Genomic DNA, 67,849 nt, shown 5'->3' with positions numbered 1-67,849 from the left:
ACCACGTTGTAGCCAGTGTCGCGATGTCCTTCCTTTTCCAGGCTGAAGAATATTCTGTTGTGTGGATGGGCCACCTTTTGTTTCTCTGCTCCTCCCTCGATGGTCGCTTGGGTTGCTTCCACATCTTGGCTATTCTGAATAATCCTGCTATGAAAACAGGTGTACAAATAGCTGTTTGAGACCATGCTTTCAACTCTTTGGGGTAAATACCCAGAGGCGGAATTGCTGGTCACGTGGGTAGCTCTATGTTTAACTTTGAAAAGCAGGGTTTGCTACAATGGCTACTTAGTGTATGTTGTGTTCCCACCAACAGCACAAGGGCTCTGATTCTCCACATCTTCAAGGACACTTGCTACTTTCTGCTTTTTGTTTCATTTTGTTTAAATTGTTTTTTTCCTTAAGTTTACTTATCTGGAGAGACAGAGAGCAGAGGAGGGGCAGAGAGAGAGAGAGAGAGAGAGAGAGAGAGAGAGAGAGAGAGAATCCCAGGCAGGCTCCATGCGGTTGATGCAGAGCCCGATAGGAGGCTCCCACCCACGAACCCGTGAGATCATGACCTGAGCCCAAACCAAGAGCTTAACCGACTGAGACACCCAGCCCCCCACCTTTCATATTGTTTTAACAATAGCTTCCTAATGGGTGTGAAGTTGTACCTTATTGGGGGTTTGATTTGCATTTCCTAAGGATTCATGCTCATTTCTCATCTCTTCATGCGTTTATTGGCCACATGTATGTCTTCTTTGGGGAAATGTCTGTTCAAGTCTTTTGCCCCCCCCCACCTTTTTTTTAATTGGGTTGTGTTTTATGTTGTTGAGCTGCAGAAGTTCTTTATATATTGTGGACACTAACCCTCCATCAGATACATGATTTGCAAATATTTTCTCCCATTCCTTGCATGCCCGACTTAATATTATTAAGATTTCAATACGCTCCAAAATGATTGCTCTCCAGATTCAATGCAGTCCCTGTTTAACTCCCAACAACTTTTCTGCAGAGATAGAAAAATCCATCCTAAAATTAGTGTTGAATCACAAGCGACCCCAAATAGCCAATACAATCTTAAAAAAAAAAAAAAGAAAAGAATGAATTTGAGGACTCACATTTCCTGATTTCAAAATTTCTATAAAGCTATGTGATTAAAACAGTGTGGTGCTGGCCTCTGCACAGACATATTGACTGATGGAATAGAATTGAGCGTGAATTTTGTGTTATGTATATTTTTTCACGCATTTTTTAAGTATAAAAAAGAAAAAAATTATCTTTGCCTTTCTCAAGTTTTTATTTATTTGTCTTGAGAGAGAAAGTGCAAGCCGGGGAGAAGCAGAGAGAGGAAAAAGGAGAACCCCCCCCCCCCCCAGCAGGCCCCACACCGTCAGCACACAGCCTGGCGCGGGGCTCAAACTCACAAACTGTGAGATCATGACCTGAGCCAAAATCAGACACTTAACCGACGGATGCCGGCAGGCACCCCTAGAATTGTGATGTATTCTTACACCACTAATCGAGAAAGGACAAAATAATCTCGAAGGCATTATGCTACGTGGCGGGGGCGGGGGGGGGAGCCAATCTCAAAGTGTTACACACCGTGTGATTCCATTTATACAGCATTCTCAAACTGACAAAATTGGAGAACCCGAACAGACATTAGTGGAACAGCCTGAGGGCTGGGCCATGGGGAGCGGAGTAGGGGAGACAGAAAAGGGATAGCAAAAGGAAGATGCTTGGAGGAATGGAATAGGTCTGTATTTTGGTGACAGTGGTGGTTATGAGATTGTATACACCAGTGACACAAGGCTAGACACACATTATACCAACGTCCCCTTCCTGGCTTCTGTGGTGTAGCTGCATTAGATGCCACCGTAGGGAGGGGCCTGGGTGAAGGGCACAGGGGACCTCTCTGTCCTATCTTTGCAACTTCCTACGAATCCATAATTATTTCTTTTTTTTTTTTTAATTTTTTTTTTAACGTTTATTTTTTTTGGGGGGGACAGAGAGAGACAGAGCATGAACGGGGGAGGGGCAGAGAGAGAGGGAGACACAGAATCAGAAACAGGGTCCAGGCTCTGAGCCATCAGCCCAGAGCCCGACGCGGGGCTCGAACTCCCGGACCGCGAGATCGTGACCTGGCTGAAGTCGGACGCTTAACCGACTGCGCCACCCAGGCGCCCCTCATAATTATTTCAAAGTAAAAAGTTGTTTTCTTTTTTTCCTAAGGGCCTAGGCCCCCCACCCCCACCCCCACCCCCACCCCCGGCGGCTCAGTCGATTGAGCGTCCGACTTTTTAATTTGGCTTGGGTCATGATCTCCCAGTTCGTGGGTTTGAGCCCTGAGTCAGGCTCTGCACTGACAGCACGGAGCCTGCTCCGTAAAATTCGAATATAGAGTAGGGATGTCATAATAGGAATTATCATTACGAGCTGGCAAAAGCTTGATCATTGTTGAGTACCTGTGAGTGGTACATGATGAGTCTTTATGCTTCAATGTGTAGCTATTGCTGTGTGACAAATAACGACTCATTCAGCAGCTTGAAACAACAGTTTCACAGTTCCTGTAGGTCAGGCATCCAAGCCCGTGTGGTTCTCCTTCCTAGACTCTGAGCTGAAATGTAGATGTGTGCTGGGCCGCGATCTCATCTGGAGGCCCGACTGAGGAAGGACATACTTCCAAATGTGCTGAGGTCATGGGCAGAATTCAGTTCCTTGCGGTTGGAAGACTGAGGGCTTCAGCTTCTGGCTGGCTGTCAGCTAGAAGCCACCCTCCAGGACCCGTCACAGGAACTTTCTCAACATGAACGCTCACTCTATCCCAACCAGCGAGTGAGAGAGACAACTCGCATGCTGGAGACTGCAATCCTAGGTAACCTATTTACGGGAACGACTTCCTCCACCTCTGCTGTCTCCTGTTAGTTAGAAGCAAGTCACAGGTCTGAGCAACACTCGAAGGGAGGAGATTATACAAGGGCATGAATACCAGGAGGCGGGGATTGGCAGGGGCACTCTAAGAGTCTGTCCACCACGGTACCTTTGAAAAAATTCATAATAGTGGCACCTGCCTGACTCAGTTGGTGGACCATGTGACTCTTGATCTCAGGGTTGTGGGTTCAAGCCCCACATTGGGTGTAGAGCTTACTTACAAATAAAATCTTAGGAGCACCTGGGTGGTTCAGTCCATTAAACATCTGACTCTTGATTTCGGCTCAGGTCATGATCTCATGGTTCGTGAGTTCGAGCCCTGCATCGGGCTGTGTGGTAACTGTGCAGAGCCTGCTTGGGATTCTCTCTCTCTCTCAAGATGAATAAAATAAACTTTAAAAATAATAAAATCTTTAAAAATGTATATATATATATATATATATAAACATTTATTTATTTTTGAGAGACAGAGCAACACAGAGCATGAGTGGGGGAGGGGCACAGAATCCAAAGCAGGCTCCAGGCTCTGAGCTGTCAGCACAGAGCCCGACACGAGGCTCGAACTCACAAACCGCGAGATTCTGACCTGAGCCGAAGTTGGACGTTTAGCCAACTGAGCCACCCAGGCGCACCTTATAAAATACATATTCATAAAAAAATTAGAAGCAGCTTAACAGCTGTGTATGTAATTAGATCCCATGTATAATATTAGGTATCCGTGTTATTATTATTATTATTTAATTTTAAATATTTTAATGTTTGTTTATTAAACATTAAAGATAGACGAGTAGAGGGTGAGATAAAATCCCAGGCAGGCTCTGTGCTGTCAGCTCAGCGTGGAGCCTGACAGGGGGCTCAATGTCACGACCGTCACAACTGTGAGATCATGACCTGAGCTGAAACCAAGAGTCGGATACTTAGCCAACTGAGCCACCCAAGTGCCCCTAGACATTCGTGTCATTATTAAAAATTAAAAGTAGGGGCGCCTGGGTGGCACAGTCGGTTGAGCGTCTGACTTCAGCCGGGTCACGATCTCGCCGTCCGTGAGTTCGAGCCCCGCGTCAGGCTCTGGGCTGATGGCTCGGAGCCTGGAGCCTGTTTCCGATTCTGTGTCTCCCTCTCTCTCTGCCCCTCCCCCGTTCATGCTCTGTCTCTCTCTGTCCCAAAAATAAATAAACGTTGAAAAAAAAATTTTTTTTAATTAAAAAAAATAAAAATTAAAAGTAGCCGTACAATTTGACCCGACAATTTCACTTTTAGGAATATATTCCGCAGAGATGAATTCTAGCATACGTCCCAAGCTCTGCACTGGTAAATGAGGAAATGCGTGATTTGCAGAAAAATTTGTGCTGGGTGTTCCAAGAGGTGGCAAGGCTCACAGAATTCTTAGCATTATCACAGGGTGGTAACGATGAATTGTGCCCCCGTGTCTGTTCTCTGTCAGTAATAGGACTTCCTATTGTAAGCGGGGCACAGCCTCCCAGAATAAAGACTACGTTTCCCAGGTTCCCTTACAGCTAGGCGTGGTCATGTGACTAAATTCTGGCCAATGAGGGTAGTGATATGTACACTTCCATTCCCTTTTCCTCTCTCGCTCTTCCTATTGGATGCAATGTGGACACGTGGTGCACCATCTTGGGCTATGAGGGTGAAGGCAATATTCTAGGGAGGCTGAAGCAAATAGAAGGATCTTGAGGGGCGCCTGGGTGGCTCAGTCGGTTCAGCGTCCGACCTCTGCTCAGGTGATGATCTCTCAGTCTGTGAGTTCGAGCCCCGCGTCGGGTTCTGTGCCGAGAGCTCAGAGCCTGGAACCTGCTTCGGATTCTGTGTCTCCCTCTCTCTCTGCCCCTCCCCCACTCATGCTCTGTCTCTCTGTTAAAAATAAACAAACATTAAAAAAAAAAAAAAAAAGAAGGATCTTGAGATGTTGACGGCAACACGTACATTGTATACGTATTTTACAGGTACGCTGCGTGTCCCGGACTGGGACCTGCGTGGCAGGGGCCTGCTTAGCACAAACACAAAAACAGTCCACTGCCTTAAGTGTTAATCTCATCCGAAAACACTTTCACAGAAACGTCCAGAATCATGTTGGGCAAAATATGGCACCACGGCCCAGTGAAACGGGACACAGAAAATTAACTAGCACGTGGGGTAAGGTAGGATTTGTGCTTACAAAGATCCTTCTGGCACTGTGAAAAATGGATTGTGGGGGGCACGAGTGGAGGCAGGAGGGCAGGGAGGAGGGGAGTACGGTCACCCAGGGAAGTGATGATGCCATCCTGGACCAGCGTGGGGGCAGAGGGGATGGAGTGAAATACATAGAATCAAGGTGTTTATGTGAATAGTGAGTTCTGATATCATCCTATTCTAATTAAAAAAAAATTTTTTTTTACATTTTATGTATTTTTGAGAGAGAGAGATACAGAGCACAAGTGGGGAAGGGGCAGAGAGAGAGAGGGAGACACAGCATCCGAAGCAGGCACCAGGCTCTAAGCCATCAGCACAGAGCCTGATGCAGGGCTTGAACTCACGGACCGCGAGATCATGACCTGAGCCGGAGTCGGACGCTTAACCGACTGAGCCACCCAGGCGCCCCCATATTTGATTTTAAAACATTTCTAGGTCCCCAAAAAAGAAATCCCGGAGAGACTCACTTTCTGTCTCAATGGATTCGTCTGTTCTGGACATTTCTTATAAAGTGAATCATACGCTATATGAACTTTACGTCGATTGTGTCACTGAGCATCATATTTTCTTTAAATTTTTTAATGTTTATTTTGAGAGAGAGAGACAGCGCAAGCGGGGGGGGGGGGGGCAGAGAGAGAGGGAGACACAGAACCTGAAGCAGGTTCCAGGCTCTGAGCTGTCAGCACGGAGCCCAATGGGGGGGCTCGAACCCACAAACCGTGAGATCTGATCTGAGACAAAATCAAGAGTTGAATGATTAACCCACTGAGCCACCCTGGTGCCCCTGAGCACTGTTTTTTAGGCCCATCCACACCGTGTATGTGTCAGAACTTCACTCCTCTTTAAGGCATAATAATACTCCAATGTGCAGCCCGACCACATCTCCTGACCCATTCCTCAGCCCCCATCATCTCCTGCCTGGACCAGCACACTACCTACTGCTGTCTGCTCTCCCTCCCCGCCCCCCCCCAACAGTCCGTCCTCCCCGCAGTGGCCGCCAGAGGGCACCCGTGAGCACCCGAGTCAGGCCCTGCCCTCCCGTGCCCACAGCCCTCCAGGGCTCCAAAATCACTGGCGGTAAAAGCTCAAATCCTCCCAGGGGCCCCCAAGGCCCTGCACGACCTGCCCTATCCCCTCCCTCCTCTCCCTTCCCCTCCTCCCTCTCACCTTCTCCCTCACTCTGCTCCAGGCACAGGGCCTCCTTACCATTCCTTCAACACTCCAGGCCATGGTTCTGCCCCAGGGCCTTTGCACATGCTCTTCCCACCTGGAATGCCTTTCCCCCAGGCACCCATATTGCTCTCTCCCTGATCTCCAGATCTCTGCTATCTCCTTAAACATATAACGTGTGTATTACCATCTGTCCCCACTCCTCCCAGCCCCTAACTCTATTTCACCTTCCTTCCGAGCATTCTTGCCATCTGACATAACCATACACTGTATTCATTTATTCATGCTTCTCCCTGCCAGTCCCATTAGAATATAAGCCCCACCAGGATAGGGACAATTGTCCTGTGTCCCCAGCTCCTCAGTCAATGTCTGGCAGACAGGAGGTACCCACTAGATATGTGCAGGGTAGATGAATATCATTCACACTAGAAAAATGGAGAGCATTTTATTTATTTATGTATTTATTTACGTACTTATCTACGTATGTACGTATGTATTTATTTATAGCAATCTCTACGCCCAATGTGGGACTAGAACCCACGACCCCGAGATCAAGAATCACATGCTCTTAGGGGTGCCTGGGTGGCTCAGTTGGTTGGGTGTCTAACTTTCGGCTCAGGTCATGATCTGACTGTGGGTTCGAGCCCTGCATCTGGCCCTATGCTGACAGCTCAGAGCATGGAGCCTGCTTTCAATTCTGTGTCTCCCTCTCTCTCTGCCCCGCCCCCGCTCTCTCTCTCTCTCTGTCTCTCTCTCTCTCTCTCAAAAATAAACATTAAAAACCAAGGTAAAAATTAAAAAAAAAATCACATGCTCTGAGTGACCCAGCCAGGCACCCCTAGAGCATGTTATTAAAACAAAACAAAAAACAAAAAGATTGCATATAGTTTTTTTTCTCACTCTCAACACCGTGAACAACATTCAGGACCCGATCATTCTCTAAAGTGGGGCCATCCTGGGCACTGTGGGGTGTTGAGAATCCCCGGTCCCCGCCCACTTGCTCCCAGGAGCCCTCCTAGTTGTGACAACTACAGATGTCCCCCAGACACGGCCCAGCGTTCCGCGGGGGGACAGAATTGCCCCATACATCAGGGGTTCTTCTCACTGGGGTCCCTACTCATATGCTCCCCTATTCTCTGGGGGATCCATGCATCCCAGGGTCCCCGGACCGGCCTGGTTTACAACCATCATCCTGGTATAATTAAATCAGGATCCCTTTTACTTTCAAAATCGTCCTGGTTTGCACTTTGGTAAAAGGACGCGTCCACTGAAGCTGAAATCAGGCATGGTTGTATGACTCAGCAATTCCACTCCAAGGTATGTCCCCAACAGAAATGCTGTTGGGACATGCGCTAGAATGTTCCATAGCAGCGTGAGTCGAAACTGCCCCAAACTGGAAACGGCCCAGATGCCCACCAACAGTGAAACGGGCGAATACATTGTGCCAGGGTCTCAAAAGAAAAATACAGCATTGAGAAGAGGCCACAATGCGTGATTCAACATGCCCGAAATTCACAAAGAGCAACCCCCCCATCTATGTGGTTAGAAAACAGAATGGTGGTTTCTTTGGGGTGGCGGCGACTGGAAGAGACTTGGGGGCACTTCTGGTCACAATCTGTGTTTTATTTAATTTTTAAAAAAATTTTTTTATGTTTATTTATTTTTGAGAGAGACAGAGACAGAATGCGAGTGGGTTGGGGCAGAGAGAGAGGGAGGCACAGGATCCGAAGCAGGCTCCAGGCTCCGAGCTGTCAGCACAGAGCCCGACGCGGGGCTCGAACTCCCGAACCCTGAGATCGTGGCCTGAGCCGAAGTCGGACCCTTGGACCGACAGAGCCATCCAGTCGCCCCTATATTTCATGTCTTTCGAAAGTTGTATGAATGTCAAATTTTAGCATCCATCAATAAAGTTTTATTGGCACACAGCCGCGCCCATTCGTGTAGGGTGTCTGCGGTGGTGACGCAGCAGAGGTGAGAAGCCGTGTGGCCCAAAAAGCTGAAATGCTTTCTACTTGGCCCTTTAAGAAAAAGGTAGCCATTTCTGCTGTCCTAGAGTCATGCCCCGGCCAGTCCAGCTAAAGCCACCCACTTGCTCCCTCCCATGTGTGTGAGAAGTCGAGAAGTCGAATAGGTAGAGAGCCACTTGACTTTCATTGTTTCTTCCCTTGTGCCTGCCACCTCAGGGCCTTTGGATTTGCTCTTCCCCCTCCCTGGACCACACTCTCCACTTCCGCTCATTGAACGCTTTCTTATCTTTCCTGGAGCAGTTTAAGAGTCACCTCCTCCAGGCAGCCCTCCCTGATTCCCCAGGCTAGATCATAGCCCTGCCCAGTTCTGCCCTCTCCTTTGCTCGGTCTCTCTCTCTCCTTCCCACCCAACTTGAAAGGTTCAGTTTGTGCAAATATTTGATTGACTGTTTCCTCCACCAGCCAGTCAGCTCCCCGAAGGCAGGGACGCTTTGTCTTACATCACAAGCTCCCAGGAGACAACCAGGAAACCCAGGAGCTCCCAGTCTGAGGGAGGTGAAGAATTCCAGGCAAATAAGGTGGAGCCAGGCCGCACAGCTGATGGGTGTCTTTGTGGGTGGGGAGGGGTGGGGCCCCTGGAAAGCCTGGGCTGGAGGTCCCAGGAGCAGCTTAAAAGCAAAGAAAGGCAAAACGGTTTGCCTAGGGCTCTAATCAAGTCCCTAAGGGCATGTTGGGAGCCCCAGACCAGACTGTCACCTTTACTTGTCCTCCGGGATGGTCGGATTGTCGGTTTAAGCCTCTGTAAACTGGGGCTTTACAGCTCCCATGGCAAAACCCCTCTGGAGGGGAGAAGCAAGTCTGTCTTTTCCTTAGAGCTTTATTCAGGGACCTTGGACATCAGCGTTGCCCTGGAGCTGCTGTTCTCACCGGTTGGCCTCGCCAGACTCCCCTGAAACTGCACGACTCTCCCCGGAGAGCAGCATGCGTGCTTTCTCCCCAAGGCTGCTTCCACACGGGCCTCTAGCAGAACGACCCACGGAAGAGCCATGCTGGACCCCGAGGCAAGGGGAAAGATCTGTGACTCTGGTCCTGTCGTGGGTTCGAGCCCCACATGGGGCTCTGCACTGACGGTGCGGCTGAGGTTTTTGGAGCGCTCTTAAATTTTGTGCCCAAGGGAAACCATCCGCTTTCCTAATCCCGGTTCCAGCCCTGCCGGATAAGTATTAGGTGCTAATAAATATTCGTAGAAGGAATAGTTGGAACGTCGAGCCTAGTGTTTCTGTCCCATAATGGGAGCTGGATTCGTTTGCTGTGGCTTAATAACAAAACACCACACACGGCAGGGCTTAAACAACACATACGGGGGCACCTGGGTGGCTCAGTCGGTTGAACCTCTGACTTTAGCTCAGGTCATGGGCTCGCAATTCATGAATTCTAGCCCCTTGTGGGACTTTGCTGTCAGCGCAGAGCCTACTTTGGATCCTCTGTCCCCCTCTCTCTGCCCCTCTCCCGCTGTGTGCATGTGCGCGGTCTCAAAAATAAATAAAAATTAAAAAAAAAACCCAGATATTGATTGTCCCCCAGTGGTGGAGGCTAGAAGCCCGCAATTGAGGCATCGACAGGGCTGGTTTTCCTGAGGCCTCTCTTGTGGACTTGTGGACGGCTGTCTTCTTGTGGGATTCTCTGTCTCCCTCTCTCTCTGCCCTTCCCCTGCTTGCATCCACCCCCTCCCCCGCCCTCACTCTCAAAAATAAATAAACAAAAAAAGAATTTAAACTCATGATGTCTGGCTTCCGTTGAACCACATCTGAAAGCCATCCAGGCAATAGTCGTGGGGCAGAGTCGCTCCCTGATTAACTCATTTTTTTTGTTATGGTCGTAAAATACACATAACATAAAATTCACCCTCTCAGCTATTTCCAAGTGCACAGCTCAGCGGCGTCAGGCACGCTCACACTGTTGTGCAGCCACCTCTGTCGTCGTCTCCAGAACTTTCCATCTCCCCAAACGGAGACTCTGTCCCCATGAAACACTGGCTCCCCATCCCCTGGGCACCCCGCCCTCCCCCAGGGGCTCCCACCATCCACTCTCTGTCTCTGTGGACTGGACTCCTCTAGGGACCTCCTGTGAGTGGGGTCACGCAGGACGTGTCTGTGTCTGGCTTCTGTCACTGCGCATAGTGTCCTCCGGGTCCATCCACGTGGTGGCAGGTGGCAGGACGTCCTCCCTTCCTGAGGCTGAAGAACCTTCGGTTGTATGAATACATCAGCAAACCGTGACTTTGTGAGTCGCTGGGTTCTTCTCTCATCTGCTGTGAGACTCCGATCGAATCCTCTAACTTCTCTGAGCCTCAACTATCTCCTGCACAAAGGAGCTCAGCCCAAGCCCAGGGTGTGAGGGAGATTATGCGAATTCACTGATTTCAAGGGCGGTGGCCCGCGTTCCATAAACGCTCCAAGTGCATCAAAAGGCAGATACGAGGGGCGTGCAATGGCGGGTGCTGGTCAGCAGGGGCCGCTGCCGTCGCCTCCCGGAGGTACAGAGTTCTTGGCTGGCGCATGCGCAGCTGAGCCTCCCTGCAGAGGCGACTTTTTTCTCCTGGTTCTTCCCCGCCCTTTACCTCGGCCTGTATTTATTACTGCAGACCCTGAACCTGGCTGGAGCTGCTTTTGCTCTCTGCTGAAGCCCGGTACCTCCCCCAGGCTTCTGCTGAACGTGGGTCTGGGAATAGCGGTGGGGACAGGTACCGTGCGTGTCGCTGGTCCCATCCCGGCAGCCGTGGGGCTGAACACGTCCCCACGAAGAGTAGCAGCGGAGGGAAGGACTTCAATCTCACTATTCTCCTCATTAAACTCTCCCCGGCTTATTCAGTTTACGCTCAGTTTTCGTAATAAGCACTCTGCTCACGTGAGAGCAAATTGAACCCCCTCTTAACCAAAACCTTTGTTTTTCATCTCTGAGATGCCTTAATTTGAGAGGAAGTGCTGCGAAGTGTCTAATACGAAGCCCAGGACACAGTGGGCGCGCAATACATTTAAGATAGAAATTAACTAAGAACGGGAGCCCTGAGGGGTGCCCGGGTGGCTCAGTCGGTTGAGCGTCCGACTTCAGCTCAGGTCATGATCTCACGGTCTGTGAGTTCAAGCCCCGCGTCGGGCTCTGTGCTGACAGCCTAGAGCCCAGCTTGGATTCTCCGTCTCCTTTTCGCTCTGCTCCTCACCCAATTGTGCTCTATCTCTGTCTCCCTCTCTCTCTCAAAAATAAATAAATGTAAAAAAAAAAAAAAAGAATGGAAACCCATCTACTGGAAACGTGTCCTTCAAATGGCGCATGCATATTCGTCTTGTAAAATTAACATCAAACATGTCATGAACACAGCTGTAGGTGTTCAAAGACCCCGAAATAACCCCGAGGGTAAATGCAATCAACGACTGGACAGAGCTTTACAAAGCAAAATGCGCAAAGCATTTGTGGGAAGGAGTGCACAGGCTCGGAGTTCAGATTCCAATTGGCATTGCCTTTTGCAGGTGCTTATCTGAGGAAAAGCAGTGCAGTCCTTTTGAGAGCACGAGTGTAGGGGAAGATTTACCTCAGGGGTTTCTTTGTGCTAACGGGAATATCATTTGGGGATGACATAAGGAATACTTAGTAAGGGTCTACTATGTACCAGGCATTGGGCTTGGCTCTATATAAAGAATAAAGATACCGAATGGAATGCCAATTTGTTCCCCTCGAGCCAAAGATCTGAAATGCAATAGTTTCTCAGGGTCAGATTAGGACACAAATGCAAGATAGTCTTCTGTACCTCCCGCTAGAGAGGAAATGAAGTAGAAAATGAGATTACACCTGGAAAGCGTTGAGCCCCATGCCTGAGAAGTGGCAAACTATGCCCCTGAAATAAACGTTGTATTAATAGCAATGATAGCTAATTAAAATAGCTACATTGAGTGCTGTGTCAGGCACGGTGCTAATCCCTTCGAATGTATTTAACCTTACTCTCCCTCAGCGATCACCCCATTTGACAGATGAAGAAAAGGAGGCACAGAAAAATCCGAGTACCTACCGTAAGAACGGGTACAGTGGTGCAATTAGTGAGGTGTTTCGTTTATTGCTATGGCGACTACACCTAGCCCATTGCCTATGGTGTAGATAAAAACCAATCTGTCTTTGCGGGATAAATCAGTGATTAGGACGTGCTTTCAAAAAAGGTTTTTATTTTGAAATAATTATAGACAGATAGTCGCAAAAATAGTACAGAGAGGTCCCGAGTATCCGTCCTCCACCTTCTCCCAGTGGGATCATCTTACATAAGAGCAAAACCAGAACATTGACTTTGGTACAATCCACAGACACTTCCCACATTGCAAAGGGCTTTTAACAGAAGTGCTTGGCATTTTGCAAGCTGATGTCGTTACTCCGATTAATAGTCTCAGCTAAAGCGGTGCTCTGCGCTTTTTGCATCCGAGTACCGCATTCCGGAGGCTGGCACCCAGCTCCAGTAGACCACCGCCCCCGGGGACTCCGGCAGCCGCACCAGCGTCTAGAGGGTTAACCGGAGGAGCGCTTCCTTGCGCCTGCGCAGGGCGTTTCTTCTCGCCCCGCCCCCGCAGCGCGGTCAGATGACCCGCCCAACCGGCTTCTGCCTATAAAAGGTCGGGTGTTGACGTCAACGTTCTCTTCCGCCGTCGTCGCCGCCATCCTTGGCGCGGCTCGCCCAGCTCGGATCTGCCTGGGAGAATCCACCGCCATCCGCCACCATGGTGAGCAACGCTGTCCGGCTGGTGGCCCGGAACGGCGGCGGGGCCTCCGCGGGACCGGCGCTCCCGGGGCTGGGGCGCCGGGGCCGCCCAGACCTGGAGGAGACATGGCGGCGCCGGCGGGCCTCGGGTCGGGGAAGCGGCCGCCGCCATATCTGCGCGTCGCGCCGTTCGCCGAGCCCCTTCTGCGCTTCCGGGGGCGCCGCCGCCTCCCGGGACCCCGGGCCCGGCTGGGAGCTGGGGCAGAGTCGGGGCGGAGGGGGGAAGGGAGTATGATGATGTGGCAGATGCTGTAATGGCGGGCGCCGTGTGGAGCGGGGCGAGGGGAGCCGCCTTATGTAACCCGCGGGTCGCGAGCCGGAGTTGGTGTTCCGTCGGGTGCCGCGGGTGGTAGCGCGGTGGGAAAGCGGGGAGCCGAGGACCTCTTGAAAAAGCTCTTCTCTTAACGCTGTGTGACGTTGGTCCGGCGTCTTGTCCTCCTCGCGCTTCGAAACCGTCAAAGGCTGACAGGGGAGCGGGGAAACGGAGGCTGGCGCGTCGCTGGGGCTGTGCCAGCTGTCCGCGCCCCCGGGGGAGGCGTGGGTGGAAACCCCCTGGGGTGGGTGGCCCGGTCTGACCCCCAGGTGCAGGGTGACCTTGGGTCTCAAAGACACCCTTTGGGGGACGCTGGGGAGGACTCCTGCGGTTACAGGGCTGGGGTTCTCGGGGGAGTATTGACTCTCCCTTACGCTTGACGGAGCTGTCGCGGCCCTCGGACAGGTGTAACCCCTCACTTGTGGGCTTTTTCCCCCGGCCCTCGATCTGGATTGTTGCTTCTAAGCGACAAGTGGGATCTGGTGCTTCCGAGATGGGAGAGGTGGCGTCTTTAAGAGGGTGTCCGCAAAGGGCCATTCCGGGTGGTGGCTGGGGCTGTCCCAAGTCCCGGGCAACCCCTGGCCGGGCCACAGAGTGTATACCTTGGCGGCCCCGGGCCGGCCCGGTATGGCCCGCGCCCCCCCCCCCCCCCCCCCCCCCACCCCCAGGTGAACTTCACAGTAGATCAGATCCGGGCCATCATGGACAAGAAGGCCAACATCCGAAACATGTCCGTCATCGCCCACGTGGACCACGGCAAGTCCACGCTGACGGACTCGCTGGTGTGCAAGGCTGGTATCATCGCCTCCGCCCGCGCCGGGGAGACCCGCTTTACCGACACCCGAAAGGACGAGCAGGAGCGATGCATCACCATTAAGTCAACGTGAGCCTTGGTGGCCTCTGCAGAGGGGAGGGGAGGTGCTCACCCAGGTCCTGGGCGGGTGGGGGGCCCAGGCAGCAGGCACCGGCTTGCTCCCGCGGCTGTTGGGGGAGGATTTGAACACCCTGGGGGCTGGGTTTCTGAACGACGAGTGAGGGTGGGGTTCGGTCCGGTGAGGGGAAGCTGCCGCCACCAGAGAGGCCCAGGGGTGGTTGGCTGGTGTCGGGGGTGGGGAGTCTTGGGGAGGGAGGGGGCTTGCCCCTGGGCGTCCCCGTTTCCAGGCCGAGGGGCTCTTGGGGCACTGCCTGGAGAAGTCTGGGAGCGTGCTCCTGGGTGGTCGGGATGCTGTCAAACAGCCCGCTTGCGTAGGGCGTCCCCAGTGACTTCTCTAGCCCCCGCCGACCACGGTGACACCCAAGCAAGCTGACCGTAACCACCATTTGTTTTTCGTCGGTAACTCGCGAGACTCGCCTGGCTTGTTGGTCCTGAGGCTCCTTTCAGTTGGGAGTGGATGGGGGCAGGGGTGAAAGGTGGTCTGGGGTCACCTGGTCCAGGTTTAGAGTCCAGGGTGTTGAGCCAGGATGAGGGGGCTGGACGGGTAGGCTCCAAGGAGCTGGTCTTTGCAGCTGGTAGTAGGGAGGTGGGCCTGCTCCGCGGAGGGCGATGGCCTCGGCGAGGGGAGTCTAAAGCCTCCAGGGAGAGGAGAGAAATTTCAGCGTTCTTTCTAGATTTGAACCCCAGTCGCTAAGTGACCCCAGAGTCCTATGGGGATTGAAGAAAGCCCTGCTGACTTTCCTTGCCCACGAAGCTGGGCTTACTCCGGGGGTCACGGGGAGGACAGCGGAGATGAGTCGGTCCTCCACCCCAACTTGTCCTGATCTCTTCAGGGCTATCTCCCTTTTCTATGAGCTTTCGGAGAACGACTTGAACTTTATCAAGCAGAGCAAGGATGGCTCCGGCTTTCTCATCAACCTCATCGACTCACCTGGGCACGTAGACTTCTCCTCGGAGGTGACCGCCGCCCTCCGTGTCACCGACGGTGCCTTGGTGGTGGTGGACTGTGTGTCTGGTAAGTAGCAGGTTCCCTCGCGTGTGGTTTGGGGCGTGGGGCTGTCCTGCCCCTGGCTGATGGAGCCACCTGTCCCCAGGTGTGTGTGTGCAGACGGAGACGGTGCTGCGGCAGGCCATTGCCGAGCGCATCAAGCCGGTGTTGATGATGAACAAGATGGACCGCGCCCTGCTCGAGCTGCAGCTGGAGCCTGAGGAGCTCTACCAGACCTTCCAGCGCATCGTGGAGAACGTCAACGTCATCATTTCCACCTATGGGGAGGGCGAGAGCGGCCCCATGGGCAACATCATGGTATGTCGCTTGCCCCGTGAAACGCAGGGTTCCTCGGCTAGCTCGCCGTCCGCCTCGGTGTTCCCAGTATTTTTATCCCACGTGTTGTTGGGGGAGCCACAGTCCTCTTCATCCCGGAGGGGCTGTGACTGTTCCTGGGCGGGGGGAGGTGCTGGCCCTCGGAAGCACTGTTGCGAGTGTAGGGTCCCTTGGGGATTCTTGGTGGTTCTGAGAGCAGGCTTGCCAGAAACGTTAGGGTGACCAAGAATGGGGTTGGACCGTTTTTGAAACTAACTTCTTTTGGGGAAGCGGTGGGGTAGTTTGCTCTGCTTGCAGACCGTGCCCTCAGGGTTAGTGGTCCCCCCACCCCCAGGGGATGAGCAGAGCTGGGTTTTGTCAATGATGACTGAAATTTCTTCACTTTGACCTGATGGCCATTGAAGAAATCTGACGTCTGAGGCCCACCACGCCCGGGGACTTGGTTTTCCGTCCGTGTCTGTTTACAGCTTTCTCTTGCCTTTGCCCTTGCAGATCGACCCTGTACTTGGGACTGTGGGCTTTGGGTCGGGACTCCACGGTTGGGCCTTCACCCTGAAGCAGTTTGCAGAGATGTACGTGGCCAAGTTTGCCGCCAAGGGCGAGGGCCAGCTGGGGCCTGCTGAGCGGGCCAAGAAAGTGGAGGACATGATGAAGAAGCTGTGGGGTGACCGGTGAGCGCCTCGTGTGAGGAGCAGGGGTGTCTGCGGCATCCCTGCGGGCCTGGGGGGTGGTCCACGGGTGGTGGTGGGGGGGGTGGGGAGGGGGCTGAGTGGGCTCCTTCTGCACAGCTGATTCCCTGGCCCCTCGGGTCTCTCCTGGTCCCACCCCGGTTGAGTTGGGTCTCGTCCACCAGGTATTTTGATCCAGCCAACGGCAAGTTCAGCAAGTCCGCCACCAGTCCTGACGGCAAGAAGCTGCCACGGACGTTCTGCCAGCTCATCTTGGACCCTATCTTTAAGGTGAGCAGCTGAGCGTTTTGTGGACGTGCATCTCCTGGGCTGTCCTTGGGCCTGTCCCGAGGAGCTGTTCCCTGACCTGCTGTGGCGGGTGACAGGATGCTCCGGGGCTGGGCACAGCCGGGTTGGAGGGCGGCTGCTGGAGGAGGGTGAGGGCACAGTGGTAGAGGTTCGGCCCCTGGGGCTGCACCCTGACAAGCCAGCTACGGATTCCTAGGTAGAGGGGAGTCCACCTCCCTGGCTGGGGGTTTAGAGGTAGGGGAGATGAGACAAGCTTGGGGCTCTGCTGGTTTAGTGAATCGAGCGTGAATTTGAACACGTTCGTGGCGCGTAGGTCAGAGCGGATTTGCGTTTTGCGACAACGTATTTTGCTTTTTCCGGGACCTGCATTGGGCCAGGCCCTCAGTGCTGGGCTGCAGGGACTTTGCAGCACTGCCCTCACTGTGGGCCGGGGCAGGAAGGAGCGTGAGGCTTCCCAGCATGTTCCCAAACGCACTGTATTGTTTTTGCCGCGTTAGGTATTCGTTGCGATCATGAATTTCAAGAAGGAGGAGACTGCCAAGCTGATTGAAAAGCTGGACATCAAGTTGGACAGCGAAGACAAAGACAAAGAAGGCAAACCACTTTTGAAGGTGAGTGTGGGCAGGCGGTGGGGGGGGGGCGGCTGCCGGCCGTGCCCCCCTAGTCCATGAGCCACAGCCCCTCCACCTGTAGGGTGGACAGGAGACCTGCGGTGTTGGAGGCTCTCTGGGAGGGGCAGCCCAGCACCCGAACGTATTTTAGAGCCATTTGGGGCTCAGGGTTGTGAGGGCAGGGGGTGTCCCTGAGCCTCCCGTTCCCTCCCGTAGGCTGTGATGCGCCGCTGGCTACCTGCTGGGGACGCCCTGCTGCAGATGATCACCATCCACCTGCCTTCCCCCGTGACGGCCCAGAAGTACCGCTGTGAGCTCCTGTACGAGGGGCCCCCGGACGACGAGGCAGCCATGGGTACGTGAGGTTCACCTGCAGTCCCGGGTGGGAGCAGCCTGTGGCCGTGTGGTAGGAAGGTCCCGGTCGCAGGATCCTGCGATGGTGAGCTTTGAGGAAATCACACGTTCCCCTCTGGGGACTCTTCTTTGACACCTCAGGCATCAAAAGCTGTGACCCCAAAGGCCCCCTGATGATGTACATCTCCAAGATGGTGCCGACCTCCGACAAAGGTCGATTCTATGCCTTCGGCCGCGTGTTCTCGGGGCTGGTGTCCACTGGCCTAAAGGTCAGGATCATGGGACCCAACTACACACCTGGGAAGAAGGAGGACCTGTACCTGAAGCCCATCCAGAGGTGAGGTGTGCCTGGCAGTTCTTGGTATGTTCCAGACTGGTCCATGCCACCCCCCGCCCCTCATGGGTGACAGAAGGTGGTGCGGCTCCAACAGGGTAAAGGAACCGTCAAAGCTGACGGGTTTACCTGGGCGCAGTGGGCAGAGATGCATTCTGACTCGGACACACATGTGCCACAAGGTTGAGGTGGTGGCCAGAGTTTGGTCGCATACCTGGAGGGCCGGCACGGACTCCAGAGGAGGCCCCTGGTGACGGTCTGTCTCCCAGCTCTGCGGTTACAGGTGTTGGGAAGGGCCAGCTCCTCCAGCCCACCAGCTGCTGGGGCCCCCACACCCCGCCTGCCTCGGGTTCTCAGGTGTTTTTGATGCTCCTGTCAGCCCTGGGCTGGGTGTGGAGCCCTAAACGGGAGGTAGGAATGAGCACGTTGGTGTGCAAGAGGCCTCAGCGACTGTCAACTGTAACTGAAGCCAGGGCTTTGGGTCCCGGGGTGGGGGGAATGACACCGCCATTTGAGGCTGGGGGTGGCGGGCCACAGGATTCAGAAGGAGGGGATCTGGCGCACTGATGATCTGTCTCCCCCAGAACAATCCTGATGATGGGCCGTTACGTGGAGCCCATCGAAGATGTGCCTTGTGGGAACATTGTGGGCCTGGTGGGCGTGGACCAGTTCCTGGTGAAGACTGGCACCATCACCACCTTCGAGCATGCCCACAACATGCGGGTGATGAAGTTCAGCGTGAGCCCCGTCGTCCGGGTCGCCGTGGAGGCCAAGAATCCGGCCGACCTGCCCAAGCTAGTGGAGGGCTTGAAACGCCTGGCCAAGTCGGATCCCATGGTGCAGGTGGGTGGGTGCCCTGGCCGGGGGCAGCGCTCCTCCGGGGGTGGTTAGTTTGTGGTTTAGCTGTGGCGGAGCCAAACACCGTGCCGGGGACTTGCGAATACTTGGGAGGTCAGGTGTGTGCACACCTCCCCTGCCGAGCTGCCATGCGGCAGTGTTGGTTTCTCGTTGGGGGTCCCCGCTCTTTTCTGTAGGCTGCTTAGAGCTCTCCGGCTTGGCCGTGCAGCAGGCCATTGGGGAAGGTTAACGCTGGGAACAGCAAAAGCACCTGGGAGCTCTTGCTTCCCGTGAGCCCGGAGTTCCCTGAAAACCCCGGGTCCGGGAGGCCGCCTTCTCCAGCTGGAGAGAGGGTTTCTGGAGCCTGCTTTCCACCTGTCGGTCTGGAACTTCCTGGGTTCCGAGTGTCCTGGGGTCAGGGCCGGGGGCTGACCCTCCATCCGTTGTAGTGCATCATCGAGGAGTCAGGGGAGCACATCATCGCGGGGGCTGGCGAGCTGCACCTAGAGATCTGTCTGAAGGACCTGGAGGAGGACCACGCGTGTATTCCCATCAAGGTGAGGCTTGGCCCCGCCCTGGGCTCACCTGGCCCGAGGCCTGCTGTCCCCGGTACACGGCAGGCAAGTAGAGGTTGGCGAGTCCAGGGTTCAGGCTCCACTCTGCAGGGTCCTCCATCCTCTTCCCTTGACGTGTTCCTGGCAGAGAAGTTGTGCGGTTAGGAAACGGGTAGCATACGTCTGCTGTGCAAGGCATACATTGGAGCGTGAGGTTTCTGCTTTTTAAAAGCTGTTTCTAACCGGAGATTCTGAAGGTGGCAGACGGTTAGGTTACCGTGGTCACCCTGGCTTCTGGGTGCTCTGGTTTTCATTTCCTGCTTTGGCAAGGAACTGAACTTGGATCTGTGTGTGTGTGACACTCAGGAGTCCTATCAGGAGGACCCTCTGGACGTGTTTCTTGGGTGGCCACTGATTGCTGGGGCTGGCCTGACCTTCTCACGACTTTTGCAGAAATCCGACCCTGTGGTGTCCTATCGGGAGACGGTCAGCGAGGAGTCGAACGTGCTCTGCCTGTCCAAGTCCCCCAACAAGCACAACCGGCTGTACATGAAGGCGCGGCCTTTCCCCGACGGCCTGGCCGAGGACATTGACAAGGGCGAGGTGTCCGCCCGCCAGGAGCTCAAGCAGCGGGCCCGCTATCTGGCCGAGAAGTACGAGTGGGACGTGGCAGAGGCCCGCAAGATCTGGTGCTTTGGGCCCGACGGCACCGGCCCCAACGTCCTCACCGACATCACCAAGGGTGTGCAGTACCTCAACGAGATCAAGGACAGCGTGGTAGCTGGCTTCCAGTGGGCCACCAAAGAGGTGAGGGGACCACTCGAGAGTCCAGCTTACGATGAATCAGTTACCTGTGGGGTTCTCGGACAGGCAGGAGACTCACACCTGCTGTGGGGGATTGGGGGCCGTGTTCCGTGAGGGTGAAGGGCTCAGGGTCTTGCATTCTGGGAAGAGTGTCCTAGGGAGGCTCAGTTGGGTAGGACGTGACACTTTGGTCTTGGGGGGCCCCTGGGGGCCTTGGCGTAGAGCTGTATTACCTTTTCTGGAGGAGAAGGCTGCAGCGGTCCCAGGACCTTGATGGTGGTCACGCCCTTTTGTGCAGGGAGCCCTGTGCGAGGAGAACATGCGGGGCGTGCGCTTCGACGTCCACGACGTGACCTTGCACGCAGACGCCATCCACCGCGGTGGCGGCCAGATCATCCCCACTGCCCGGCGCTGTCTCTATGCCAGCGTGTTGACCGCCCAGCCCCGTCTCATGGAGCCGATCTACCTTGTGGAGATTCAGGTAGGGCGGCCTGGTCCTTCGACTGTTCTTGGGTGTTGTCTTGCTCAACAGCTGCTAAAAACAGTCATTGTTTCCTGACAGTGTCCGGAACAAGTGGTTGGTGGCATCTATGGTGTCCTGAACAGAAAGCGGGGTCACGTCTTCGAGGAGTCCCAGGTGGCCGGCACCCCCATGTTTGTCGTGAAGGCCTACCTGCCTGTGAACGAGTCGTTCGGTGAGTGCCGGCCCAGTGCAGCCTCACCCGCTGCTGGGGGCTGGCAGCCTGGTCGAGGGCGTGGCCGGTTTTGCCTCCAGCAAGGCCTAGAGCCGGTCTGATGAGACACTGATGGAGTCTGCAAACTATTGCCCGTTGGAGGTGGGCACAGCACGCTTGTAGGGGATCACGTGGTCTGCTCGTTACGTGGACGTGGTGAATTTGCAGGGGGAGACGGCTTGGGTGTGTAACCTGGCGCCAAGATGGAAGCCAGCAGCACGTAGCTCGGGTTCGTACTGCGGGTGGGCAGAGGGAGGCCCCCGAGTGGCCAACTCTGTGTCCCTTATAACGAGCGGTCTTGGTGCAGGGCCCAGGTGAGATATGGGGTAGCGTTAACGTTAGCGTGACTCGGTCGGGGTGACTGGGCTCTGATCTCCACGTGCCCAGTGTCTCCTCCCGGGCGTTGCCACGGTGGCAGCAGGAGCCGGGTCTCCCGAGCCCGCCAGTGAGCCCTGTCCCTTCCCGCAGGCTTCACTGCTGACCTGAGGTCCAACACCGGCGGCCAGGCCTTCCCCCAGTGCGTCTTCGACCACTGGCAGATCCTGCCCGGGGATCCCTTCGACAACACCAGCCGCCCCAGCCAGGTGGTAGCCGAAACACGCAAGCGCAAGGGCCTGAAGGAAGGCATCCCAGCCCTGGACAACTTCCTGGACAAGTTGTAGGCCGCCCTCCCTGCAGCCCGCCCTCCCTCCCGGGTGGGACTCCGCACAGCCCCTGCACCCGGCTGACGATCAACCACGTAAGCCCTCGCGTTCTCCATGACACCTCGAGACTGTCCACAGTGACGCTCCGCCTGACGGGTTCTGGGGCCCACTCTGTGCCATCACTCAACGTGAACACTCGATGCCGTTTCTTTCGATATTTATTTCAGGATATCAGAGGCAACAGAAATGCCCTGGCAGCAGGGACTTATTTGGCCGGGGGGGGGGGGGCGGGAGGGGAAACAAAAAATTTTTTTTTTTTTTTCCATTTCAGAAACTCAAATGTCCAAAAAAAAAAAAAGAAAAACGCATTAAGAGGTTTATTTGGGTAAATGGCCCGTAGTGGATTTTCCCCCAGAAAGGGGGAAGGAACAAGCGGGTAGACCTTTATCTTTGGACAGAAGCTAGAAGGCAGGAAACTTTGTGCAGTGTCACCGTGAGCACCCCCAGCTGTATTAGTGCCATTGGAATAATAAATTTGATATGGTGGTGACTGTGTATGTGTCCACGTGGTTCCTTGTCCGGTCAGCCCGCGGCGGGCTCCCAAGTGCTGCCACACAGAAGGCCGGAGCTGACCTTGAAGTACCCTTTCAGGTGCCAGGCCCAGGTGCCAGGCCCATCCAGCAGTCACACAGGGCTCCCATCTGTCACATCTGTTGTCCAGTGGGACACGTCATGATGGTGGAGCCTCACACCTACCCTGTGCAGGGGGACAGCCGCCCACCATGGCCCCCGCCTGTTGGGCGCTTGAAATGGGCCCTGACTTGGTGACCTTGTAAATCCACTGCTGTGGTCTGACGGGGCCGGAGCTGCCTTCTCCATCGTGGTCGGCTCGGACGTGACTGCAGCGAGGGGACAGCACAGAACGGTCTGCCGCCGGGTCGCTTGTCTTGTCCAGCTGGATGGCTGTTGAGAAAAAGTCATCTTGGGCATTAGACTTCTAACCTTAAACGTGAAATTCTAGGCAGCGTAGGACTAAGATCTTCCTACTAGCCAGTGCCTCTTGCATAAGGAACATCCGGGATGCATTGTTTCAACAGTGACGCTGCCCTGTGGGGAGCTGCTGTGGAAGTTCAGGAGGTCTTCTGGGTCACCAGTGTAGGGGACCCCAACAACGTTTAGAAGGAGCCTGTGGGATGATGGATGTCAGGACTGCATGGGACAGCACTGCACGTGTGAGTTGTCTGGTTCAGTCTCTGACCCCAGCACCTTCCAACAGCAGAGGTCATTCACATTGGGAAAGGTTATTCAAAACATAATGTGCTTGACACGCACGCAAGTATTTTGTGCACTTTTATAAGCTAGCTTGTTTTTGAATAGTTTTTATACTTAGAGAAAAGTTTGCAAAGATGTTACAGAAATGTGCTAAGTGACCAATGGTGTTCTTGGTTTTCCGTGGAAGTTTTCTACACTGTTTCAGGGTCCGAGCCAGGATGCCACATGGCATTTAGTTTCGCACATTTTTAACATCCAGTAATCTTGTCAAAGACACCACTGTCATAAATAGAAACTTGAAGTGTGTTTTAAGTTTAAACCGACTATAAATTCGTACGCCACCTGTGGTCCTTGGCTTGCTAATCCTGCACCTCTGTCCTTGTGCAATTTCTGTCAAATGTGAAATGCCATTTGCAGGGGTCGACCTGGCAACATGAGGTCTGTAATTACACCCAAGCATTGACGTGTCGCAAGTGGGTGTCTTTGTGTCTGTGTGTATTGTTCACTGTTTTCATTGTACTGATTTTGTGTGATTCTGCTGGTTGCTCTAGTCAGGACTGAGGGGCCCCCCCCCCCCCCCCGCCAGGCGCCCCAACCGGGGGTAATTTCTTAAGAGAGTAATTACAGTGTGGTATCTGAAGCCACGTTAAGGAGCTTTTCATACTGTTTCACGAAACACCACTGGCTCATCTTGCGCTTTGAAAGTGTCCTTTCCCTTCTGCACGATTTTGTGACCTCATGTCTTGGTTACTTGGAAATAATGGCATATACCAAGTTTGCTGCTCGAACAGCTGTTGGCACATTTCATTAAAAAATATCGAAAGGTCACATTCGTTAACAGTGATTTCATCACAGAAGCGCTGGCTATCAGGCAGGAAACGGTCAAGCAAGTTTTGAGATTTTTAATTTTTTGCTTAAAAGCTCGAATTCACCATTGGCGACAAATACGGTCACTTGTTTCCCTTGAAGTGATGGTTTCGGTTTCTTTTTAAGTTTGGAGAATCCCAAGCAGGCTCTGCACTACCAGCATGGAGTCCCGACATGGTGCTTAGACACTCGAACCATGAGGTCGTGACCTGAGCCGAAATCAAGAGTGACTTTAAAAAAAAAATTTTTTTTAACATTTATTTACTTACTATTTTTTTTTTTTAATTTTTTTTTCCCAACGTTTTTATTTATTTTTGGGACAGAGAGAGACAGAGCATGAACGGGGGAGGGGCAGAGAGAGAGGGAGACACAGAATCGGAAACAGGCTCCAGGCTCTGAGCCATCAGCCCAGAGCCCGACGCGGGGCTCGAACTCCCGGACCGCGAGATCGTGACCTGGCTGAAGTCGGACGCTTAACCGACTGCGCCACCCAGGCGCCCCTACTTACTATTTTTTAATGTTTATTTTTGAGAGAGAAAGAGTGCAAGTTGGGGACGGGCAGAGAGAGCGGGAGACACAGAATGAATCCAAAGCAGGCACCAGGCTCTGAGCTAATAGCACAGAGCCTGACGCGGGGCTCAAACCCACAAACTGCGAGATCGTGACCTGAGCTGAAGTCAGACGCTTAGCCAACTGAGCCACCCCGGGGCCCCCCCCCCCCCTTTTTTTTAACATTTAATTTTGAGATAGAGCTTGAGCAGGGCAGGGTCCGAGAGGGAGACACAAGATCTGAAGCAGGTTCCGGGCTCCCGAGCGGTCAGCACAGAGCCTGACATGGGGCTGGAACTCACGAACTGTGAGATCATGACCTGAGCTGAAGTCGGATGCTTAACCGACTGAGCCACCCAGGTGCCCCAGAGAGGTTTGATCTGTTCATTTGTGAGAAAATGTCTGCCACGTGCCCAAGTCTAATTTCCTATCTATAGCTTGTCAGGCCTTTTTTTTTCACCCCAAGAAAAATGATGTCCCAACTCCTAAGTACGGGCTTTGCATAAGTAACTTACAAAGAATGCAGTATGGGAAAGGGAGAAAGAAGGACGAATTCTGGAGCAACCTGACAAAACACTGCCTGGAACCAGGTGACCCAGGTCAACATCAACAGTGATGTCCTGTTGGTATTCTGGAGCCTTGTTAAGGTGTCATGGGAAGGGCACTTGACCTCTGTGGTCTTCCTCCCTAAAACCCATCACCCCAGTGTCCGAAAACCACACCAGACAAATTCAGTTGAGGGACATTCTACAAAATACCTGACCAGTACTCCTTGAAACTGCCACCAAAGTCCTCAACAAACGGAAGTGTGAGAAGCTCACAGCCAGAGGACTCTAAGGACTAAATATCACGGGGGGTCCTGGATGGGATTCTGAGGCAGAGAAAGGACATTAGGGAAAACATCTGAATAAAGTGTGGACTTGGTTAGGATAACGTGTTAGTGTTGGTTCTCCAGCGGTGACAAGTGTACCAGACTAAGATGTAACGATTCAATCAGGAGACATGGTAATGGCATGAGGTCAGGGTGGTTGGTGAAAGTCAAAAGACGGGGTCTTTTGTCAGGTGGCATCTGCAGTGGTTCAGCAGTGGCTTTGGGTTCGGGTCTTTCCGGGAATGAATCTCAGCTATGCCATCTACTGGCTGTTTGACTTTGGGTGGGTTACTTAACCTCTCTGGGTCTCAGCTTCCCCATCTGTAGAACGGGAGAAATAGTAACATAGTTTGGTACGTACTAACTAGCGGTTGTAGCACCTATCGGGAAACCCTGGGAGTCAAGGATGAAGCACGACAGGGGACACCGGACTGGCCTCATTTGCATTCTTGTGTATTTGGAATGGGGGTGACATTTCACAGAGGAGGAAGCTGCAACTCAGGGACTAAAGCGGCCCCGGGGGTGTCCACCCCAGGAGCGGCCAGGCGGGAGCTGGGCTTTGCGTTCGCGTATTGCTCAAGGAAGGGCAGGAAGAGAGGGACGCAGGATTTCAGCACCGCACCTCTCAGCTTCAGGACCCGGGTCGGAGGACAGCGGGTGGGGCAGCCCGGGGGCCGGAAGTCGGCCTTCCGACTTCCTAAGTGTGACCGACGTTAGTTCCAGCCAATGTGCTGCGTGACGACGAGCCTGGCGGCCAGTGGCGAGGCGGCATCCGGGTTCGGGGGCCCCGACGCCAGCGGGCGGGGCCTGGGAGGCAGCGGGTGGGGCGGGACGTCACGAGCGGCGGGCGCGTTGACCAATGGGCGGCGGGCCCCGCCTCCCGAGGGCGGGCCCCGGCGGGCGCGGTGACGTCACGCAGGTCGGCGCGTCCCGGCGGCCGCGGTGGCTGGGCTGGAGAGGGCGGCGGTGGCCAGCGCGGCAGAGGGCCGGCCCGGGGCGCGGAGCCGCGGAGGGTGCGGAGCGGGCGCGGCCCGTGGCCGGCGGGCTGGGGAGGCCGAGGCGGCGCTTCGGGGGCCATTGGGGGGACGTCTGGAGACCCCTGGGATAAGCGGGCCGGGGAAAGGACTGGGTCCGGGCTCGCGAGGGGCGTGGCGGCCTGGGGGACGCCGGAGCGGGGTCGTTGGGGCTGGGAGAGACCTTGGAGGGGCCTGCCCTAGAGCGTGTGCGAAGGTTGGGGGAGGCGACAACGGAGGAGACTCTCAGATGTGGCCGGGGAGACGGGCTGGGGAGCCTCTGGTACCTGGAGGGATGCCTGGGAGGAGCGGGGAAGAGTTAGTCTCCTTGGGGCGGTGGACGTCAGCGGGAGGCAAGGGCGGGCAGGGACCTTGCAGGGGCTTGGAAGCCATTGTTCAGTTCCTGAGGAATTCAGGATTGGGGGGAAGCACACGGCCGCGCAAGGTCTTAGGAGATCTGGGGCGGTCAGGGGGTTTGTGGGGGGAATGGGTGAGGCCGAGGAGAGGTTAACGTGGCTGATGGGCAGGGAGGTGGGTGTCGGGACTGGAGCACCTTAGCAAATTGGGTAGGAGTGAGGGAGCCCCTGGCTTTGGGGGTGTGACGAGTGTGGGGGAACTTGCAGGAACGTAGGGGGGGGCTTTGGTTGAGCAGATTGGGAGAAACCTAGGAAGGAGAGGCAGAGAAAGGCTGGGGCAGTGTGTGGGGAGCCAGAGGTCTGGGTCTGGCGGAGTTACGGGGCCAAGGTGGCACGGTGGGGTTGCCACCCTTTTGGGTGGTGGGGTGTGTAAGTGCGCTAACGCAGGAAAGTACCCCGCCCGCCACATGCATGTGCCTTCTGTGAGGAGCGTGGAACTTATCTCGGGGAGTGGGTGGGGGGCAGGTTGTTCTTCCCTAGGAGAAACGGCTGGCATGTCACGTCTTCCCTATTGCCCTGTCTCCTCCAGGGTCACAGCTAAGGGACTCCCTGAGATCGTGTCTCCGGCCTTTCACTGGAGGGGAAGGCACCGGAAGGCCGACCGACCACCATGTCAACATTCAGGCAGGAAGATGTGGAGGACTACTATGAGATGGGGGAGGAGCTGGGCAGGTGAGCTCTGCGCGGGCCTCGGGGGCGGGAGGGAGGCGTTGCGGGGTTTTCTGGATGGCGTCTCCCCTCCTGTCCTCTTTCCTACCCTCCAAGACGGGGTGAGTCAGTGCCGTGTGCTGGTAGAAGGAACTTAGGCTCTGGGGTCAGGCGGCCCCGTCCGCAAATTCTTGCTCTGACGTTCTCTGTGCCTTTCCCTTGGGGAAACATATCAAGCACATGGAGCCCCTAACAGAGTGCCTGCCGCGTGGCGTGAGACAGAGCGGTAGGTGGTAAAGGTCTGTCCCTCTGTTTAATCCTTCCTTGAGGGAGGTGACCGATTCCCTTAGCATTCTTGTGGGAAAGAGAGGAGGTTTCCCGTTCCAGGCAGGCAGCTGATTTCCTGTCCCCCGGGAGCACCCCTGCCTTGGACTAGCCAGACATCATCCTTTTTTTTTTTTTTTCTTGCCGGAGCCTCAGACCTTATTTGGTGAGTTCGCTGCTGACCAGCCCTATGATGTCACCAAAAGGGAATGTAAATAACTGAGCCGTGCATCAGACCTTGGCTGAGAAAGTATTTCAGGCCCGTTTGGGATTCTGAAGTCCCTCCTTTAGGAATTTCCTTAACAGAGTGGTAGAGAATGGAGCTCCCCTCACTCCTCCCCCAAACCTCATTCTTGTTGAAAATGTGTCAGGACCTCCTCCCGAGGGTGGCTCGGCAGAAGTCCGAAGGAAATACGAAGGAGATATACACGTCCTGTGTACGTTCCCCTTAATCCACTATTTGCACTGTTAGGAATTGATTCAGTGGGAATGTGTACGCGTGCGGACCCCGTGGCCTGAGAACAGCGAGAGTTGCTGTAAGGATTTTTATGGACAGAGGGCGGGGAGCCTCTTCAGTGGCTGCCACGGAACCACCGCCCCTGTAGATGGAATATTATGCAGCCATCAACAAAGAGCCAGGCAGGGGCGTCAGGGCGGCTCTGTCGGTTAAGCCTCCGACTTCAGCTCAGGTCATGATCTCGCAGCGTGTGGGTTCGAGCCCCGCGTCGGGCTTTCTGCTGACAGCTCAGGGCCTGGAACCTGCTTCGGACTCTGTGTCTCCCTTTCTCTCTGCCCCTCCCCCATTCATTCTCTCTCTCTCTCTCTCTCTTTCTCTCAAATATAAGTAAACATTAAAAAAAAAAAAGAAACCCCTGTTCCAGGGATGCCTCAGAGGCTCAGTCGGTTAAGCATCCCACTTTGGCTCAGGTCGTGATCTCACGGTTCATGCGTCGGGCTCTGTGCTGACAGCTCAAAGCCTGGAGCCTGCTTCGTATTCTGTGTCTCCCTCTGTCTCTGCCCCTCCCCAGCTTGTACTCTGTCTCTCTCTCTCAAAAATAAATAAAAACGTTAAAAAAAAATTAGAAGAACAAAAACGAAAAAAGAGCCAGGCAACCTGTATAATGTTCGCCACGTAGGAAGTATATTGAGATTTGGTAGAGGCTGTGTCAATTTTAATAATTTTAATACATTTTATTTAAGCCAACAGATCGAAGTATGACCTTTTTGCTTGCGCGGTAAAAATTACGAAGGAAAAATTCTACTGCTGTTTTTCTATGAAGCTTTCAAATCTGGTGTGTTTCTAGAAGCTGACAACACGTCTCAGTTTTTCGTTTTTTTTTTTTTTTTTTTTTTTAATATTTATTTATTTACTTTGGGGGAGGGAGGGAGGGGCAGAGAGAAGGAGAGACAGAATCCCAAGCAGGCCCCATGCTGCCAGCCCAGAACTGGGGCAGGACACAGGGCTCGATCTCACAAACCGGGAGATTGTGACCTGAGCCAAAATCAAGAGTCGGAACCTCAACCGACTGAGCCACCCCCGGCGCTCCACATCTCCGTTTGGACCGGCTTGGCGGGCCACTGTGTGGCCGGTGGCTGTCATCTGGGACAGTGCCGCTGTATGTAAGGATCCAGAAGGTGCTTGGAGATAACATGAAATGCGGAATGAAAGGCACTGGATGCCACACAGGCTGTGGTGCAGTTTGTATAAATTATAGATGTCGCTCACAAGGGGGGGCGTGGTCGTCATCCCCACTTTATGAGGAAGCAGGGGCTGAGAGGAGGGCCTTGCGGACCGCGAGTGGCCAAGTGGGCTTCGGGTCTGGAGACCAGGCCCTGCACGTTGGAAAGAGTGTGCGTCCTTGTGCCCCGCTCGGTTGGCACCCCTGAAGGCGGGGCCCGCAGCCCAGCTGTGTCTCCCCCGGTGTCACCGCTAACCGTCTTGGCAAATTAGCTGCTGGGCCTCGCCGTGCTGACGAGGACCATGAGTGAAGCAGGGCCACGTTTTCTTGTCCCAGGGGCCATGGGGACAAATGACCCGGAAGCAAGTTTGTATGTGTGTGTGTCTTTGGGAGGGGTCGGGGGATTCTTTTTCCTAGCTGGAGTTCACGTTGATGGTCTCGAGAAATGACTTAGTCTGTGGGTCGACAGGTGTGGACTTGGCTCTGGCTTCCGCCTCGTAGAGTGGCGTTTGTGCCCCTATCGGCTCGCGCGACCCGGTAGTGTGACTGGGGGCAGCAGACAGTCGTGCTTTCCCAGCGCTGGAGGCGGGGAGTCGGAAGATCAAGGCGTCGGCAGGGCTGGTTCCTCCTGAGCTCTCTGTCCTGGGCGTGCAGATGACCGTCTTCTTCCTGTGGCTTCGTAGGGCTGTGCGTCTGTCTGTGCATCTGTGTCCTACTCCCCTCTTACAGGGACACCGGTCAGATTGGATTCAGGTCCACTCCTGTGAGCTCATTTTTTTTTTGTTGTTTTAAATGTTTATTTCTGAGAGAGAGAGAGAAAGAGAGACACAGAGTGCGGGCGGGGGAGGGGCAGAGCGAGAGGGAGACACAGAATCCGAAGCAGCTCCAGGCTCCGAGCTGTCAACACAGAGCCCGCCGCTGGGCTCGAACTCACGGACTGTGAGATCGTGACCTGAGCCGAAGTTGGATGCTCGATCGACTGAGCCCCCCAGGCGCCCCCACTGTGAGCTCATTTTAATTTAATCACCTCTTTAGAAAGGCCCTGTCTCTGGATAGTCCCATTCTGACATGCTGGGGGTTAGGGCTGACACATGGACTTTTGGGGGACACGGTTCACCCTTTAGTAGTGTCTTTCTTCCTGTTCCCATGAGCTTTGCCTGACTCGTCTCCATTTGTTGGCTCCGCTTAGATACAGCAGGGGAAGGGCGCCTGGATGGCACAGCCAGTTAAGCATCCAGCTCGGTTTTGGCTCATGATCTCACGGTTCGTGGGTTCGAGCCCTGCATCCTGCTCTGTGCTGCCACATGGGGCCTGCTTGGGATTGTCTGTCTGTCTGTCTCTTCTCCCCACCCCTTCCCCGCTCACACACACCCTTCCTCTCTTAAAATGAACTTTAAAAAAAAGTAAAGCAGGGAAAAACAATCCCTGTATTTGAAAATGAGGCCACAGGTCCAGCACTTAGCACAGTGCTACGTGGTGAGTGTTTGGCATCTGATGTCATTACCATGGGGGCGTTGTGATGGGACGGGAGGTGGGCCTGGAGGAATTAGCTGGGCTGGTGCAGGCAGAGGAGACGGGCAGGCGTTAAGGGTGGGGGGAGTGTTAGTGGAGACGTGGTGGGGGGCAGAAGCATAATGTCCCAAGGGACTGCTGGGGCAGATCAGGGGGCACGGGGCGAGGCCTGATCAGGAACGCTTTGCCTTTCTCGGCTGACCCGTGCACTTGGCTCTCAGATCAGTGCTTGAGTCTCCCGTCAGCACTGTAACAACTCACCGTGATTTAGTGGCCTAGAAGGGCTGGAAGTCAGGAGTCTAAAACGGGCCTGGTACCCCCCGGGGCCCCAGGGAGACCCCTCTCCGGCCTTTTCCGGCTTCCAGCGATGCCACAGCCTTGGCTCTCGGCCGCTCCTCCGTCCTCAATGGCCAGCAGCGTGGGGTCCACCCGTCTCTCTGCCTTCTTCCTGTGAGGACCTCTTGAGGACGCTGGCGCCCCCCCCCGCCCCGGGCGCCGGGGGTGGGCCCCAGCGTCTCAGGGGCCTTGGCTTGCTCCCTCCTGCAAGGTCCCTTTTGTCGTGAGCGCGCCGTATTTACAGGTTCTGGGGATTTGGACGTGGGCGTCTTTGGAGGGACTGTTCAGCCCGCCGTGTTCGTGTTAATTTTGCATCTCCCACTGACCCACCTTGAACTCCACCCGTCTTCCAATTGTGTGTGCGTAGAGCACATCTGTGACGCCCCCGTGGGCGGGTCCGCTTACCGGACAGACCCGGTTGGGTCCCTCGGTCTCTTTGAGGTCCGTGTTGGCTGGGCAAAGGCGCCCCAACCTCTGTCTGTTCCCAGGGTCATTGTGGCCGGCCTGCCCTGCCTCTGCCGTCGCCAGCTTCAGAGGGCCTGGCCGCCCCCGTCTCTGCCCTTCCTTCCTCTCTCTCCCATTTCCCCGAGATCTCATGTAGCCTGTTTTCTCTCGAGCCCTGGAGGTGCCGTGAAGTTTTCTGTCTGGAACGTGTACTTTCTGTCTTGGAATTGGTCCCCGCTGACGTGGCCAAATCCGGCCCGGCCTAGTGCGGTCCTGCCTGCCTGGGAGCCTGGAGTGGTTCTTTATTTTTTTTGAAAGGCTGTAAAAACACACAAGAATTATGACAGAAACCACATGGCCCGTAAGGCTAAAAATATTCGCTGTCTGGCCTTTTTCAGTCAGCTCTTGAGTTAAAGTAAGTTCATGTAACTAAGTTCCTGGATAGCAGAATAATTTGGACGTTGGACAGCTCCCCAGAGTGCATCGAATAGGCTTTCTGTCTCTCTTTTAGTAGCAGCTGTCTTGAGATGTAATTCACATACTGTGCAGTTCACCCCTTTCGAGTGTGCAAGTTAGTGATCGTCGGTGTATTCACAGGGTTTTGCAGCCATCTCTCCAAATAATTCCAGAACATTCCATCACCCTAAAAAGAAGCCCCGTCCCCATCAGCAGTCACTCCCGCCCCCGGCCCCCACGAGCCCCCTTCCCGTCCGTGGAGGAGCCCGTTCTGGACGTTTCACACACGCGGACTCACACCCCGCGTGGCCTCTCGTGTCTGGTTCTCTCCCTGAGCGTCGTGTGTTCGGGGCTCGTCCGCGGGGCGGCGGGGGTGGGCGCCTCGCTCCTGCTGGTGGCGGAGGGACTTGTGCACGTGTGGTGGACACGTTATGTGTCCATTCATCTGCTGATGGACACAGGTTGTGTCCCCCTTTTAGGCTCTCGCGAATCCTGCTGACGTAGGATTTGTGTTCACGCTTCTCTGTGGATTCGTGTTGTCCTTCCTCCTGGGGGGACACCTGGGGCGGGATTGCCGAGGCGCCTGGAACCGGTGCTTAACCTCTCGGGGAACCGCCAGCCTGTTTCTGTGGGCGCGCTCCGGTCCCCTGTCCTCTCTTTGTCAGCTTGAAAATGGGTGCGTTCCTTTTACTTGGCCGGTTGTGTAAGAAGCTCCTTCAAAGTCAGTGGCTTATTTCTTTTCTCTTAGATTTTTAAACATGATGAAATAGGCTAGAAAGTCGAGTTTGTATAGAATTGTGTCACTTAAAAGTAAAGACCCCCTCTTGGCTGCCCCAGCCCTCTGCCCCCTTGAGACACAGGTGGCGTATGGGGTGGTGAGTGTTGGGTGCGGGCCCTTGGCCTCCTGCCCACGCGGAAGTACCTGTGCGCGTCCAAGCGGCACGGGCTCCCCGAGCGGGTCCTCAGCGTGTCTCCTGTCACCCGCTTTCTCCTGGCCCCACGGTGGACTCCAGCTCCCTTCCGTAAGCCCCGAGCTGTGTCCCTTTCCTTCTGTGGCACACAGATGCCACGTAGCCACCAGATTGCACCTGCCGCGTGGACTCCCGGAGGGGCGGGGCTGGGAGGTGCAGTCCCAGAAGGTTCTGGAAGCCTGCAACCTTCCCGCTCCCCCGCCCCCCGGCCCTCGCGGGGTCCCGCTCCCTCCGCTGTCCCCGCAGCGGCCAGTTTGCCATTGTGCGGAAATGCCGGCAGAAGGGCACCGGGAAGGAGTACGCGGCCAAGTTCATCAAGAAGCGTCGCCTGTCGTCCAGCCGGCGGGGCGTCAGCCGGGAGGAGATCGAGCGGGAGGTGAACATCCTGCGGGAGATCCGACACCCCAACATCATCACGCTGCACGACATCTTCGAGAACAAGACGGACGTGGTGCTCATCCTGGAGCTGGTCTCGGGCGGGGAGCTCTTCGACTTCCTGGCGGAGAAGGAGTCGCTGACGGAGGACGAGGCCACCCAGTTCCTCAAGCAGATCCTGGACGGCGTCCACTACCTGCACTCGAAGCGCATCGCCCACTTCGACCTCAAGGTGAGCCGAGCGGGGGCCCGGCCGGGGCGGGTGACCTGGGGCGTGGGGGCGGCAAGGGGCTCCGGCTCAGAGCGCGCCCACGGGCTGCTGCCGCCGGGGGTGGGGGGGACGCAGACCGCCTCGGCCTGGGCCCGGTGGGGGTGCGGGGCCGGCTGGGCAGCGGCATCCTCCTTCTCCCGCAGCCAGAGAACATCATGCTGCTGGACAAGAACGTGCCCAACCCACGCATCAAGCTCATCGACTTCGGCATCGCCCACAAGATCGAGGCGGGGAACGAGTTCAAGAACATCTTCGGCACCCCCGAGTTCGTGGGTACGGCTCCGTGCGGCGCCTCGGGCCCGGGTCCCGCCCTCGGGTGTCCTCTCCCGAGCCCTGGTGTCCGGCCTCCTGCCCCCCCCCCCCCGCCAGGCGGTCCCTGCAGGCGGGCTGTGCCACCCGCTCCCCGTGGCCGCGTCCCCGGGGCTGCCTCAGGTGCACCCGGCGTCCGACCCCACGCCGTCTCTCTCCCTGTCCCCGCAGCTCCCGAGATCGTCAACTACGAGCCCCTGGGTCTGGAGGCAGACATGTGGTGAGTGGCGGGGGGTTGGGGTGGGGGTGGGGGGCTGGCCCACGCCCTGGGACGAAGCACCCGAACCCCCCCCCCCAGCCATCTGTGAGCACTGCCAGGCCACAGCCGCAGGGGGGATGTGGCCCATCTGCTGGGTGTGGGCAGGACAGACCGTCGACTTAGAACGGGGCTCGGCAAACGATGGCCCGGCGGCCAGAGCGGGTCTGTGGGTCCCGAGTGGTCTTCTTGTGTTTAAGGCGTTGTTAAAAATGAAACAGGCAGCAGAGACTGGGAGCCTCAAAGCCCGAAACGTTGTTTGTCTCACTCTTCGTGGAGCTTGTCAACCCGCCTTCGAGCCCACGCCTGCACCCCCCCAGCCCCCCCAATTTGAGCCTTGGCAGGTGGTGTGGGCAGATGAGCTCATATCTCGCCCTGAGATGCCAGGGCGGGAGAGACAGAGGCCCTCGGTGGAGGCCTTGCAGACCCTGAAGGAGAGGGGGCCGTGGGCTTCTGGATCCCCAGCCGTTGAGAGATTCTGGGAATTGGGGTGCTGACCGCCGCCACTGAGCTGACTGTCCTTCCCGTGTGTTCTCTCCAGGAGCATTGGTGTCATCACCTACATCCTGTGAGTGCCTGCTTGGGGCCTCCTGCTTCTCCTGGGGCCCTGCTGGGGCAGGATGCTGGGTGGCTGGGTGGGTGAATGAATTTGTGCAGGAGGGAAAGGTGTGAGTTCAGAAGGCCCCACACCCCCTGGTGCAGGGCCGAGTGGGGACCGCGTGTGTCCTCCCTCCCTGCTGGCCAGCAGCCCGGCCCGGCCTCACTCCCCGGGTGCCGCGTTTGGGTTGTTCCTCGCCTCCACCCCTGCGCCAGGCAGGCTCCCCCTGCGTTTTCCTCCCTCGTCAGGTGGCACAGCGATCCACCCTGACGGTGCCTCACGATGGGTTTTTTCATAGTTTTACGTTCTTAAGTATTGAAGAAAGGCTAGACTTTCAAAACAGCTACAAAACCAGTGCGGTTTCTGTGCCCCTCACCCGTCTTCCCATGACGCTGGCATCTTTTTGTCGTCGTCGTCGTTAAGTTTACTCGGAGGGAGGGAGAGAGAGCGTGAGCACCTGAGGGTCAGGGAGAGAGGATCCCGAGTTCCACCGGTCGGTGCAGAGCCCCCACCCAAGGCTCCGTCTCACGACGGTGAGATCGTGACCTGAGCTGAAATCGAGAGTCAGACGCCTGACTGACCGAGCCCCCCGGGTGCCCCCAGATGAGTACTCCTCCCTGTCCGTCACAGTGCCGTGTGCCCAGAGCCCCAGGGGGCGGTGGCGTGGCCCCCCCAGCGCGGCTCATCAGGAAGGCCCACGATGTCCTTGTGTGGTCTCTCGGGCCGTGCCCGGACCGTGTGTGGACGCACTCGGCAGGGATTCCCCCGCGGGTTGTCGGTGTGGCCTCTGATCGCTGAACATTTGGGGGACGTGCTTCGAGCTTCCTTAGAGACTTCTGCCCGCTCGTTTGAGTCCCCGTCGGAGGCTGGGCGCGAGGTTTCTGTGCTGTGTGGTGGGAGGCTAGGGGCCGGGGTGCGCGGGAGGCCCGGGGGGTGGCGCAGGCTGCGGCGTGTCGGTGGGGCGAGTACACGGGCCGCTGAGCCCCGTGCCCGTCTTCCAGTCTGAGCGGCGCCTCCCCGTTCCTGGGCGAGACGAAGCAGGAGACCCTGACCAACATCTCGGCCGTGAACTACGACTTCGACGAGGAGTACTTCAGCAACACCAGTGAGCTGGCCAAGGACTTCATCCGCCGGCTGCTTGTCAAAGACCCCAAGTAGGAGCGCTGGCCGGGCAGAGGGCGGGGGGGGGGGGCGGGCAGGGGAGGCCGCTGGTCCACGAGAGCACATCCTCGTGCTGTCCCCTCCTCGTCACTGGGAGTCGGGCACGGCCTGGCAGCGGGCCAGTGGACGGCTTAGCTCGGTCCCCGCCGTGTCTTTAAGAGCTGTGAATGGATCCTTGTTGAGAATCCTGGTTGAGAGCTGTGACTCCTGTTGAAGGTAGGTTTCGTGGGCAATTGCAGACTCCTGGGGGTCTTCTCCTAGGGAGGACTAAAGCTTCCGGCATCACGGAGCCCTCCTTCCCAGAGAGGTGCTCCTCTTGGCCAGAGTCCTCCCTGGCCCGAGCCGCCCATTCTTGCCGCCTGCCTGTCCCTCCTGTGGGCGCCTGAGTTGGCGAGACCCAGCGTTAGGTCCCGCCCCCGGTAACAAAACCGCTCGGAAAGCGTGACGACCCCAGAGCAGCAGGCCTCTTGATGGGCTCCTTGCTGGCTGATCCGAGCGGATGCTCTGAGGGTGCAGGTAGTTCCAAGGTCATTTCAGGGACTTGCCCCCGGCTGGAGGGGCGTCCCCAGGGGGCCAGTGTCTGTGAGCCGTGTGAGGTGGGGGCAGGGAGCCGAGCTGCGGGGGGAGGGCCCAGAAAACCCCTTCCCTGTTCTGTTCTCCCCGCCAGCCTCGTCGGAGGATGGGGACGTGGCGGGCGTGTGACTAACCAGGGTGGGGGGGGGGGGGGCTTTTCTAGGAGAAGAATGACCATCGCCCAGAGCCTGGAGCATTCCTGGATCAAGGTGAGATGGGCGGGGCTGCTCCCTCTCCAGGACGGCAGGTGTGACAAGGCCTGAGTGTCGGGCAGGGTCCCCAGGGGAGTGGACCCGGCTGGCAGAGGGCGGGGTGTGCACGGGGATGGTGTGGGAGCCCCTCCGTGTGATACCCGGTGGGGTACCCAGCCCCTCTGCACGCGGCACGGCTCCCTGCACAGAAACTTCCAGAACGGGGTGGCCTCTCGGCCGGGCGCGGCAGTCTTCTGTAAAGGGCCAGGCGGCCCGTGTCTCCTTCCCCTGGGTCTCTGGCAGGGAAATGCCGGAACCAGCACCCCCCCCCCCCCCCGCCCCCGTGAAGGGGCGGGGCCGTGTGCCGGTGAGACTTTCTTTAGGCTCCGCCCGCCCGCCTCAGGCCCCGCCTCTCCCTCCGCAGGCGATCCGGCGGCGGAACGTGCGGCGGGAGGACGGCGGCCGGAAGCCGGAGCGGCGGCGCCTGAAGACGGCGCGCCTCAAGGAGTACACCATCAAGTCGCACTCGAGCATGCCCCCCAACAACACGTACGTCAGCTTCGAGCGCTTCTCCAAGGTGCTGGAGGAGGTGGCCGCGGCGGAGGAGGGCCTGCGCGGCCTGGAGCACAGCCGGCGCCTGTTCCACGAGGACATCGAGGCGCTGACGGCCATCTACGAGGAGAAGGAGGCCTGGTACCGGGAGGAGAACGACAGCATCGGCCAGGACCTGCGGCGGCTGCGGCAGGAGCTGCACAAGACCGAGGCGCTGCGGCGGCAGGCCCAGGAGGAGGCCAAGGGCGCCCTGCTGGGGGCCAGCGGGCTCAAGCGCCGCTTCAGCCGCCTGGAGAACCGCTACGAGGCCCTGGCCAAGCAGGTGGCCTCCGAGATGCGCTTCGTGCAGGACCTGGTGTGCGCCATGGGGCAGGAGAAGCTGCAGGCCGGGGGGTGCGGCCTCCGCTAGGGCCTGGCCGGCGGGCGGGGCCGGGAACCCGAGGCCGCCCTCCCCCGGCTCAGTCCCTCTGTCCTGCGGCTTCCGGGTCAGCGTCCCCCCGGGGAGCCCCGAGAGCCCCGCGAGCGCCGGGCACCGCGGGACAGAGCCGGCCAGGCGGCGCAGGGCCAGCCGCGTGCAAGGCCTGGGCCTGGAGCTCGGAACCCGGGGGCGGGCGGGGGGGGGGGGTCTCACCTGCCTCTGCCGGACGCCGAGGTCCCACCTCTTCTAGAGACGAGAGGCAGCTTCTGACCCGGCCCCCTCGGTCCCCAGCCCTCCCTGCGCCCCCTGGGCTGAGCTGGCACCAGGGCCCGAGCTGAAGAGATGGCCCGGCCCTTGAGGCGTCGGTTTGGGGCGGGTGGTGAGGGGGCGTGAGGCTGGACGCGGGACCCTGATGCAGAAGCTGTGTCTGTCCCTCTCTGAGGCCCAGGCGGCCCCAGGTGCCGGGTCAGGAGCCATCGCTGCCCCTCACTCCTCTCTGCCGTGCCTGTCACAAAGCGCACGCGATGACCCACACGGCCCGGCCACGCCCCTGCCTCCCGTCCCAGTGCTGCCTTCCGAATTGTGGGGTAGTCGCCCCCAGAGTGCTCTGCGAAGGCCCAGTGTCCCCCGAGTGCCCCGCGAGCCCCTGAGGCTGCTTGCGGCCGGCCGAACCCTCCCCGCTGGGCCAGAGAAGGTGGAGGAGGGGCTGCAGGGGCAGTGCCCGCACCCGCCACTAGGTGCCGCCCTCGAGCAGGGCCCTGCGCCCCAGGGAACGTGCCCCAAGGTCCCGGATTCACCAAAACGAGGCTCTCTGGCCGCGTGCTCTGCACTTGTGCCGCGGTTTGGGTTAAGCGAGTGACATCTGTGTGGCTCCTCCGTAGCCCGAGAGGAGTTCTCCGGACAGAGGCCAGCCTGGCCCGGGGGCGGGAGGAGCCCCCTGAGGTGTCCTCCCGTGTGCCCAGACCCGTCCCCAGCGCCGGGGTGGGGCCCGCCGTGTACCCGTCCGCGAGCTCTGTGTATCACACGTGCATGTGCCTAAAGGAAATAAAGCCCCGCTTCCCCGACACGTGGCTGTTTTCTGTGCTCAGGCCCCGGCCGGGGCGGCCAGTCTTGTGGCCACCCAGTGCCACGGCCGCGCCTGGCTCTCGTGTCTCTTCCCCTCCACTGCTGCCCCCATGCTCTTTGGGAAGATGAGGGCAGACCTGGGGGGCCTCGGAGGCTGCCCTGATCTTGGGGTTTGGCAGGTCGCACTTGCGATGGAAGCTTCCAGACAGCTGGAACGAAGTCAGAGGGGCCTTCTGTCCCTCTGTGCCGCCTCAGATGCCGCCGGGCCCCAGTGCCCCAGCGTGAGGACGCCGGCACAGAGGCCACCCCGTCCACCCCGTCCGCTGGGAAGGGATGGGGGGGGGGGTCCTCGTTCCCCCTGCTGCTGCCTCTGGGTCTGGCACGTGGTTCCGAAAAGGGAATGCTTTTTACTTTTCTTCCCGGGAGCTGGAGCTCTGGGGTCAGTGGTGCCCTATCCTTTCATTACCTCGTGCCCTACACCCAGGGGCGCATCTCTCCTCACTCGTGTTCTGTTTTTACTTTAACTAAAAGGAAAACATTGAGATCCGACTTACCATCGCTCCTTTTTAATCTCTTTTGGGGGAACAAGCTCAAGTTTTAGCATTTCAGTAGATTTCAGCTCACTGACTGCTGAGCTCAGTCGGGTCTCCCCCGTTCGTCCCTGACTGTCCTTTACGGCCGGCTCGTCCAGCCCAGGACCTGGTCTGGCCCTTTGGGGTTCAAGGTGATGACTGAGCGGCACGGCCCCGTGGGTCACGTGGCACAGAGCCGGTCGTGGGGGGGGCGCCCTGGTGTGCGTAACGTGTGTAAGGTCGGCAGGCCGCACCCGTCTGCCACATGGCACCAGATGGCCTCCAGACCCCCCCGGGGGCCCAGGGACCGCTGGACGGCACCCGTCCAGCCAGTGCCGAGCAGGTCTCGCCCATTCCGGGCACTGTGGCGGGCGCTGGGCGATGGCTGCGGAGGGTTGAGACGACGTCTGTCCTGACGTGGGAGAGGAGGGAGTAGTGAGACCGGGTGCAAACCGACATCCGCTTTGTCCAGGGTCCGCCCGGCTGCGGGCCTAGATTCCCAGCGTCTCCTCGGGATAACGGGCAGGTGTCCTTGCTTTGCAAACACTCGGCCCCACCCCCTCCTACCTGGGGAGGGGTGTCCACGGGGAGCCCCTCTGGGGCCACACCACACCTAGCCAGGGCGTACTTTGCGGAGCCTGGGGCTAACGTAGTTATTGACTCTGACCTTGGCCCGCAGGCTCTGATCTCTGCCCCTGCTATCGCTCCTCGAGGGCGGGCTGGCCCAGTAGGGGTTTCTGACCACCAGAATACAGCGGAGGTGACGAGGTCCGTCCCCCCATCAGGCCACATAAGACTGTGGCTTCCGTTTTGCTGGAGGACTGTCCCTTGCTGGCTTTCACGAGCGAGCTGCCATGTCACAGGCCCAGATGGCAAGGGGCAGCCAGCAAGGAAGAAGGCCCACCAGCCCCGTGAGTGGCCCTAGGAGCGGACCCCTCCCCAGTGGAGCCGTCGGGTAGAACCCAGGCCTGGCTGGCACCTGGATCGCGGCCTCCGGGGTGACGCTGAGCCTCGGACCCGGGCGGGCCACGTCGGGACCCCTGACCCACAGAGACTGGAGACACCCCGTTACTGGAGATGCCGTCTGGTTTTTCCTTGTGCAAAGTAGGGGTGTCGTCGTGCTTGTTTCTTGATTGGGGGGGGACAGACTATGGGAACCACGGGTTGCCTTCCTCCCACCCGTCGGTTGGCTCAGATCTTGGCTGCGGTGTGTGAAGTTCGCCGGAGGAAGGGTTTGAAACTGGTGTTTGTCTCGGGGCGCCTGGGGGGGCGCAGGCGGTTAAGTGATCTTAGCGTTGGGCTCAGGTCATGATCTCGCGGTTTGTGGGTTCGAGCCCCGCGTCGGGCTCTGTGCCGACTGCTTCGGATTCTGTGTCTCCCTCTCCCTCAGCCTCTTCCCTGCTCATGCTCTGTCTCTCAAAAATAAATAAGCATTAAAAAATAAACGGGTCATCTAGTAAGTAGGCTGCTGCCCTGTGAGCTGTGCTAGCAAATTACTGATCCCGAGCAGGGGTGGTGCGGGCCCCAGTTTGAAAACCGGTTGGTCGGGAAGACAGGAGGCTTGGATTCGGGACAAGCGGAAGGCCCGTGGGGCTGAGCCCGGACCTCGGGCAGAGCGTTACGCCCGCTGAATGAGGGGGCTCCACGCATGGTGTCAGGGGCACGGTGGGAGGGGAGAGCGGAACGTTCTGGTTGGAGCCCGGTCGGCAGCAGAGGGACCCCGGGGCCCGGTGGGTGGCAGAGGGGTAACGGGGGGGGGGGGGGGGTTGCACCCAGGGTGGCTCCCGTGGGTTGAAGTGTGTTCCCCGGAAAGAGAAGCGGTTCCGAAACCCTGGAACGTGGGCCTGGAGCTGGTGTCTCGAGTCGCCTTGTGCCCGGCCATTTCCAGCCTGCGGCCCCCTCGGACGGGGACGTGCCCAGGTTGAGATTTCGTCCGCGGCCTGGCCCTCGACGGAGGCCCTGTCTCGCTCCCCCAGCAGAATCTGGCCCGTCCGTTCCCACCTTCAGGACCAGGCGCGGCCGACGGCAGCAGGTGGGCGAGAGGCCGCTTGGCCGGGCCAGTGGGCGGCGGGGAAGAGGGTCAAGAGGGGCGGGCACCCGGGTTGAGGCAGGGGAGGGGCTCCGGGGGGGCCGAGCAGGCCGGGGCCACCACCTCGGGCGGCGCTGTCCTGAGGTGTGGACGATCCTGCTGCTTCCGTCGAGATCTGTCGTGGGGGCCCCTCCGTGGAAGATGGTGGGCAGGTGCCACAGGGGCCACGCGGGGCCACAGCGGAGCCACTTGCTGTCTGCAAGGGGAGGCAGACGGCTTCGAAGGCCGCCCCGTCGGGCTCCCGGCTCTTGGCCAACACACTACCTCCCCGTGTTGCCAGTCGTGTCCTCCCTCAGGGACGGTGGCCTCATCCGTGTCCCTCGCCGGCAGTGAAGGATGAAGGAAAGGCGTGTTGGGGGCAGCAAGCAGGCGCCCCTGAGCATGAATCCTCTTAGACTGGGGGGGGGGTCGCCATGCTGGGTCCCTGGGGTGCCGTCTTTCCTGCAGGTGGGGGGCAGGCGACGTGCCCTGTGTCCCCGCCCAGGGTCGTGAGCAGGTGCAGGGAGGAGGGCAGGGCCGGCCAAGCCCACGGCTCCCGCGCACATGGGGCGCTGCTGTTAATAACGGGGCGGGGGGGGGGGCCTATGGAGCCGCCCCGCCAGCCCCGAGATGCTCCTTCGGCCCCGGAGGCCTTTAGCGCCCCCTTGTGAGAGAAAAAGAAAAGTCAGTCCCCAAACCTCTCCGTCCGGCCCCGCGCAGCAGCTTGAAAAGTGAGACACAGACCAACAGCGTCGTGTTGGGCTCTGTGCCGACAGCTCGGAGCCTGGAGCCTGCTTCGGATTCCGTGTCTCCCTCTCTCTCTGCCCCTCCCCTGCTCACGCTCTGTCCCTCTCTTTCTCTCTCAAAAATAAACATTAAAAAAAATAAAAGGATTTCACTCACAGACCCTGAAGTTTGAATTCCACACGGTCTGTGCTTCCCACAGATTTTTTTTAACGTTTTTCTTTATTTACCTCGATAGAGACTTGCAAGTCGGGGAGGGGCAGAAAGAGGAGGAAGAGAGAACCCCAAGCAGGCTCCGCGCTGTCCGTGCGGACCCCGATGGGGGCTTGAACCCGCGAACCGTGAGATCAGACCCGAGGCCAAAGTCGGATGCCTCCGCGAGCAAGCCACCCAGGTGTCCCCAAAGTTAGCCATTTTTAAGTGAATGATTCACTGGCATATGGTGCATCCCCGGTGTTCTGCAACCACCACCTCTAATTCCAGAACATTCCATCACCCCCACAAAGAAGCCCTGTCTCCACTAGCCGTCACGATCCCTCCCCAGCCTCTGGCACCCTGGAGGCGAGTTGTTCTCGCTTGTCTTCTGTTCCAGTGAAATCCTTCTGTCCGGCTTTGCGCTCCGAATGGATCTTCTGCCCGTGCGTGATTTTGACCCTGAGGACTTCCCAAAAGGGTCCCAGGGCGGGCCCGGCCCCCACACACCAGAGAGTCCCCGACACACGTAAGGAACCACCGGTTAAGAATCCTGGCTTCGAGTTCTGCTTCTGCCACTCGCCAGCTGGGTGAGCCCCCCCCCCGACCCTTGCCTCTCAGGGCCTCGCCACCCTTCTCCGGGGTTGGGGAGCAGGGGTGGGAGGCCTCTGGAGACCAGGGCCAGGGGCTTTATCTTCGGGTTGTAACAGCTCCCTCTCACCCATGGCCTCAGTTTCCCCATTTGTCCCAAGTGGCTTGAATCACTGATTTCCTGCCTTCCTCTTTCATTCGTTCCTTCCCCTACCGTTTAGGGGGCCCCTGCCTTCTGTGGGCCCTGCCTTGTGGGGTACTGGGGACACAGCGGAGAATAAGATGTACCTGGCCCTCCCTGTGTAGAGGGAGGGGGTGGAGGAACCAGAAAGACTTCCTGGAGGAGGGGCCGTCCAAGTGGATACACAGTGATTTAGGCAAAGCAGGCCAGAGGGAGGAGGCTTGGATAAGACAAAGGGGTTCAGGGAAGTGAAAACAGGATGTGCAAAGACCCTGTGGCACCAGCTCTGACCGCAGGGGAGCAGGTAAATGAGGGGTAGGGGCAGGCCACCCTCCCCCTCCCTCTCCCCACCTCCCTTCATGAAACCTTCTGGAGCTGGGGGCTCAAACCCAAAGAGAGCCTCTCTCCCTATGCTTGGGGCCTTCCCACCCCTGCTCCCCGACCCCAGAATCCTGTCCTTTCCCGGCTCAGGAAGCGGCCGGTGGAAGCCTGATGAGGGCCCCCAAGGGGGGCACTATGTCCTCGTCCCCGCAAACTGTGGCTGGGAGCCTCCCCTGGATTATCCGGGGTCCCCACACGTGGTCACAAGTCCTACCCTCTTCCTGTCACCTCCCCACTGCCCCGGCGGAGGCTGACTCCTTGACCAAACTAGCCTGGCTCCGCTGAGCTCCTTTTCAACGGGGCCTCCTCCTTGCGCTCGACCTAGGAACCTGGTGCTGGCGAGAATCCTGCCAAGTCCGTTTAGCCAGACTCCCCCCCCCAACCCTTGTGTCTCCCCTCAGCGACTCTCTGGCCACCAGGCCACCTCTCTCTGGCTACGGAGCGCCGCGTGTCCCCGGATGCAACACCGAGCGCTTGCCCGCTGCGGTGGGGCCTGAGTTCAGTCTCCTGTTCGCGCTCTGACGACCGTCCGGCTCTGGCTCTCTTGACACCCACCCCCCCACCCCCCCGCGTGTGGCCAGCCGCAGCTTGGGGGAGACCCGGAGCGGGACCTGCCCTTGCCCTGTCCCGACACCCTCACTCCCGCGGCCTGCCCTGTGCGTCCCCGAGGCTTCCGCGACCTCCCTCCCCCGATTCTGCCGGCAGGAACCCCGCGGTGACAGCCGAGGGAGGGAGACGGGGAGCACCATTATCCTGTCGTAGCCGGTGAAGGACTCCCTGCGTGGCCCCATCCAGGACTGACCTGGTGCAAAGGTCGTGGGGGGCGTGGCCCTCACTTCCTCTTCCCACCTCCAGCCCATTCTGGGCCTCGGTTTCCTTGACTGACAGCGTGGCTGGACCCCTGACCCCTGAGCCCCGCCAGGCGCCTGGCCGGCTGGCAGGTGTGGGAAGCCGGCTTCGGGGTGTGGCCTGTGACCCAGTTTGGGTGGCAAGAATTTCCGGGGAGCCTCCTTGTGGGGCACGGAGCCCAGACCACGGGTGACAGTGCCGTGCCCAGACAGAGGCCCGGGCAGGGCGCCCGTGGGAGGCCTCCTGGTGTCGGCCCACCTGTGTGACACGTCTGTCCCCAAACGGCCCACAGGTCGCGAAGTGTTTGATTTCCTCTGTGTGAAAGGTCCGGAGACAGAAAGTAGGTCAGTGGGTGCCAGGGCTTGGGGGCGACTGCTCACGGGGATAGGGTTTCCCTCTGCTGGAGATGGAATGTTCTGGAACTAGATAGCACTGACAGTTGCACAACATCGCGAGTGTACTAAATGCCACCGATGGTAAATTTAGCAAAGAGAGAGGTCAGGTCCTCACTGAGCACTGGGTCCCACTGGAACCCTCACACCTGCTGAGCCGGCCCCTGGGGCCCTCGCCTGGGCTGGGCCCTCCACCGGGGACACCCGCGACCTGCCCGCTGGCCTGCTAACTGCTGCTTCTCTGTTGGGTCTCAGACCAGAGAGGATCCTTCCTTCCGGGACAGGGCCCAGCCTCTCCTCCTGGTCCCCAGGGGTCAAGCTTCTCCACTAGGCCGGGTGCCAGCAGGTGAATGAAGAAATGAATGAGTGAGTGAATGAATGAGTGAACAAACGAATAAGTGAACGAAACGAGTGAATGAATGAGTGTACATATGAATGAATGAATGCATGAATGAATGCATGAATGAATGAACGAATGAGGTTTCAAGAAAGCCCTCAGGGTAATCAGAGACCCGGTTGGGTTGGGACAAAACGTGTGGCCCCATCACCCCCCGATGGGAGTGGCACCTGTGACCCCCGTGCCACCCGCCCGGTGAAGCCACCGCCGCGGCCGGGACGGGCGCCTTCCTGACTCCAGCGACCTGTGTGCACGCCCGTCCTGCTCCTGGCACCCGAGGCTCCTCTTCTGGGCTATGTGATGTGTGACCAGAGAGAAGCACCTGGTCCCCGCCTCCCTGACACACCGCTCCTAAACCCTCGGCGGGGACAATAGTCTTTTTCTCCCTGCTAGGTCCGGAGCGACGAAGGAAAGCGGTGCCCTTTGCTGTTTGTGACGAGCCCTGCGCTTATGCCAACGGGGTGACTTCCGGAAAGTCCCGAGAGCCACGGGGTGGTGGGCGGGACAGATGGCAGCTTCAGCCGGCGGCTCGGGGACGACCGGGGCCCTGGCCCGCGCCCCTCTTCGGGCTGTTCCCGAGTTAGCCCCTTTGTCATCAGCAGGTGAGATGCAAGGAAACCTCTTCCCTGAGCTGCTGGGGGAAGGTCGTGGGAGCCCCTGGCTTTTGGCCAAGTGGGACATCGTGGGGGTGACCTGGGGGCCCAGCCCTCACGACTGGCGCCCGAGGTGGGGGTGAGCCCTTCACCCGCGGGGTCCTCCCGAACTGCCCGGTGTCGGGTCACAGGACGTGGGGGGGGGGGATCCCCGGGAGCTGGAGAGCGTGGGGACCCTTCCCCAGTCCGGTGTCGGGAACGGTGTGAGCGTAGAGAGGAAATAGTCTTCTGTTCCAGAAGTAGCAATAATGGTCTATATACATACAGTAATTAAACTATTACCATTGTCACCTGCTAACCCTGCTTGGTTCCAGAGCGGACTGGGGTCGGGAAGGGAACTTGAGTCACAGAGAGGCAGATCCGGAAGGGGCCCTGGGGACGGCCCCGGGGGCCCCCCGGAAGCAAGAGCGGCAGGGCCACGGCTGCCCCAGGTCGCCCCTCTGCGCCCGGACCCAGGCCAGCGTCACACCTCGGGGAAGTGGACACCAGTGACCCCCGTCCCTTCTCAGCTGCTGCCTCTTTATTTCCACACAAATCCCCCAAAGCCCGTGGAAACCATGTCTGAACATCACGACGGGAATCACGACGACTTTGGGTGTAAAAACCACAACACTGGCCGTCCTTAGGATGAGCGTGTGAGCCACGACCGAGGACACGACCCACGTGTCACAGGAGGGAAACCCGGCGTCCCTTCGCGACGGGGGCTCGCGGTCCACCGCATCTTGGCCGGAACTGCCCCCGAGACGCATCTTTCGCGAAGCCGCTGGGAGCCGCGGGCGGCCGCCCGCGTGGACACGTGTGGAGGGAGCCGTGCCGTGGGGCTTCTCCCGCCTGGGGACGGCCTCCCGGGGCCTCTCTCTACCCTGGAGGGGCCGCCGTGGCGGCCGAGCTGGGGTCCCTCGCCCCGCTTGCCCGTTGTCCGTGGCTGCTGGTGGTCTGGAGGGGCGGCGGGCGGGCCGCGGGGAACCAGCTGGTCCCTGTTGGGGTTTCTTGCGTGGCTGCAGGCCCCATCACAGTGGGCTGGGGCCCGCCTCGGTCCGTCCCTCTGTCGCCTCCGCAGGCACACACTGTCGCACCGGGCGGACGGCCTCAGTTCCCAGCGCTCAGCGTGCAGCCGGTTCCGGCCTCCTCCCCCGGTTACTGGTTACTGTGTTCGTGGAGGCCCCGCGTGGACCCCGCCAACAGGGCCTGCCTCCCGGGCCTGGAGTTTGGGGCGGCCCCGGGGACGCCTGGGGCACCCTCCTAAAAGGAGGCGCTCCGGGCAGGGGCAGGCGACAGGCGGAACAGGGGGCTGTGGGGGTCTGCTGGAGGGCAGCTTGGAGAGGCCCATCCGCTGGCCTCGGCCGCCTCAGGCTCTGGGTGACACGCCTGGGCCCGGAACACGGTCCCGTCCTTTATTTGACATTTGGGAAACACATCAGAAACACAAACATAAGACCCCCCCCCCCCCCCGGCGTCCCAGCCTTCCTGGGGCAGAGCTGCGCCGACTCAGAAGATGCGGGGCCCAACTCGGCTCCCAGACTGCGCGTTTTTCGAGGCGGAGCCTCTGGCGTCGGACGCGGGATGGCTCCGTGACATTCAGGAGCCTCCCCCACGGGGCAAAATGTCAGGTGTTCCCTTCCGTCAGCACCAAACACCACCAGCTCCCTCCCGGCATCAGAATAACCCAAAACACCTCGATGCGCCCAGGTCGAGAAGCCTCCGGCATCTCCCCTGAGGCCGAGAACCTCATACCCAGGGCACTTGAACTAGACCGTTAAGAAGCCAGCAACGGGGGCCGGGAAGAGGGGCCTGGAGAAGATACCTGCTCAACTTTTGCTCAGATTCATAGAAATAGAAACTCTGAGGATCGGAGAGGACCGCAGAGGACCACATTCTGTAAGCACTTTCCAGCCTTTTCGTAAATGCCTCCACGGACGGGGAACTCACTACCTCTAAAGGCCACCCTGACGGGCATGCGGACCACGTTAGAAAAGTCTGACTTCTGTCCAAGGCAAATTTACCTCCTTTGACCGCAGGTCTCCATAAGCATCCAGGCCACTGGGATTTATTTTCCCAAGTGAACTTCGAAACACTCAAAACCTGCAATAAACCTGTATCTTCCTGTATCACGGTTCAGAGCCGGTTTCCCATGGCGGGAACCTGAGGGGCTCATCCCAACCCTGTGTTGGAGGGGGGGGGGTCAGGAAAGCGGGGACACTTCATTCCCTCAGTAGGAGGTATTGATCAGGATTGCCCTGTGGTGTGGCGTCCGTTAAAGGGGCTTGAGAATGTTCTAGAAGGGGGGGCGGGTTTGCAACTGCGGGGCGGGGGTGATTCTCAGCAGCTCGCGTGTGCCATTGTGGACTCCATTAATCCCAAAGAAGGTTGGGAGATGAAGGCGAGGGGAGCTGGTCAAATGTAAAGCCATGAGGTGCCGGGACGGGAGGTCCCCGGGGCACAGCGCTGCTGGGGGTGCTGAGCTTCCGGGCCACGTGCCCAGGGCCGCAGGGGGTGTTCTAGGAGAAAAGGCACAAGAACGAGTCCAGATCCGGCCAAGGAGCTGGCGGGCATCCGTGGCTCCGGGGTGGGCCAGGTGACAAACCAGAGAAGGGTCTTGAGCCAAGACTTTATGCAGTGATGGTGGTGGTGAGGGCGAGGAGGGGGTCTCTGAAGCCGTCGAGGGCACACGGGCCACGCCCTGGGCAGTCTTCCTCTTCTCGGCCGCGAGCTCGTGAGTGTGGAGGGCTGAGAACCAGGTCCTTTTCTGGAACATACCGCGTTGTTTGAAAACAAAACGAAACAAAAACGTTTTCAAGCAGCTCAAAAGGATGCTGGGTTTCAGAGATGGATGGCGGGGACTGGGCCCCTCCAAAGACAGGGGCGTCAGGACAAGGCGGGGAGGAGGTCCAGGACCAGAGGGCGTCTGACAGAGGTTTCTTGCCATCTGGAATCTTCTGTCTTGTCCTTCTCTGTAGTCTTGTCACCTCAGGACATGCTGGACAGGGATAAACACAGGCCAGGCTGTTGTTACTGTTTTTAAAGAACTCGGGCAGCAGTGGGGGCGTGGGGGGCGGCGCCTGGGTGGCTCAGTTGGTTAAGCAACCGACTCCGGCTCAGGTCACGATCCCGCGGTCCGTGGGTTCGAGCCCCGCGTCGGGCTCTGTGCTGACGGCTCGGAGCCTGGAGCCTGCTTCCGATTCTGTGTCTCCCCCTCTCTCTCTCCCTGCCCTTCCCTCACTTGTGCTCTGTCTCTCAAAAACAAATAAGCGTTAAAACAAATACATGAATAAAAATAAAATACGCGATTATCCTTAAAAAATACAGAAAGAATGCGGGGAACGCGTGCATGTGTGGACGGCACGATCCGACCCGGCTTTGGGGGGCCCTCGGCAGCAAGAGCGGGACCAGCCCATCAAGGTCTGCCGCCTGCCACCCACCTTCCAGGTGTGCTTCCAAAGGGGACCCCTCAATCGGTGCCTCAGGAGAATGGGCCCCGGGCCGACGTCACCGGTCGGACCAGAGGGAAGCTTCAACCCAGCCATCCATCCTCCTGTCCCTCCCTCCGCCCACCTATTCACCCACCTATCTGTCCGCGCGTCCACCCGGTAGCTTCCTACAATTTCTTCTTTGGGGTCTTTAATAATTTTAAACATTTCTAATTCATCACCCCTACCTGAGGATTCAGGGGAGGGGCTAACTCTGCTTTTTCTCGAATCTGCTGGCTTTCGCTCGTGGTGCGGGACTTCCTTGTGCGTTCTGTGTCTGTGGGTGAAACTCACCCCCAGAAGACACGGATTGAGACGATCTCGTCAGAAAGGCACCGAGAACTTGCCTCCACTCGGTGTGCCCGGGGCAGTACTGGCCTAAGACCGTTTAGACTAAGAATTTTTTTTTAATGTTTATTTATTTTGGAGAGAGGGAGAGAGAGAGAGATACAGCGTGAGCTGGGGAGGGGCAGGGAGAGAGAGGGAGACACAGAATGTGAAGCAGGCTCCAGGCTCCGAGCCGTCAGCACAGAGCCGGGTGTGGGGCTCGAACTCGCAGACCTCGAGATCATGACCTGAGTCGAAGTCGGGTGCTTACCGGAGCCCCAGCGCTCGGAGTGCCCCGTCTGGTAAGAGTGTCTTTGTTTCCCTGGGGACCGTGGGTCATGTGCTAACAGCGGGATGTAGGGTGGGGGTATCGGCGGGACCTCGGGACGGCGGAGACCGAGCTCAGCCACGGGAGCGGTTAGCCAAGCGTAAGGGACCGCCCCCGGGAAATACCCTGGATGTGGGCGTAGCGTCCCTGGTTGGGGACACTGCCGGGCGAGCTAAGGGCTGCCTGGATAAAGCCCCCGGGAGACCACACCGGGAGGCTCACCTCCGGCCTCTCCGGGCCCGGACATCACATTCCTTATGCCCGTTCTCACCCGTACTCATCCCTCCACCTTATTCAACCATAACTGTAAGCGAGACAGCTATGCTGAATTCTGTGGGCACTTCTAGCAAACCCCTGAACCTGAGGGGGGGTCTCCATGACCCCCAGCACACAGAGCGGCATCTGGAGCAGGCGGGGACCCTGAGACAGGCCGCGGGCAAACGCCGCGCCCGTGGCTGCGTTACAAAGCCCGGGCTTTGGGGGCCTGGCTCCGGTCAAGCCTGCCGCGTGGCTTAGCTCTGGGGCATCACGCCGGTGGCGCCCCCGGAGTTGCGCAGGGACGGGCAAGCCAAGCCTCTTTGACTCCCCAGGACGGTAGCCCTCGACCCCCAAACAGTAAATCGTGGGGCGAACGGTCCCCACGCGGCTGGGCTCCGCTCGGGACACTGAGGCACAGGCACCGGGACGGCCCTGCTCCCCACCCACCTCGTTTCCTGATCTGTGGCCGGAGCAGGCCTGTGAAGAGAGAAGCCTTCGCGTTATTTGCCTATTTGGGGGGAGCCCTGGCATCTGGCCGCGAGCCTCGTGCGGCCGGCTCGGCCTCGCCTTGAGCTGGTACCAAGCGAGTGGGGGCCGCCCACGGGGACGTGCAGAAAGGTCACCAGCCAGAACCTCCACCGGAGAGCAGAACCCCTCTCGCGGCCGCATCAGCTACCCGCGGTCCCTGAGTCCTGGACGCTGGGGGCTGGGGGGGGGGGGGTGGATGGCCCCAGACGCAGCCGCTGCCCCCACGTGGCACAAGGGCAGGAGACAGAGGCTACGCGAGGGTCAAATGCAGGAGGCAGGCTGGCTGGGCACAGGGGAGGGGGGCAGGGGCGGGGGCAGAGCCCACTGCGTTTTCTACCCATCGGGGGCAAGGCGCCACGGGGCTTGGGGCCGTATCTGCTGGGCGTCAGAAAAGTAAAGCGGGGGGCGTGACGGGAGGAACTGCTTATCGGATGTGGGGTCCGTTCGGGGTGATGGAATGTTCTGGAACTAGAGAGTTCTGGAACTAGAGAGGGGTGCTGCACGGACAGCTCTGCCAGGGTCCGAAAGGCCACTGGAACGTGCACTTTAAAACTGTCCGTCGCGGGGGGCGCCCGGGGGGCTCAGGCGGTTAAGTGTCTGACGTTTGATCTCGGCTCAGGGTCATGATCTCACGGCTGGTAGGATCGAGCCCCACGTCAGGCTCTGCGCTGACAGCACGGAGCCGGCTTGGGATTCTCTCTCTGCCCCTCCCCCCCACCAGATAAATAAATGACCTTAAAAGAAAAAGAGGGTGAAGAAGCCCCTGGGGAAGAGACGGGGCTGGGGCTGGCCATCCAGGGGGCTTGCCCGGCGGTGGGCGGGCATGTGCTGAGCCCCCGAGGCCAGGCACGGGCAGCCCAGCCCCAGAGAGGAGCGGACTTTCACATTTTATGGACAGTTGGCTAATTTGTTTATTTATCTGTAAAGCTTTTATTTTTTTTAAGTAATCTTTGCTCCCGTGGTGGGGCTCGAACTCACACCCCTGAGATCAAGGGTTCCACACTCAACCGACCGCCAGGCGCCCGACTGTTGGTTTAAATATAATTCCGGCCTCTGCAGGTGTCCCGTGGGGACGGCCCGGGGTGGAGGGAAGAGGGACCCCGGGACTGAGCATTCAGGATGGGGCCGGCATCGCTCTCTGCTGTCCTCGTCACGAGAGCGTTGCGGTCACTCTTACCGGACGTGCGGGCTCGGCCGCCCTCGCCGTGGCCACCTGCACAGTTACCTGTCCTCCGCCAGCACCGCCTCCGGCTTGTCCTCAGACCTGGGCAGGACGAACTCCGGCTGCAGCCTGGCGCTGGGGACGGAGAGAGAGGACGTGGGTGACGAACCTGCCCGCTGTGGCCTCGGAGGGTGGCGTGGGGGAGTCTCGCTGCCCCAGGATGGGCCCCGAGGGCACAGAGATCAACCCAGGGGTTAATGACGGCGGAGACGACCATGGGGAAGGGGGCACGAGCGGGGACAGGACGGGGAGGAGGAAAGACCCCGAACGTTCCTCTCAGCTGCCAGCCCGGAGGCACCGGTCCTCGCCCCTTGGACACAGGGGACACAGATCCCCTGTGCCCTGATCCCGGCTTGCGGTGCTGGTCTCCGTGCCTCCCCAGCTAAGACTGGGAGGCCAAAGAGAGGCCGAGGCAGAGAGAGAGAAAGACAGGGAGAGACAGGGAGAGACAGAGAGCGAGCGAAAGATGGAGAAGGGTAGGGGAAGAAAGGAAGGGGAAAAGTGCAGACAGACAGACAGACAGACATCTCTACTTCCCACCCAGCAGCGGCTGCTGTCTCGAAAACAAAACTACGAGTCGGGGCGCCCGGGCGGCTCGGTCAACTGTCAGACTTGGGCTCCGGTCATGATCTCACGGTTCATGAGTGTGAGCCCCGCGTCGGGCTCTCTGCCGTCAGTCTGTGGGCACAGAGCCCGCTTGGGATCCTCTGGCCCCCCCCGCCCCTCCCCCACTCCGGAGCACACACGCCCGCAGGAGCGCTCCCTCCCCCTCTCTCCCTCCCTCCCTCCCTCCCTTTCTCTCAAAAATACCAGAACTACAAGTGATGAGGACATGGGAGGGGGAGGGGCAGCCCTTGTCCTGCGGGGGGGGGGGGGGGCCCACGTGCCCCGGGGACAGCGTGGCGGTTCCGCAAAACGTTCAAGGCAGCATCGCCACGTGCTCCCGGAACCCCACTTCGGGAACGCGGGGACTCAGCTGGGTGTTCGCGGCCCGTGTCCGCAGCGGCACGACTCCCAGCAGCCTCAGCAAACCCACGTCCCTCCGTGGATGAGGGACAAACACAACGTGGTCCGTCCACGCGTGGGAATATTACTCGCCTCGGGAAGGAAGGACCCCTGCCACCTGCCACCACGCGGATGGACGCGGGGGCCATGCACGGGACGGGGCGTCCTGCCTGCCCTCGGCCTCCCTCCCTGGCGCCCGTGGCCCATCATCACTACATGACGCCGCCCGGAGCCTCCATGGCGCTGCTCACTATGTGGCTCACCTGCCCACATCACCCGCCCTGCCCGGGACCCGCTTTCCTCACTCGGTGACGCGCCCCTCTCCTCTGCCATTTGGAGCCCCCCGGAACAGGACTCTTTTTCACCTGTCTCCCCGGAGGCTGGCACGGGGCCTGGCAGTGATAGACGCTCTCGACCCCCCGAAGCCCCAACCCTCCCCCAGGCTTGCTGTGTGGCCTGGGGCAGGCGCCCGTGCCTCTCTGAGCCTCGGATTCCTGGGCTGCAAGATGCTGTCGGGAATCCTGGCCCTGCCCAGCTCCGGGGGGTGGGGGCGGAATATGAACGTATCCGGGGGACGGCATGAGGGCCTCATAACTGGGTGGGGCCGCGATCGCCCTGAGGTCCCGTGACCGCCACCCCTGGTGACGCGACCAACGAAAACCGAACCAGTAGGTTATTGAAGGGGCATTTCTGGGACCAACAAAAACCGAACCAGTAGGTTATTGAAGGGGCATTTCTGGGGCTGTCGGGGCCGAGAACGGAACCTGTGCCCCCTCTGTCAGCGGATGACTTGATTTTACCGCGATTACTATGAGCCACTTTTCGCCCGGGGGGTCCCCTTGTCCTCATTCTTCAGAGTAACCCCCACGGTGGCTGTGAACTCTTTGCTCGCCTACCGTCCCTCCGTGACGGAGCAGATTCGAACCGCGGTCTGACTCAAAGCCCTCAACAAACGCGAGGGCGTCATCGGCCCCTGCTGGGCCAAAGCCACCTGTTACCCACCCCCCCCCCCCAAGGTAGGCCCGGCCCAGCCCCCGCCCCGAGGCACTCTGTACACACCTCTCTCTCCTGGCCTTGAGCCTTTCCTCTTCGTACCTGGAAGACAGAAAGTACAACTCCTCAGACGCCCGCCTCCCCCACAGGTGCGCTGCCTGGGGACCCCTTCCCTTCTGGGAACGGAGACACAATCTCCTTGTCACGTCCGAGTTCGCGCCAGCCTTGGGCGCAGAAAGGCAGCCGGGACTGACGGGCCGACGGTCTTTTTCACGTTTCTGGCAGTGACTCCGCTGGCCTTGTCCAGCATCTGGTATAGACACGGCTCAGCCGATTAGTTTTCTGTGCCTGATCCGGCACCAGCAATTGAACGGGGTCATTGTAAAGCAACCCCTCGCGGACGTGGGTCGGTCTACCCGCCCCCCCCCCCCCCCCGCCGGGCATAAATATTTTTTTTCGACTTCGTAGGCCGGTTTCCGCCACAGCTGCTCAATTCCGATGCGGCTCGAAGGCAGCCATGGATGGGCGGGGCCGTGTGCCAATAAAACTTTATTTATACAACAAGCTGTGGGCCACGGCTGGCCGGCCCCGCCCTGCGTGGAGATGCCCGGGGGGCCCACGTGTTCTCCGATCTCACGTGGGCTTGTTTCACCGTGTCTCCCCGGGTCTGCTGCTCCCACTCACGTCCGGCGTCCGGTTCTCGGCCCCCGAGAGGGGAGGCGCGGAGCCTGGGCGCGCTGGGGCCGGGGGAGGGGGCGCCCCCACGGCACGGGGACACTCACTGTAGCACGCACTCGGGGATCTGCACGTGTTCCATGGGGATGAGCTGTTCCAGATCTTCCAAGCTGTGCACGTACTGGATCTTGTTGATGAATTTGACGCTGGTGGGACAAGGAGGGACATGCGTGAAGTCCAGGCCCGGGGCACGCCAGGGCACAGAGACTCACAGCCCGTCCTTTCAGAAAGAGCAGCCTCTCTCGGTCCGCACCCGGAGCCAGGCTGTCTGCTGCCACGCGGGGCTCTGTCACCAGCGTGTGGCTTTGAACTCGCGGTTACTGTTATTTTTAAAAATCTAACTTAAACCTAATTTTGCTGAAGTATAAAATAAGTTTTTTTCGAGGGCCCCCTGGGCGGGCGGCTCGGTCGGTTGAGCGGACGACTTCGGCTCAGGTCGCGATCCCACAGTCGGGGAGACCGGGCCCCGCGTCGGGCTCTGCGCCCACAGCCCGGAGCCTGCTTCCGAGGCCCTGGCTCCCTCTCTCTCTGCCCCTCCCCCGCTCGCACTCTGTCTCTTCAAAAATAAAGCAGCATCGGAACAAGTTTTTAAAAGCTTTTTTGAAAGTCGAGTCATTTTTCTAAATGACAAACAGAAGGCCGAGAGGATACGGCACAACAGCAAACGATAAAATAATCGAGTTAATGGTAAAAAAAAAAAAAAAAAAAAAAGGAAAAGGTAAGACGGAGTCAGGGGTCTACAAAAGCGTGTTGAGACGTTTCGTATCTACGTCGAGAGGTCAGATTAAAACTCGGCTCATGGGGCGCCTGGGTGGCTCCGTCGGTTGAGCGTCCGACTTCGGCTCAGGTCACGATCTCGCGGTCCGTGAGTTCGAGCCCCGCGTCGGGCTCTGGGCTGATGGCCCAGAGCCTGGAGCCTGTTTCCGATTCTGTGTCTCCCTCTCTCTCTGACCCTCCCCGTTCATGCTCTGTCTCTCTCTGTCTCAAAAATAAATAAACGTTAAAAAAAATTTTTTTTAATAAAAAAAAATAATAAAACTCGGCTCAGGCTTTCCGGCGTCCGATGCAAAGGGAGACACATGAGGAATGAATGACACACAGCGTCCCTAATGGGAAAAATAAAGCAGCTGCTTGGCAGAAAGGCCGACGGTAAGTGATTAGGCATGACAGACGCTCCCCACGGGGCGTCACAAAGCGGCCATGTGTGCTGTTATGAGCAAATCCGACTGCTTTCATGCAGGGCGAGTCACATTTTGTAAAATATTTTTTATACATTTATTTTTGAGAAACAGTGAGACAAAGCGTGAGCTTCCTTCCCTCCCTCCTTCCTTCTTTCCTTCCTTCCTTTCTTTTTTTAAGTATATGTATTTAAGCAATCTGTACTGCCAACCTGGGGCTCGAACTCAAGGACCCTGAGATCGAGGGCTGCGTGTTCTCCCGAATGAGCCCACCAGGCTCCCCCGAAGGACCTGGATTCGATTCAATGCTCTGAGTCATGTCAAATTAAATATACATTCAGGGGGCGCCTGGGTGGCTCAGTCCCTTAAGCGTCTGACTCCTGATTTTGGCTCAGGTGGCGATCTCACCGTCACGAGACCGAGCCCCGAGTCAGGCTGGGCACGGAGACTGCTTAGGATTTTCTCTCTCTCTTTCTCTGTCTCGGGGCGCCTGGGTGGCTCAGTCCATTAAGTGTCCGACTCTTGGTTTCCGCTCAGGTCATGATCTCACAGTACGTGGGTTCGAGCCCCACATCCGGCTCTGTGCTGACAGCATGGAGCCTGCTTGGGATTCTCTCTCTCCTCTCTCTCTGCCCTTCCCCCACTCATGCTACCTCTCTCTCTCTCTCTCAAAACAAACATTGAAAAAATATATATGTATGTACTTAAAAAGATGTGGTTTATGGTGCAGATCTTGGGCACGTCACATTGGCGTGACGTCTGGGGCGGCTCAAGTTGGAGACTAAGGTCAGCCCCCTGGCTACTCGGTCCCCATGTGGCCAAACCACAGTGAAACCCTAGACAGCAAGGTGAGCTTCCCGGTTGGTGGACCTTCCTGTATGCTGTCACACATCTTCGCAGGGACAATTAAGGGCTTTTGTTACCACCCCCGGGGAGGGGACAACTGCCCGCCTGGGACCTCCATATGCACCTTCGAGCTTCGCCAACTTTAACCCGCGTCCTTCCTCTGTAGGAAACCGCGACAGCTTTTCTGAGCTCTGGGAGTCCTTCCAGTGACTCGTCAAACCCGAGGGTGGTCTCGAGGACCCCCCAAGGCACACGTGGCTGGTGACATTATTGCCGGGAGTGGGTCAGACCCTCCTCGCGTCCTAATGGTCCCCCCACAGGTTCTGGAGCGGACAGGGCGGGGGGAGTGTGGCAGGCGAGCACCTGGCTGTGTGACCCTGGCTGCGTGCCTTGACCCTTCTGAGCCCCAGATCCCTCATCCACGCGACGGGTGTGACAGCGTCAGCCTCTCCGGTGGTGGCTGTCACGTTACGAGGTATCCGGCACTTAGGGTGGGACAGCTGCTTTGGTGATATTTTTCCTGTGGCCGTCCCTTAATACTAACAACGCACATGATTTAAACAGCTTGAGGCCGAGGTCCGCCTCCGACGCAGAGAAGCTGGAAGATTCGGATTCCCGACAAAGACGCGCGAGCCCGCCCCGGCCGTGGCCTCACCTGATGAAAGGCCGGGACACCGCCAGCACCGTGCGGATGAACCAGGACGGGTGCACAATGATCAGCGACTTGAGGTTCTTCCGCAACCTGCGTGGGGAAGCAGAGCAAGCGGGCCCTGGGGAGGGAGGGGCTCCCGGCGGGCAGACCCGGGGGGGGGGGGGGGGGTCCAGAAGACCGAGCCCCCTTTGCGGGGTTTGTGGGGGCCACGCCGACCTCTAGCCCCAGGTGTCACTTCATTCAGGGCCTGAGCTCTTGACTGCGTGGCCGCGCGGCCCATCCCCGAAGGATGTCCTGGGGCACCCGGGTTCTGACCCCCTGTTGTGGTCACGTTGAACTGCGTGCCCCCCCCCCCCCCCAGATTTGTATGTTGTCGTCCTAACCTCTTGGACCTCAGAACGGGGACATCGTTTAGAAAATAAGGTCATGGCCGACATAATTCTCTAAAAGTCACACCAGGGCAGGATGGGACGTAATCCAATCACTGGTGTCCTTATAAAGAGGGGACGTTTGGACGCAGACACACGGGGAAAGGCCGCGTGACCACGACGGGGGCGGCGCGCCTCCAAGCTGGGGGTGCCAAGGACGGCCGGTGCCCCCCCCCCCCAGGAGCCAGGAGCCGCACGGAAGTCCGTTCAAAAGTCCGGTCTGAGGTCGTTCGTCCGACGGCCACGCCTCCTTCCGGGGGGGGCGGGGCTCCGGGGTCCCCTGCTCCGCGGGGGCGAAAACCCCTCCCTCCCGGCGCCCTTCCGCCCACGCACGCACCTCCTGTCGATCATCTGGTAACACTTCTTCAGCCAGCCGATGCCAGGCATCCTCCGCCGGGGGGTGGCGCCGTTCAGGTAGACGATCATGTAGTCCTCGGCCACCAGCAGCTCCAGACTGCTGATGACGTACCTGGTCACGTGTGCGGAAGATGGGGGCCCGGCAGGGGGGGGGCCAGAGTTAGGAAGCCCCGCCCCCCGTCCGCCCGCGGGACGGAGCGCCCGTGGGCACCTGCGCTCTTTGCTGCCGCCGGCCGTGCTGGGCCAGCCCCGCCTGCTCGGGGTGGCGTGGCTGCAGACCCCGGCCCACCCCAAGTTAGTGGCCGTGGGCCTAGGGATAGCAGGGGTCACCATTTCACTAAGCACTTATTAGGCACCAAGGGTTTTACGCGCACGACAGCATCTAGCGTCTCCGATAATCCGGAGAGGGGGTCCCAACGGCCCCGGGGATGGCCGGGGAACCGGCACCCACAGTGGACGGCCCACCGCACCAGACGTCACGGCCCCGGGGTCCCGTCCGGGCCCCGTCTCTCCCTGAGCGACTTTAGAAACTCTTTTCTTTTTGTTTACTGTTATTATTATTTTTTTAAATGTCTGTTTATTTTGACAGAGAGAGAGCGAGCAGGGGAGGGGCAGAGAGGGAGGTGGACAGAGGGTCCAAAGTGGGCTCCACGCTGTGAGTGCGGAGCCCCACGTGGGCCTTGAACTGGCGAGCCGCGACATCATGACCTGAGCCACCCTGGTGCCCCAGAAAACCTTTTCCTCTGTCTCAGCCTCTACTTCCCCACCTGAAGGTGGGGGGTGGGGGGAGGCTGGGCTCCCTGGATTCTGGGGCCCCTTCCTGCCCTGACCTCCCCCAGGTGCCTCCTCGTCCTCTGAACCACCGGGCACCGGAGCCCCACTGAGTCACAAGGAAACCTCCATAATCACTAGAACTGAAGTAGGTCACGTTTACTGAGCTCTTTCTGTTACCTGCCAGGTGCGTTACGCCATCGTTATGAAGCTGCACCCCTGTGTCCTTGGGCGAGTGACTGAACCTGTCTGTGTGTTGGGGGCTGCACCTGTAGGTGGAGGTGTCCGCCCCACAGGGTTGCCCGGAGCGTGGACTGCGTTTCCACACGTGAAGCGCGTGGCCTCGCGGGCCGCCAAAGAGTAAAGGCTCAGTAAGTGGGAGTGACGAGGGGTGGTCCTAGGAGCCTGGTCCAGCCCGCGGGCTGGGGCTCTTGGAGCCAAGGGCATGGGGCGCAGCGGGCGGGCGGGCCACTTACAGGAAGAGGTTCTCCATGATGTAGTGGTAGTCGGGGGAGCTGCTGTCCGGGAGGAAGCAGGCAGCGAACACGATGATGGCGTTGAGACCCTCGCCGTAGTACCCTGGGGAGAGGCGGCCGGTGAGTGGCTTGCGCTCCGAGCTGCCCCGGGCTCTCCCCCGGGCTCCCACCCCCTCGCCAACCAGCCCCTTCCTTCCCGGAGGGCACGGCTCTGAGTCATGGGAGCTCTTGGGGAGCCGCAGACCCCTGATCGGCCTGCCTCTGATGGGGGGGGACACCGGGCTTAACGCCCCTGTGTCTCGGATGAAGAGACTGAGCTTCAGAGGGAGCCTCTGATGACCCCCGGTCGGCCCGGCTGGAGCCAGGGGGAGCTCGCGGGGTGCGGTCTCACCTCCGTGGGTCACTACCCTCATGTAGGGTCGGATCATGTGCAGGTCAATCCGGTGTTCTTGTTCTCCGATGATCACCGTCCGCCAGAGGCGCCCGTTGGTGGCACCGCCGTCCTCCACTGCGCCGTCCCCGAACAGATCTGCACTGTCACCGGGCATGTTCTTCGCGGCGGCCACTGGGGTGTCATCTGGAAGCCAGCCGGGGGGGGGGGGGAGCAGAAGGGACGTCTCAGTCCAGACGTTGGGTCCCAGCCTCCCGCCCCGGCCCCCTCTGCCTCTGCTGCCTGTGGACGCGTGACCCTCCTGCTTCCCCCGTGACCTTGCCCACGTGCTTCTCCCCGCCCAGAGGCCCTGATCGTCCACTTCCCCCCCTCCCCCCGCTCTCCCTTCACGGCCCGGCTCAAATGCCACCTTCTCCAGAAAGCCTGGCTTCCTAGAGCACTCTGTGGGCTTGGGGCTCGGGGCCTGTGAACGTGTCTGTCTGCTTCATCAAACCGCGAGGGCGCTCAAGGGCACGGGCGCTCTCATTCTGTGCCCTCCTTGGAGCCTGGCACACAGAGAGACGATGCAGCCTGGCACCGGGACCCCCTGCACGCTTGCCCGGCCCCTAGCGACGCACGCGGCTCTCCACGGCCCGGTCCTCCTCCGCCTCCCGTGTTTCATCCAGCCCTGACCCCTCCTTCCGGCGTGTCCCCTACCTCCGCCGCCAGAGGCCCATCTAAAACCCCTCTGGGGCGACAAGAATAAACACAATGACGAGAGAATCCCACAAATCACTGCACACGTGTCGGGTGGCCTAGACGAAACGGCTAAATTCTAAGAAACGCGGGGCGCCTGGGTGGCTCAGTCGGTTAAGCGTCTGACTTCGGCTCGGGTCATGATCTCACGGTCTGTGAGTTCGAGCCCCGCGTCGGTCAGGCTCTGTGCTGACAGCTCAGAGCCTGGAGCCTGTTTCCGATTCTGTGTCTCCCTCTCTCTCTGCCCCTCCCCTGTTCACGCTCTGTCTCTCTCTGTCTCAAAAATAAATAAACGTTATAAAAAAAATTAAATTCTAAGAAACGCACAAACCACCAGAACTGGCTCAGGAAGAAATAGAAAAACGGGGTAGACCCGTGACGACAGGGCGATTGGATCAGGGGTGGAAACTCCCTCCCTCCCTCCCTCCCTCCCTCCCTCCCTCCCTCCCTCCAGCCCACCGCCGGGTGGCTTCGAGGCCGAGTTCCAGCAAACAGCTAAAGAGGTAACGCCCATCCTTCCCCGTCTCAGCACTGCACACGTTCGGGGCGTCCCGGGTGGGCATCCTGGCCGCCCCACTCAGTGCCAGGAGCAGCCCCAGTGCGATGGCCCCAGACGTCCCCGGACGCGGCCCTGTGTCCCTCGGGTGAGCCCCTCCGCCCCGTCCCAACATCTCACCTTGTTTCCCTCACAGCACTGAGCGCCAGGGGCGCTCGGCTTGTGCGTTTTGGCTTCGGTGCCTCGCGTCGGTCTTTCTGGCGACCGTGCTTGGGGCTGGGCACCCCCTCTTCCTGCCACATCCCCGCCACCCGCCCCGCACCCCAGTCAAGATCTGCTCCCGAATAAATGCTCCCCAGACAGCTGTGCAACGAGTTGGAGGCACTTCATTTCGGACGTGGTCACCTTTGAGGATCACGGGAGAGCCACGCCCCCTGGAAAAACCCTCAAGTCCTCAAGAAAAACGGGTGTGGGGTCGCAGCGGAGGAGGGACCCTCCCGAGGCTGTCCCGTGAGCCCTGGGTTGGAGCCCCTGTCCCAGCTGAGCCCGTGGGGAGCAGCCCTGGGCCTCACCTTCCCACTCCAGCTCATTGCCATTTCCCAGAAACTCCAGCGAGTCGGTCTCGTCCGGGGTCTCGATGTCGTCCACGTTGATATCGAGGTCATCAGGGGTGTCCAGGAAGTCGTCGGACAGCAGGGAGCCCTCGCTCTGATCCAGCGAAATGTTGATCTCGGGGGCGACCAGTGTCTTCCGCTTACGATGAGCTCCGTTGAAGTTCAATGTGTTGGGAGGGGCTGTTTGGAAAACGGGAGAACAAAACAACTGTGGCTTCTTCCTCCTTGCTCCCCCTGCCCGGTTCCTGATCCGGTGAGAGGTCTGCCCCGCCATGTGGTTGCAAGTCAGGCGACATCCCTTCCGGACAGGTTCATGCTGTGCCCTTGCCGCCTGGACGTCAAGGGCGGGCGCCTGGACCTCGCTGCTTCCCGGCTCTGTGACCCCGCAGACGGAGCCTGACTTAATTTTACCGGCCGCTAGGTGAGACTCGCAACGGTGAGTCAGGTCAGGGTCACACGGATGGCCTGCCCGGCTCTAGACGGTGGGCCTGCCGACACCTGCGATCACTGTTGCCTTCCGGATGGGGCTGGCAGAGGACGCCCACATTCTGCTTTTCACCTCTCAGTGATGTTCACCTCCATAATCGCTGAAGTTTACTGATCACATCGCATGGGCCAGGCCCTCTCCGCAGCACCCCCCCCCCCCAAGCGTTTTCCTGTTTCGACTTTGCGATATCCGCACAAGGCGAGTTCTGTTATTGTCCCCTTTACCAGGTGAGCAAACTGAGGCACAGAGGGATCTCTCTGGAGCTGGTCAGCGTGGGTATGCCTCACGGTTTGAACTGCTTTTTCCTGAAGACTCTTTTTTTTTTTTTTAAACATTTTTTTTTCAACGTTTATTTATTTTTGGGACAGAGAGACAGAGCATGAACGGGGGAGGGGCAGAGAGAGAGGGAGACACAGAATCGGAAACAGGCTCCAGGCTCCGAGCCATCAGCCCAGAGCCCGACGCGGGGCTCGAACTCACGGACCGCGAGATCGTGACCTGGCTGAAGTCGGACGCCTAACCGACTGCGCCACCCAGGCGCCCCATTTTCCTGAAGACTCTTAGCTGAAACTCTGGTCTCCTTGTATGAGGTGGTCTCCCCCCCCCAACCCCCCCGGGGCTGCCTCCAAGGGGTTAAAGCTGATCCGACAGCTAGCTGAGCAGGGCTAGCCCCTGACGGAGGTTGCCTTACGGGGGGGTAAGCCCCCAGATGCCCCTGAGCCAGCTCAAGGGAGACAGGTTGTTCTTCCAGAGACCTTGGGAACTCTCCCCCAGAAGTGTCAGCGGACGGAATCATCGGTGGACAGTGAGGACAAAATAAATGAGCCAATAGGAGAGCCCTGCCCCTCTCTCACCAGATGAAGACATTCATCGACACGTAATTCAACGGACAAGCTCCTTCCCCTTTTGGTCTTTGAATTTCTCCAGCCCTAAACCACGGGTCAGAGGTGACCGCCTCAGGACACACACTGGGATATAAATGTGTGCTTCTGCAGAAAACGGTAAAAACAAAATAGTCATGGGGCACCTGGCGGGGGCGGGGCTCAGTCAGCTAAGCGTCTGACTCTTGGTTCCGGCTCAGGTCATGATTTCACGGTTCGTGAGTTTGAGCCCCGTGTCGGGCTCCGTGCTGACAGCGTGGAGCCTGGGATTCTGTCTCTCTCTCTCTCTCTCTCTCTCTCTCAAAAATAAAAGAAAGAAAATCGAATAGAATTTTCACTAAAAAAAAAAAAAAAATCTGATGGAATTTGTCCTGCCAAATTTCAGACTTGCTGGGACTGACGATCCCTTTCTTTCCTCCTGTTTCTGCTTTTCGGAATGAGGACATCTATCCCATGCCTGTCCCACCGTCATATTTTGGAAGCAAATAACCTGCCGGGGTTTCACGTGTTCACAGCTGAAGAGGAATTTTGCCCTGAGTCTTCTTCCTCTTATGGCCCTCAACTGATTAGATGAGACCCACCCATATTAGGAAATGCAATCTACTCTACTCAGAGTCTAGTCATTTAAATGTGAATCTCATTGAAAGAGTGACTTTCAATGGAAACCTCTAGAATAATGCTTGACTACATCTCTGGGTACTGTGGCCCAGCCAAGTGGACGCATAAAATTCACCACCAAGTCTCTCCATCTCCTTAACTAAATGTCATTTGTGAAGTCCCTTTTGCCTTGTGAGGGGACATTCACAGATTCCAGGATTAGGATCTGGATATGCTTTGGGGGCTGCGATTCAACCAGTCACACCTAGGAAGAGGCGTATGGTTGTCACACACCTCTCGTTTTGCAGAGGTAGGAAACAGAGCGCCAACACAGTCAGGGGACTCGCCCAAGATCACCCTCTGGGGGTGACAACGACAGGCAGAGTCCATGTGCTCAGGTCAGAAGCAGGCCCAGTACTCTAGGGGGACCAACCATCCTGAGTGGCCCCAGAAAGCTGGGACAAGCTGGTCTTAGCTCTTACTGCTGTGTGATATCAGGGGCGCGGCTGTCCCTCTCTGGTCAGTCTTTCCTCCGAAAGGGTAGGATGAGCTGTGATGAGCTGCACGGGGGAGACGCAGGCAGAGTGGGCCCCCCCCCCCCCCAGCAAGACCACATGAGGGGATGCCACTGAGGAGAACACATGTTTAGGACAGTTCCTCTGGCTGTCCTGGACCCCCTGTCCCCAAATTCTGGGGCTTTGGGTCCTCAGAGCCGTGAGCCTTCCTGAGCGCTTAGGACAGCAGAGCCCTCCAGGGCTGACTTTGCGCCTGGCGTCCCCTGGGCACTTAACACATGTCACCTCATTTAATCCTGGCAGTCCCCCTTCCACGGGGAGCTCACGACCTGCATTTAATAATAAGGACTTGGAGGCACAGAGAGGCCGGGCAACCAGCTGAAGGATACACAGCAACACCACATGACTCGGCCGCGCATCTCCCCGCCCCCCCCCCCCCCGGGGGCGTTCCCGCCGGGCCCCGCGCAGAAGCCCCCCCTTCCCTGACGGTCCGCCTCGGACATTTCGACACCTACGGCCTCAGGCAGAGCGGGACCTGGAAACAGCGTGCCCGTTTTTGCACCCGTGGAAACTTACAGGACGTGTCTTCCGTGGGGCTGCCAAGCGGGTCCATCCCTGTCTCTTCCGGGAGTGGCCTGCGGACCCAGCAGAGAGCAGGTATCAGTCACCAGAGCGCGGAGTGCAAACAAACAGCATGGACAAGACTCGGGGCGGGGCGTGGGGGGGGGGGGGTCTGGGGAGTCCCTGGGTGTCTTCTAAAGTAACGCCACCGACCATGCATTTGTGCCCCTTGATGCTTGGCCGGGCATGGATTTGCAAAACCAGGCGGTTTTTTCCTGGCAACGCCTGGACCGCTTTGGGGAGCTCAACGCCGGTGCATTGGACCCAGGCGCCCCGGCTCCTTTTGCTCCCGGCGAAATACTCCCATCCCGGGAGGCAGAAGGTCTGCAGAGAGCCCGGGGCTGCCGCGGGGGTGCTGACTCAGGGAAGCCCTAATTCGCCTCCGCAACTCAGCAGTGCAGGCTCAGCCCAACGGGGAGCCAGAGCGTGGGGAGAGGAGGGCGATGGAATGCTTCCTCCTTTCCTTTTCAAAGCCCTTCGCTCCCTCTGTCTGTTCCTCTTCCTTTCCGTCTTCCTTTCCTGCCGCCACCCCCCCCCCCCCCCAGAACATCCAGGCGCAGTGGCGGGTCTGGGAGGGGAAGGATGAACAGGAAGTTGCTTTGCAGTCATACAGGTCAAAGGTCAAACTGGAACAGGCACAAAGGAAATGAACGCGTGCGTCCACACGAACACCCACACTGCAGGGGCGCCTGGGGGGGGGGTTCAGTCAGTTAAGCGTGACTCTTGACTTCAGCTCAGGTCAGGATCTCACGGTTCGTAGGTTCGAGCCCTGGTGTCGGGCTCTATGCTGACAGCATGGAGCCTGCTTAGGATTCCTCTCTCTCTCTCTCTCTCTCTCTGTCCCTCCCTCCGCCAAAAAATAAGTAAGCTTAAAAAAAAAAAACCCACACCCCAGTGTGATATGATTCACAGTAGCCACAAAGTGGAAACACGCCGTGTCCATGGATGGGTGAAGGGATATGTGTCCCTCACGCACCGGAAGGTCACCCGGCCGTGAGCAGGAGCGAGGCGCCCACACCCGCTGCCCCCCAGGAACGGACCCCGAACACACGACGCTCAGGGAGGGAACCAGACACGAGAGGCCACACAGGGTGTGAGTCCACGTGCGTGAAACGTCCAGAACAGGCCCGTCCACGGACGGGAAGGGGGCTCGTGGGGGCCGGGGGTTGGGGGGGGCAGCTGATGAGGCCAGGGTTACTTTTTAGGGAGATGGAATGTTCTGGAACTTGATGAGGTGACGGTTGCACAGCGTTGTGAATGTACCAGGCGTCACTGAATCGTGCACTGAAAACCGTTGATCCTATGCTATGTGAATCTTCCCTCAAAAGAAAACCACGCCTTGAAGAAGGACAGAAAGGGCAGACGGGGGCTGAAGAGTCAAGTCACACGCCTGCTCTCTCGGTCTTGTCTGTAGCTGCCACCCTTGCTCCCAACACGGGTGACTCCTGAATGAGTCCAGGGCCCCAGAGCCCAGGAGAGACACCAGCCACCTGCCAGGTGACCCCCAACTGCAGACTGACGGCTGAGGCCCCACCTCTAGCCTTGTCCTGCCCACACAGCACTTAAAAGCATCTTAAATTTGCGGCCGAGTCAGAGACATGACACAAATATTTCGGGTTTCCGTCTTTTCTTCAATTACGGACCTGCCCTCTGTGAGTGGTAACAACCCCCCAGGAGCTGAACGTGGGCCCCTCCCGCTCACCTGGGGGCCGGACTTTTGCTCTGGTTCCTTCTCTCACGTGCACCTGCCCGCCCAGTGCCCATCAACGTCTGAGGCGTCAAATCCTGGTCCAGACCGAGTCTGAACCCTCACTTACCCCATGGACAGGGCACTCGCTGTGTGCCGGGTTGGAATGTTCGCGGCACGATCTTATTTCCTCCCCACAGCAACCCTCGGAGGCAGGTAGGAGCCCATTGCACAGGGGAGGAAACTGAGGCTGGCCCCACAGGCTGGAGTCAGAGAAACTACCCGGTGGCCAAGCTGATTCCAGTCATTGCCCTCTACTGCCCCCTTGTGCCTGGTCCGCACATGTGCACCGACCCCAGCGGGGTATTTTTGCAGCCCAGGATGTCCGGTTCTCATCAGGATGTGATTCAGCCTCCCAACCCTGGGCGGGTCCACATAAAGCCTACCTGGGCCCCTAACCTAGCAGGATGTGGCCCAGCTGCAGCCGAAATGTCAGGGTGGGGAAAGCATCCAGCTCCTTGGTGCAGACTGGGAAACTGAGGACCCGAGGGAGACTTTTCCTTCAGTTCCCAAACGTACGTTAGGTGTCTGGGCTCCGGGCTGCAGCCCGGTTTCTGGTAGACGTGTTCGCGTCCAGCAGGTGGCGACTTTAAGTACGAGGCCTCCCTCCACAATAGGGGTCTCACGCAAGGGAAAGGCATCGAGGTTTCCCCGGGGAAGAAACAACTCTGACTTGATTTCTGCTCAGGTCATGATCTCGCGGCTCGTGAGATCAAGCCCCGCATCGGGCTCTGTGCTGACGGTGGGGAGCCTGCTTGGGATTCTCTCTCTCTCCCTCGCTCTCTGCCCCTCCTCTGCTCATGCTCGGTCTCTCTCAAAATAGATAAATGAAGTTAAAAATTTTATTTTATTTTTAATGTTTATTTTTGAGGGAGAGAGATCTCAAGCGGGGGAGGGGCAGAGAAAGAAGGGGAGACAGATTCCAAATCATTCTCTGCGCTGAAAGCATGGAGCCCAATTAGGGGCTTGCACTCCCAAATCGTGAGATCATGACCTGAGCCGAAGTCAGATGCTCAACCGACTGAGTCACCCAGGCGCCCCCCTAAAACTTGTTCAAATAAAATGCTTACGTACAAAATAAAATAGAAAATATACAATATGTTCTATACTTTATGTTACATGTAAAAACACACAATTATACATACGATTATATGTAATTGCACATAATTGCATATATAACACAAAACATACAATAGCATAATGCATTAATAAAGAATATGTAAATTAATGGGGCGCCTGGGTGGCTCAGTCGGTTACGCATCTGACTTTGGCTCAGGTCATGATCTCACGGTTTGTGGGTTCAGCCCCACGTCAGGCCCTGTGCTGACAGCTCAGAGCTTGGAGCCTGCTTCGGATTCTGTGTCTCCCTCTCCCTCTGTGCCTCCCCCACTGGCAGTCTGTCTGTCTCTCTCTCTCTCTCTAAAAATAAATAAATATTAAAAAATAAAAGAATATGTAAATTAATAAACATAGTAACACAAATATAACTTATATGTAAATGTACAATTCTATAATATGACATATTATATAATTGTCACAATATGATTTTCAATGTATAATATGATTAATAATACATATCATACATGTAG

General features: G+C 58.3%; 3 protein-coding genes and 1 non-coding gene across 5 annotated transcripts in view; 3 read left to right on the top strand and 1 right to left on the bottom strand.

The window, feature by feature from the left end:
• The first annotated feature begins 12,870 nt into the window (after positions 1-12,870).
• On the top strand, positions 12,871-22,013 carry EEF2 (eukaryotic translation elongation factor 2). Its single transcript, XM_040461885.1, has 15 exons — positions 12,871-13,000; positions 14,020-14,234; positions 15,119-15,300; positions 15,380-15,591; positions 16,102-16,280; positions 16,463-16,568; positions 17,084-17,197; positions 17,414-17,552; positions 17,693-17,888; positions 18,470-18,728; positions 19,172-19,279; positions 19,730-20,083; positions 20,379-20,561; positions 20,643-20,775; positions 21,283-22,013. Exons 1-15 carry the CDS (start codon positions 12,998-13,000, stop codon positions 21,474-21,476), a joined length of 2,577 nt encoding a protein of 858 aa, XP_040317819.1. The 5' UTR covers positions 12,871-12,997; the 3' UTR covers positions 21,477-22,013.
• LOC121021554 (small nucleolar RNA SNORD37) lies at positions 15,966-16,030 on the top strand. The gene has a single exon (XR_005786585.1). It is a non-coding gene; the product is annotated as a small nucleolar RNA SNORD37 (small nucleolar RNA).
• A 3,907-nt stretch (positions 22,014-25,920) lies between the features above and the next one.
• Positions 25,921-39,109, top strand: DAPK3 (death associated protein kinase 3). The gene is made up of 9 exons (XM_040461781.1): positions 25,921-26,030; positions 26,976-27,118; positions 33,063-33,423; positions 33,606-33,735; positions 33,943-33,991; positions 34,569-34,595; positions 35,627-35,779; positions 36,523-36,568; positions 36,975-39,109. Exons 2-9 carry the CDS (start codon positions 27,057-27,059, stop codon positions 37,509-37,511), a joined length of 1,365 nt encoding a protein of 454 aa, XP_040317715.1. The 5' UTR covers positions 25,921-26,030; positions 26,976-27,056; the 3' UTR covers positions 37,512-39,109.
• Positions 39,110-47,600: 8,491 nt separating this feature from the next.
• Positions 47,601-67,849, bottom strand: part of ATCAY (ATCAY kinesin light chain interacting caytaxin) — a 29,252-nt gene continuing 9,003 nt past the window's right edge. Inside the window, exons 3-13 of one of the 2 annotated variants that reach the window (XM_040461782.1) lie at positions 64,469-64,527; positions 61,371-61,592; positions 59,568-59,753; positions 59,177-59,279; positions 57,910-58,041; positions 57,148-57,234; positions 54,516-54,614; positions 53,800-53,835; positions 51,739-51,810; positions 50,433-50,462; positions 47,601-48,582 (exon numbers count right to left, since the gene is read on the bottom strand). In XM_040461782.1, coding sequence (XP_040317716.1) covers positions 48,573-48,582; positions 50,433-50,462; positions 51,739-51,810; positions 53,800-53,835; positions 54,516-54,614; positions 57,148-57,234; positions 57,910-58,041; positions 59,177-59,279; positions 59,568-59,753; positions 61,371-61,592; positions 64,469-64,527 — 1,036 coding nt within the window. In that variant the 3' untranslated portion in view covers positions 47,601-48,572. Of the gene's footprint in view, positions 48,583-50,432; positions 50,463-51,738; positions 51,811-53,799; positions 53,836-54,515; positions 54,615-55,049; positions 55,259-55,506; positions 55,575-57,147; positions 57,235-57,909; positions 58,042-59,176; positions 59,280-59,567; positions 59,754-61,370; positions 61,593-64,468; positions 64,528-67,849 lie in introns of those variants that run through there. The other variant, XM_040461783.1, reaches the window with a different exon arrangement.

The sequence above is a fragment of the Herpailurus yagouaroundi genome, unplaced genomic scaffold, assembly GCF_014898765.1.
Source record: "Herpailurus yagouaroundi ecotype Mexico unplaced genomic scaffold, PumYag 295, whole genome shotgun sequence".
NCBI lineage: Eukaryota > Metazoa > Chordata > Mammalia > Carnivora > Felidae > Herpailurus > Herpailurus yagouaroundi.
Note: the sequence above shows the minus strand (reverse complement) of the source record. Positions and strands in the feature narration are given on the sequence as shown.

Coding starts and splice junctions, on each gene's coding strand:
- EEF2 (XM_040461885.1), top strand. Junction 17,198..17,413: donor AAGGCAAACCACTTTTGAAG/GTGAGTGTGGGC, acceptor TCCCTCCCGTAG/GCTGTGATGCGCCGCTGGCT. Junction 20,084..20,378: donor TCCAGTGGGCCACCAAAGAG/GTGAGGGGACCA, acceptor CCTTTTGTGCAG/GGAGCCCTGTGCGAGGAGAA.
- DAPK3 (XM_040461781.1), top strand. CDS start 27,057: ATGTCAACATTCAGGCAGGAAGATGTGGAGGACTACTATGAGATGGGG. Junction 33,424..33,605: donor TCGCCCACTTCGACCTCAAG/GTGAGCCGAGCG, acceptor CTTCTCCCGCAG/CCAGAGAACATCATGCTGCT. Junction 33,736..33,942: donor CGGCACCCCCGAGTTCGTGG/GTACGGCTCCGT, acceptor CTGTCCCCGCAG/CTCCCGAGATCGTCAACTAC.